The sequence below is a fragment of the Zootoca vivipara genome, chromosome 3 (genome assembly GCF_965207765.1).
Source record: "Zootoca vivipara chromosome 3, rZooViv2.hap1.1, whole genome shotgun sequence".
Taxonomy (NCBI): domain Eukaryota; kingdom Metazoa; phylum Chordata; class Lepidosauria; order Squamata; family Lacertidae; genus Zootoca; species Zootoca vivipara.
In genome coordinates, this window is record NC_142586.1 from 44,199,635 (window position 1) to 44,271,723 (window position 72,089).

The following is a 72,089-nucleotide window of genomic DNA, read 5'->3' on the forward strand; positions in this document are numbered from 1 at the left end:
TGCTTGCCGCTTCCTTCAAAGAATACCTTCCACTGAAAGGACGAGTCCTCCTTTGTAGCCTGGCAGACGGAGGCGGAGTGAGGGGGAAGGGAGGGCGCGGGATGGGATGCGGAACGAAAGAGCGAAGCCGTCCTGCGCCTGAAAAGAATCCAACCAAGTTTCGGAAACAATGCAAGCAACAGGAGAGCATCCACACCAGTAGCCTTAACCACGGCGCGCCTAGGGTCAGTTTGTGACCTACTTGATTTTCCAGTAAACATAGACAAAGGTGGTTTTCGTATGTGTCGTCCTCTTGTTGTAGTTGTTCTTGCTGTTTTACAGAGGAGGTGAGCACCATCGGGTCTCACACACAGCCCCCGTTATCCGGACTCAGCCCATGTGGCTACAAGCAAAGGAGCTACACTTTTCATCATCATCATCATCATTATTCCCTTTCTTCCGTGTGTGTGTTTGTGTCTCTTCCCCGCCCCCGCCGCCACTTCTTTTCTGTTCCTTCCCCCTTCCTTCCTTCCTTCTCCCTCCTCAGAGTTTGATTACAAAGCGAGAGAGAGGAAGGCTGTACGGGGGGCGTGGTGTCAGCGCCAGGGCCGGGGCCAATGGGAGGCTCCCCCTGCGCCGGTTGCTAGAGGTCGCCACGTAAATCAAAGCGCAGGGAGCCAATGGGGGCCGGAGGGAGGGAGGAGCGGGGACGCGTGCCTTTGCAGTGGGCTCTGCCAAGCGGACTTGCGGGGGAAGCGAGCGGCGAGAGGAGCCCGAGGCGAAAAAGTAGCTGTCAAATGCGCGGCTCCTTTAAGCGGAGCCCTCAGTCCGGCTCGGAGAGTCATGGCGACCACAGCGTCTAACCACTACAGCCTGCTCACCTCCAGCTCGCCCATGGTGCACGCCGAGCCGCCGGGGAGCATGCAGCCGGGCGCCGGCTACAGGGACGCCCAGGCGCTGGTGCAGGCGGACTACGCGCTGCAGAGCAACGGGCACCCGCTTAGCCACGCTCACCAGTGGATCACGGCGCTGTCCCACGGCGGCGGCGGCGGTGGAGGGGGGGGAGGAGGCGGCGGTGGCGGCGGTGGCGGCGGAGGGGACTCGCCCTGGTCCACCAGCCCGCTGGGCCAGCAGGACATCAAGCCCTCGGTGGTGCAGGCCAGCGGCCGGGGGGACGAGCTGCAGCAGCAGCATCACCAGCAGCAACAGCAGCAGCAAGGCAGACCGCCGCACCTGGTGCACCACGCCGGGAGCCACCACGCCGCCGTGGCCGCGGCCGTGGCGTGGAGGACTGGCGGCGCGGCTCACCTGCCGCCCGGCATGGCTGCGTCCAACGGCGGCGGCCAGGGCGGGCTCCTGTACTCGCAGCCGCCGGGCTTCACGGTAAACGGCATGCTGGGCTCCGGGCAGCCGGGCATGCACCACCACGGCCTACGGGACGCCCACGAGGAGCCGCAGCAGCAGCAGCAGCCCCCTCACCACCCCGACCACCTCCCCCAGCAGCAGCAGCAACAGCAGCACCCGCACGGGCAGCAGCAGCAACAACAGCACCACCACCCGCACCACCACCACGAGGCGCACTCGGACGAGGACACGCCGACCTCGGACGACCTGGAGCAGTTCGCCAAGCAGTTCAAGCAGCGGCGGATCAAACTGGGATTTACCCAAGCGGACGTGGGCTTGGCCTTGGGCACGCTCTACGGCAACGTCTTCTCGCAGACGACGATCTGCAGGTTCGAGGCCCTGCAGCTGAGCTTCAAGAACATGTGCAAGTTGAAGCCTTTGTTGAACAAGTGGCTCGAGGAGGCGGACTCGTCGTCGGGCAGCCCCACCAGCATAGACAAGATCGCGGCGCAGGGGCGCAAGCGGAAAAAGCGCACCTCCATCGAGGTGAGCGTCAAGGGCGCCCTCGAGAGCCATTTCCTCAAGTGCCCCAAGCCTTCAGCCCAGGAGATCACCTCGCTGGCGGACAGCCTCCAGCTCGAGAAAGAGGTGGTCCGCGTGTGGTTTTGTAACAGGAGACAGAAAGAGAAACGCATGACTCCCCCGGGAGGGACTCTGCCGGGAGCCGAGGACGTGTATGGGGCCAGCAGGGACACGCCGCCGCCACACCACGGGGTACAGACTCCTGTGCAGTGAACTCCGCCGCCGGCGGGGGAGGAGGAGCAGGGGGGAACTGGGGGGGCCGAGCCTGGCCCCTTCCCTCGAACCCCTTACTCCTCCAACTCTTTCGATTGTTTTCTCCCTATTCCCCTTTTAAAAAAAGCAGACAAAACAAAAAAAGGAAGGAAGGCGAATGCACTGAACTATCATTGAAACGGTAGCAAAGTGTGTAATGAATGGTGTGTTTCTGACCTTTACAGGCGAGTAACCAGGCAATGAAGTGCAGTGAGTATATGGATGTGTGTGTCAGAGAAGCGAGTGCATGTTTGCCCCCTCCACCTCTCCCCCGCTCTCTCTCTCTCTCTCTCCCTTGCATCCAGGCGCAGGCAGATAAGAGAGATGCCCCATTGCAAATGTCAAGGCGCTGCACGAAACCTTCCCCCCTCTGGGTATAGGCGAAAGCCGGCCGGCCTTTTGTAGCAGGGGGCCTTGCCAGTTAAATACTTGGTGGAGTCTTCGCCAAAGGCGCCTAGAAGGAAAGCAGGGAAGGTGATGCTTCGATGCTCTGCAACGCGCTTTAGGTTGGGTTGCTTTGGCTGGGGGTGGGGGGCGGCGGATACAAAGGCAAATGTTGTAGGCAAGTGTCAATAGAAGGGTTATGCTGTTCTTGTAAAGAGAGAGGGAGAGAGAGAGAGGAAACCGTCTGAATTTGCACTGCAAGGAAACAGAAGTTTACAGATCTCTCCCTCCCCTGCCTCTTTCGGGAGGTGACCTGCATTTTGCTCTCTGTGTGTATGTGTTTGCTGGCCAGCGGTGGGACAATGTACAAAAATCCGTGTAAGCCTTTGCCTTTCCTCTTTGTGTTGTTGGACCCGAAGTTTTGGAGTCAGCCTTCGGCGGAGGTCATGTTTAATTTGCTTTTTCTGCCATCATTAACCTCCGGAGTGGGGGAAGCTGGACTCTCCTTAGTGTTAAGTAGATCTTGAGGGGAAGCGTTAAGAAAAGGACAGAGACTAGAAGGAGGTGAGGGAAGAAACAACTGCCACTTCCCACACAGAGAAAGGTGGCTGTGGATATGTATTTTTTTTCCAGATGCAAGGCAAGGTACGTGTTTGTGTGAATGAGTGAGTGGGTGAAACGGGGGGGCAGGGTTGAGGGAAGGGACGTGAAGAATTAGAAACACGCAGAAATAAGATTGTGTGTGTGTGTGTGTGTGTGTGTGAGAGAGAGAGAGAGAGAGAGAGAGAGAGAGAGAGAGAGAGAGAGAGAGAGAGAGAGAGAGAGAGAGAGAGAGAGAGAGAGACCCATTCAGGCTTTTCCAGCAGAAAGTGGCACTTTGAAAGAAACTAACAAGTTTTTTGGGGGGGGGTTGGAGTGTCAGATGGGAGAAAGAAAGAGAAAGAGAGACTAATGCTTAGCTTCACAGATGCTGTACAGAAAGTTCTCTGTATGTCTTGTCCAGCACTGCCCTGCCCTATGCTGTCATCTGCTTTTAAATTTGTAATGGGGTGGGGGTAGAAATTCAGCTCAAGAACCTTCATTCTGATCCTTAAGATCATCACTTGGAAGTAAGTTCCACTGATTTAAGCAAAGGTGCTCAAGGTTGCAGCTCTGGGCTGTGATCTTGAGATGCATAATTTCCATTTGGGAGAAGATAACACTCAGTTCCAGAGTGACACCCACTTTAGGTGGGACTTTCACATCATGTGCTAAAAAATAAATAAATCAGGATTTAATGTAAGCGGTCTAAGAACTGCAGTCCCATTCATCTCAATGGGAGGTTTCCAACTTACTTCAGCAAAGATATGGGATTATATGAAGTACGCTCTGGACAAGAGAGTGGAGGAATTTTAAGCAATGATTAAACCCATTGAAATCAGTGAGGTTAAGACTGAGAAGGTAGCCAGGATTTCTCCCATTGTAATCAATGGGACTCATTTCCAAGTAAATGTTTCTATGGGGATTGCTTTAAAAATTCAAGTACTGTACTTGGTTTTCAGTGGTCAGTTTGTGGGAGTTGTGGCCACATGTAGCTGGGTGAATTTCTCTTTAAGGTTTATTCTCACATTTTAGATGCATCCCACGTCCTTTCTTGAGACTTCAGCATAACATGTGGCATGAAAAGGACCGGTTTAACTTTGTCGGCCTTTTCTCTTTTCTCCAAAGGGAGCCAAATGAAGGGGAAACAAAGCAACCAAAATGCCATTTTTCAATTTGTCTTTTTCCTGTCCCCTTTGTGTTAGTCATTTAATAGCTGCATTTTGCTTGGTAGAAAATGGTTAACTTTCCAAAAAGCAAAAGGCTCTAGAGAGGGAAGACAGGAAGGGGAAGTTGAAATTGTATATTATATTCTATATTGGGGCAAAGGGGGGGGGGGTAACCCATGAAACTGTGAGAGTGGCATATTCATATTTTGAAACATCTACTCAGCACAAAAACGGGGTGTTCTGTATAACTTTTTAAAAAAATAATATTTACAAAGTTTGCCTAGTGGAGTGTTTGAGAATTCTGAGGCCAATGAAATATTCTCTCAGAGAAACTTGCAGATAAACATTGGAGGAAGTAGGTGGGATTTAATAATACTATATTCTTCAACTGTTTTTCTAAGCGCCAGTGTCTGGCATCAGATTTTTTTTCCTCCTCACTTCCCCTTGAGAAGACAAATACAGCTTTCTGAGAAGCCTATTCATTGGGCCTTTATTCTATTTTTGCAACAGTGTCCCCCCCCCTTTAAAAAACTATATGGACACTGGTTTCTCTTTAATGGTCTTGAGCTGCTGTTGATTATTGTATGGGGACGAACTTCTTTAAAAATATTCAGGTTGGGGCAGTGGAAGTGGCAAAATTGGGGGACAGTGACACTTATTAATATCTGGGTAAGGTCAAAATAAGGAGTTTGGGGGATGCAGATCCTCTAAACCCTCCAATAAGTTTACTTAAAAATTTAAAACAAAGTTGCCACACAAACCTTACCACTGTGTATATATGTTTAATATTTGTCCTTTGAAATGCAGAAATAGTTTAAATGTTTTCTTTGTCTATTTTTCTTTTCTTCCTTTTTTTAAATGCTACCCAGGGAAATATTTTCATATCATTTTTAAGTGGGCTGCCTCAATGTATATTTATTTCTTTTAAAGCAAACAGGTTCTGGAAACTGTTTTTTCTGTAGCTTTAAATGAGTAGGTGAACAAACAAAATCTATATGGGATGTAATATTTTTTTTTGGTTCAGTCTCTTTAAAGAAATACTTTGTTTTTTGGTACATTTGGATGTGCTTGTGGGGAAAAATAAAAGCGCAGAGATCCTTATATATTTATGTTAAAGTAATATTTTATTATCTACATAAAACAGAAATACACAAGACTTTTATAGTTTGTTCAAGTTATTGGCATATCTTTTATTTTCCTTTTTTTTTTAAAAAAAGAAAAGAAATAGTACTGCGAGTGGCGACATAGTTCTTTGGAAATGGTAAATATGTGGGAAGAAATAGAATATAGCCTTTCTATTGCCTTGAATTCTCTGTCCCTTCTTACTCCATGACATTTTGGAATAAAATGTATGCCTAATCTATTGACAGATTTCGCTGGTATAATTCTGGCAGCTGGTAGAGTGCAGGAGGAATGTGGGCCGGGAAGGAACACTGTTAGGTAGGCACAATTGTATTTCCAAGGTTCGGCCTTTAATGCTGGAAGCCACAGCAGTGTGTATATTTTGATGCTCTGGAAACCAGTTTCTCTTGGAACGCATGTGCGGAGAAATATATACCTGGTTGGAGGCTACACAAAATCTACATGTTCTCATTGTCAATCGCTGGGCTGGGGTTTTCGATGTAGCGTGTGCCGCTTTGGGCTGCGATCATAAGCTCTCACACTTACTTGGCAGTAAAAAGTTCCATTCAAACCACCAAGACTATATTAAGTCGAAGGGCAAACCATTTTCTCTAGAGTAGCCTCGCTGGTATCCCGTTGCAGTCCAGGGGATTCACTGCAGCAGTATCACCACGGGATAACCGGTGGATGGATAACTGCAGCCGAACGCCAAGTGTTTTGTTTTTAAAGGAACAGGGCATTGTTACTATTTTAAAACAAGCTCTTTTAACGCCAAACATGCGGTTGTTTATCTTGCACTTCCTTAGTCAGTCTTGCTTAGCCATGTGCATTTTGGTCTCCTTCCAAATCAAAGTTTTGTCAGGTAGATTGCCAGTTCTTTTTAGACATTTGAAAGGCTTCCGTGGGCTATGCGACGCTTTCGTTCTTTCAAGTAACAAATAAACTATTTTTTGGAGTAATTTCTACGCTGCTGCAGTGTAGGTTCTACAATAAAGACGCAGCCAGATCCCCAACTGAGGAACAGCTCAACTGAAGTGCTATAATCTAACTGGACCCGCGACCCTAAAGGTTGTCTCTTGGAGGTGAGTTCCTTTGAAATCAATGGAACTTTACTCTCAGGAAAGTGAATACTGGAACTGGAAGTTTAGTTCCAATGGAACCTGGACTTTCCACTAAGCAATGCATAGACTGGATAAACTGCACGCCAGCTCAAATCAAATCCCTTTCGCCCAAGCTGGGTGTGGTTCAGATTGCTAAAGTGTGTGCACACGAACAACATTATAGGGGGCGGCAGGAATCCCGCCATACATTCTGTAGGGCTTCGGTTTAGGTCCTTGTTGACGTTACTAGGTTATTGGGTGCTATCCCCGTCAACAGCCCATTTCATACTTTTTCCATAGATGTGGGGGTGGCATCTTCAGCGTTAGCATGTTTTGGATACTAACACCTTCTTGCCTAGTTTATTGGGTTTTTAGAAGAAAACTCCACCAACGCCACAGCCACTCGGCCCTAAGTCTTCCTACCACCGTCTTTCCCCTTTTAACGATAGTTTCTAGGCTTATTAGATTTAATCATCTTTTCTAACTCCTAGTCAATATTACACGCGTCCCAAACAGATTCAGCTAAATGATCTTATCAATAGTCTGGAAACGAAGTGACAGAAAGAAGGAGTGTTCTGTGACCGCAGATATGCTGATGGGTAAAATGTTTAAGCTGGGTATAGATTGAATGTCCCTTGGTCAATAGCTCGCTGAATTGTCTGTATTTTTTTTAATAGTGGAGGGGGATGTTTGAGGAGTGGAAAGCTGGGCAGCATCTGCCCTCTGCAGGACATTTCAATGGTCTTGGAAATGGAATCTTTTGCTTCTTCCCCCTGCGCGCGCGCGCCACCCGAGTTTGTGCGCGCGTTTGGAGTGGTGGTGGGATCACGTGCGCGACTCTTGGTTGGGCCAGGTGTGATATTTAGTTGAGCGCCTGGCTTTCATATCTGAAAGGAGGATTAGTTTGGAAAGAAGGCTTTCCCTTCCTCCCGCGCTAAAGAAGTTGAGCCTCCTACCTATATTGATAGAACTGCTGAGTGATGGTTACAGCGTTGGGACAGAGAGAAACTGCTTTGGGAGAGCTCACCAAGGATTTAGCATTAGGGATATTGAGGAGCATATCTTTAATCGAAGAGGCAGAAACTGGTCAGGCACCGTCGAGGTTTCCTTTCACCGTCACCTTGTATCAACTGTCAACAAGGGAAGTCCTGCTGTTACTTTCTGCTTTTGTGCTTCCCCCTCCCCTCTTAAAAGACTGTCACCAAGACTTTGTGGAAAGAGGAGCTGGTGTCCCAGTAATAGTACGGTAATAAATATCAGGAGAGCGGTGGGAACTATTGGGTGCGAGTCAAAGTGTGAACTGCGCTTCTGAACGCCTTCTGAGCATCTCTAGACAATAGCAAAATAAGGCCATGCCCTCATGTCTTACAGGAATTGACAGAGATGCGAGGATGTTCGATCTGGTATCAAACTGTGGACGAGAAGGCCCAGTGTTTGGGATTGAAATCCTAATTTCAAAAGTGGCTTGAGAGGAAGAGAGTTTATCTGAATAAAGAAAGAGGCATGGGGAAGTTGCAGTGACAATAACATTTTCTACAAACAATAATAGTTGAAAATCGATTCATTTTTCGACGGAGCTTCAGTTTGGCTTCAATGCCTTGCCTAATAAGGAGGTGCTAGGAGCATAGCTGCCAAGTTTTCCCTATTCTCGCGAGGAAGCCTATTCAGCATAAGGGAAAATCCCTTAAAAAAAGGGATAACTTGACAGCTATGGCTAGGAGTAGTGGCAAACAGGAGGTGTATTTATATTTTCGCTGTCTTTTCTTTTGGATAGAAGAAAAAAGGAGATGTTTTCCCAGTGTTTCTTTTATTCTAGAGTTTTTAGTTGTTCAAATGAGAAACCTTTCCGTCAGGATGGTCTTTCTTTCTTTCTTCACTTCTTTCTTTCCTTCCTTCCTTCTTTCTCTAAGTTTCACGGTTGATGTTTACATTTTCTGGGCCATGTGATAAATGCATATGTAAACGTTGCTGATTTTTTAAAGGGTTTTCCCCCCCACAAGGCCTTTGTATGGAGGCAGCTTTTTTCTGACTACTGACCACCTCGATCCACAAACTAATTAAGCCAATTTGTTTGCTTGTCATTCCATGCGGATTTCAGCTTCCTTGCCGTCAAAAATACTCCCACTTCATTTGCTTGCGATCCGAAAGCAACGCGGGCGCTTACCTCTGCCTGCCTCCTGCCCCCCTCTTCCATTTGCTGGTTCTTACTTGCCTATAAATCCTGGAAAGCAAGAATACTGGCAATAATTTGGCACAACTTTAGAATAACAACAACAAACAACAACAACAACAAAGGCTCACCGTTTCTAAACTTCCTAGCCTGACTTGAATTTTTCAGCTAAATCCTATTGGATTTGCTCTGACCTCTCTGAATACAAGAGAACCGAAAGGCCATCTCGCAGACAAATAGAAACCCGCCTCTTTTCTTAAACTTTATTCAGTGTCTTTCAATACAATTCCCCACCCCGCTCGGATCTTAGACTTTCTTCTTTGGAAGTACGACCCACAGAGCTTCAGGGTTTTACTTCCTGGTAGGCATCCTTTGGATTTTAGCCTTTTACCTACCTGGTAAAAGTAGAAAAGTTACGCGGTATAGATACGGATCTTGAAACTGGGAAAGATTGTAGGAAGTGAACGAGGGGATTTGGAGCGAGGGTGTAACTTTCACTTGTCAAATGTGGCAGACACCAAAGCGTTAACGAAAGTGATAACTGAGAGTTAGCAAGTGTATGCTACATTATGTGTACCATACAACAGTAAGTTAACTGCATATTAATGGAGAAAACAACTTCCTTGTAAAATATCCTTTACGAATGCAGAATTTTATATTTTTGTTTTAAAGCTTTAAACAGGATAATTATGTCTCAAGCGATGACAAATCACCCAAGCAAGGAGAATGCCATGACATTTCAGTATAATGGCTGAAGTCAAATCCATATTTTCCTGGATATAAACCCCATTGAGCTCAATAGGTCCTACTTCCCACACCTACAGGGCGTGAAGCGCCCTGGGATCTTGAATGAATGGCGGTATAGAAATATAATACTTAAATAAAAAGTAAAACCCTTAGGATTGCACTGAAATGAACATAATTTGCAATTAAATGCAGGCTTGGGGAAGGTAGAGCCTTTTCATCCCTGGGCAGGTAACAATGGCCGCATTTTAGTTTGTTTCCCAATCCCTAGATGGTGTTCGCAGTAGGGCTTTACTTCTAGGGAAAATGCATACTATCGGGCAGAAATGCTACAATCACATGCAAATTCTATGAAATTCAGGTTTAAGATGCAGGATTTAAAATCCCATGAATGAAATGAATCTCATTGAACTCAGTAGGAGTCATTTACAAATAAACATGCGTAGGATCGTGCTGCAAAGCACATTTTTATTGAAAACAAAGTTATGTGGTGAGAGTTGATACAGTTGAGAGAATAATATGCTTCAGACAGAATTAAGCAGCTGGATCAAACGCCAGCAGAATAGCACTCGGTTGCTTGTGAACCAGCTTGAAGGTCGAATAAACACACACACACACACACACGCACACACACACACACACACACGTGCAGATGTTTATGTTTAAAAACCCACAATCACCCTGTTCTGGCACACTTAAAAAAATACTTTAGCTTGACAGCTTATTCTTTATATGCTTTAAAAAATATACTTGATACTTAACTATCAAGGGAACTGTTAAAAAAAATTAAATTCCTATTAATATAACTGGCGATTCAACCCATTTTTTCACGGAAAGTCCCAATACAGTAAACAGGGCTTGGATCGAAGCCACAGCTGGAAAAGAAAGGGTTTTTTAAATCAGTGGAATTTCTGTCTAATTTAGAACTGGAATATTAGTGTAAATAACATTAAAGTCTATTGGCCGTTTATTTGTTGTGTTACATTCCAGTTCAGTGCTGGCTCGGCCACAAATCAGCAAACCATGGTGATTTCCACACACTCTGGGTATCTTAGAACGATAAAGGTCGATTTGCAACAGCTTCTTTTGCTTATATTTGCATCCTTGCAGAATTCACCTATCCTTACGGAAACCCTAGGTCTTTCAGAATGATTATATTTTATCTTCTGAAACCCTGTTCTCCACTTGCAAGGTGGGAGGGGGGAGAGCAACAACAAACCATTGAATTGCAAAGGGAATTTCTTTCAGCAAATGCGTGTCCAATGTCTGGAGTTTTAGCTAGCTTCATATGGTGCCACATTTGAGTAATGTGTTTTGTCAAAGCGAAAAGCTGGAACATAAAATCATAGGGAGAAATATGTGAGCAAATAAATTATGCTTAAAGAAAGAAAAGAAAAGCGGAATAGCTGAAAGGATCGTGAAGGAGATCTCTAAAGGGGACCTCTTAAAATGGCATGGCCTCTTTTCTTTCTCCCGAGTGGGAAAAGTTTTTGAACACTGTCTCTAAACTAGTTCCTCATCGTAGGCTAACTAGCAGTTCTGAACAGGGAAAACGTTGTTGAGCTCCCAACGAGTTTATTAATGGCATCTCCAACAAACAAATCACCTCTTCTATTGTGTATGAGACCACCATAGGCACCTTAATGTCTCTAGTTAGTAGTACCAGGCAAATATTTCGAATTTAACTTGAATGTCAGTCAATGGAGACTAGACGAGTGGAAATGGGTCTTTCAGAACACTTTTCTGCAAAGCTGTTAAAACTCAAGAGCGGGCATTCAGGCAACTGACGCCTCGACCCATAAACTTACTGGGAAGTAAAACCATTAACGAAATAAATGTATTGCTCTAATATGGGATTTGGAATTCTACTAGAAAGCGAGTCTCGTGGATTCTTACGGACATGACTGCCAAGTAAATACTCTTTGAATTGCTACTCCCCTGAATCCATTTTTGGGTGGTAGACATACAAAATTTTTGCCTTGACTGCTGGATCTAGCAGGATACCAGCAAAAGGGGTGGGAGTTATAGGTCGTCCCACAGATCTCGGTGGGTGAATGCAGAGGACCAACTTAAAAATCACGCCATGTTTTAATTAATGCGTTTTGGGGCATGCTTAGGGTTGCAGTCTTGAGCGCCAAGAATGTGCACGATGACCGTGTTGTCGCCCTTATCACTGCTTTTGCGCCAACCCCGAGGAACTGCCTAGATCTAAAACTGCACTGAATCATGCGAAGGAGAGTGGGAGGCACCCACTGGTTGCCAGGATCTAGGACCAAGGGAGAAACAAGTGTAGGCATAAGGCATCGCTGGGCTTTTGTTGCCGGAAAGAAATTGTCTCCTAAATTCCTAACGCAACGCCCGCCTGCCAGTGACTCGCCGGTCTAGTCTGGTCCTGTTGCCAGTTTATTGCGAAGTCAGACCCATGTTATTCAGTGGCACTTACTCCCCAGAAAGTGTGCACCCGATTGCAGCCCTCGGAGAGCTTTCTTTTATCCTCCTAGCGCCCCTGCCAAGAGAACAGACCGATTCTGGCCCAGCCTCTCCCCACCCTCCAGGCTTGGTTCCCAAGTCTAGCCGGCCCAAGGAACTTCTAAGCGAAAGTTTTCGGCAGCCCGTCTCATTCATTAATTGCCAGTCCCTGCTCGCTTCATTCATGGCTCCTCCAGTCATTCATTGCCAAGTCCACGGAGGCACCAGCTCCTTGGTCAGTGGGGGAGACGCACAAACAAGGATGGTGCTATTTACCGTGTTTCCCCCTTTTTAAGACACCGTCTTATAACTTTTTTTCCTCAAAAAAACACAGGGTGGCTTACTTTCGGTGGGATGTCTTATTTTTTTATTACTGGTACGGTTTTTACGGCTCAGGGCACTGGCTCAGGGCGCTGCTGGGCTCTCTTGAGTGCTCGGCACTGCAGCAGCCACCGGTTCTGAGTGGCGGGGCTGCAGGAGTCCTTGGCCGGGCCAGGCGGAGGCTGCTGGCTCAGGCGCTCCGCCTGCCACTGCAGGGCGCTCCAAGCTCCTTGGCCGGGCCAGGCAAGGAAGAAGCAGTGAGCCCAGTGGTGGCGGCAAGCATGGAAGCGGCAGGGATGACTGTGGACGAGAAGGTGGAGCGCGGGAATGCAGCCAGCAAGGCGAGAGCGCGATCAGCTGTTAAGCGGAGCTCTTGGAGCGCCACTTCACAGCTGATCGCACTCCTGCAGTGCCGGCCGCATGGAGTGACTCTGTGAGTGGAGGTGCCTGTGGGGGTTGGTTTCCGCAGCGCGGAAGTATGCCTTATTTTCGGGGTATGTCTTATACTTCTCAAATGCTTAAAAACTCTGCCATGGCTTACTTTACGACTACGTATTAAAAAAGGGGAAACAGGGTATTTCCCTCCGCCTGTGGATTTCGAAGACATTCAAGCAGGCACAATCATTAAACTAATTTGTATTTGATTGTTTGGGCGGACGAGGGTGAGTTTTATTACACTAAAGCATTCAAGCACGCACGCACCGCTGATTAGCAGTATACATTAAATAAAGTTGTTTGTACACATTGTCTTACCACATATAGGCAGCCTTATTATTCTAATTACTCTAATTAGGGCATTGCAATGGTTTCGATTTGATTTGAGGAGGCATGGATTCGCGCTAGTCCTTTTGGAAAAAAGAAAACCGCTCTCTGTGAGCAGGTTCTCTAACTACTTCCATTTAAGCCTTCAAAATGCATCACATTGTGGGCCAAACACATAAAGAACCTCAGGAGACGTCAGAATAGAATGTTTAAGGATACGGAGTCTAGTATCAAGATATATAGTATGTGCGTGTCCCATACCTCTGCATTATTATTATTATTATTATTATTATTATTATTATTATTATTATTATTTCAACCAACCTCCAGACCAACAATCTGCAGCTTCTCCTACCTGCTTCCCTCCCCAAGGCCTCTCCTCTCCTCTCAGCTATTGGAACGCTCACTTTAGAAAGAGCTATCTTAAGTATATATATTTCTGGAAGTCTGTTTCATAAGCTTGAAATGAATGTGATTATTATCTGATATCAGTTCATCAAACGTGTTGCATCTATAGGGGACTTATAATTAAATTCTTAATGCTGTTTGAGACTTCTCCCTGCCCCCCCCCCAAAAAAACCAACAGCCGAGCCTGGGAAAGAGATTTTACATTTTAAAAAATATTTCTTCTTTCCCTGTTTTTTTTTTTTTTAAGTGAGCAGCGTTGAAAAGTGTCTTTGCGGAAGAGGCATGAATTTGTTGTCTAACTAACCAGCCGAATACAGGGTTCTCTTAAAACAGGACTGTTGTGAAGCTTATACTTCTCATTCAGCAGAAACATTCTTTCCTTCTGTGTTTGTTTGTCTTTTTCCTCGGAAATCCGGCTGATTCTTACATCCTCCTCCAACCTGTGGTTAGGCGAGTAAAAATGTTCTCCTTAGCCCGCTTGTGCTTCCACAGTTCTTAAAACTGTGGTTTTGGAACGATCTTGTAGATGTGTTGCTCATTCTCTTTAGCTAACTCTCTGTCCCTTAATGCATCGCCTCTCTACAGTGGAGCAAAGGGAGAGAGTTCCTGATTGACTTTTGCAGATCACCCAGTTGCTCATGTGTCTTACAAGCGTGCCCACCCCCCTCACCCCCACCCCTTCCATCAGCCGGGAAGCCTAATGAAAAACTGACACCCCCCACTTTCGCTGATTGTACCTAAAGGTGAGGGATAAACGGCCGTTAGTGTGAATGTGTGTGTGTGTGTGCATGCGTGTGTTTAATGCACACCAGGAAAAACCACCCGCCTAAGCTCCTTTGTGAGGCTTTGGCTGAGGAGGAGAAGGCGTGTGGAGGGGCTGGAGGCTTGAGTTCTCTGATAACTCCCTTTCAAGCTTGCTCGGGCCTGCTTTGGATTTATTCTGCAGCTCTTGGTTGCTTTGAAAACCAGGTGGACCCTCCACGGTTTGAGAAGCTCAAGCCACATGCTCGCAGCTTCTAGGCCACCCCCCTCCCTCCCCATTCATCTCACCGGGCCACAAAGAGAGAGCGGAGGGTTTGCGCTGAAAGGGACCCAAAGGCTTCCAGCGCCAGGAAAAAGGAGTGGGTGGAAGGAGCGGGGGCGGGATGGCCTTGTAGAAGTCGCAGCAGCCCACCCGAGGGGAATAGGACGGCCAAGGCGAGGCGCCGGGTTGCAGGGAAGGGAGAATTCGGCTGAGGTGGCTTGCCCGTCTGGCGGCTACTTTCTAGAGGAGATCAAATATTCCTCCAGCAGAATTGCGAGCAAGAGAGCGCCTGGAAAGGACGAGGGCGGGAGGAACGGGCGGGTGGGAGGCTTTGAGCCAGCCAAATGCCCCTCTCTGCCATAACCATTCTCTGCGTCCCTGGATTTATCCTTCCCTGGGGAGTTCATTGTACAACACAGCCCGCCTGCCCTTCTCGCATGAATCTGTTTTGTAACAAAGTCTCCCCAGCGAGTGTATTAGAGAATAAAGCCTCTCTTCCCTCCCCCCCGCACCCCGTCCCTGCCCTCTTTCTCCCCACCCCCTCCCCATCCTTTTGATTCACGCCCCCCTCCCCTCTTCCCCTTCACTACAGCATCTGTTCTGGGAGCGCTCTTCTTTTCCTTAACTGCAGGGAAATAAAAGAGTGGAACTCGGGCGCCCCACAGCGGGCACGAGCGTAACCTGCTGTAACAAACAGAGGCAGCGGCCGAGGGGGCGGGGGGAGAGAATATACAGTATATCTCCATTCCCCCCCCCCCCCGCCTTGTCCAGTTCGGAAATAAACTTGCCGATTAGGATATGTCGGTTTGAATAATCGCTTTTCAAGACAAGCCCGCTCATGTCTGAAGCCAGCCTGAGCAGAAAGGTTAAAAGGAGAAGAAACATGAGGTGGTTTTTAAAAAAAGAAGAAGGGGGGAGGGGAAGAGAGTCTCCCTCCCGTCATCACCTTCTCTTGTTTATTTCTTGCTTCTCTCCACAGATCTCGAACAGATCAGGGATTTCTGTTGTTGTTTTAAGGCCATATGCATCCTCCATAGTTTACATTGCAACGGGGCAAGATATTGGTTCAGTCCCTTGATTTCATTTGAATTGCCTATAAATCTGGTATAATTTTAAAATACAGCCAGCAAGGTCAAAGGTTGTTTTTGTTTTTAAGTCCAGATTCAAAATGCTTTCATAGATGTAGTAGTTCTTAGCTTCTTTTTGTTTTCGATTTTGCATTCCCGCACATTTGTAATTCAAAAAAGTGACATTGGCTAGAAGGTATATTCGTTTTCAAAACATCTCTCCTGATTTTCATCCATATAGCTTTCTGTAGTGGGTGTTAGAATCCGGGCCAAAGTCTTCCAGCGGAAGCATTCACAACGCAGTGCCTTTTCCTTCTTCTTTCTTTCAAACTGGGTCTCATTTATATCTAGAAATACTCTCAAATCTGAAATCTCCCCACCCCACCCCCTTGACAACAAGAGAAAAACCTGTGCTTGATTGGACCAAGGGTTCAGCAAAGCAAGGGTCCTCTTTGCAGTATGGACCAGAGAGATACTTCCGGAATTGCCATCCCCCAACCACCACCCCCAAACCCATAACTGTTACTGTTGCTGGGTGCAAATGGTATTATTCAGAGGTATACTGGCTCTGAACAGGAATGTTCCATTTAGTTATCCTAACTAATAGCTGTTGAAACTGTTGACAGTCTTATCCTGCATAGGAAAGCTGCCTAAGCCAGAGGCCATCACTACATATTGTTGCAGCGGATTCCATAAGTTAATTATGCATTTGTTCAAGGTAGATATAGAAATTGTCTGCAGTTATTCAGTGGTGATGTACCTCAACTCATATTCTGGATCACTTTTATACATTTTTTTTAAAACTTAATATATCCCTGCCACACACTGGTGAGTAGTGTGGTGTATTTGTGCTGCAACAGAAAACAATCATTTCCCCAACAGCTGTTAAGGTTTCAATCCTACATATGCTGACCATTTAATACAACAGGACTTGTGAAATAATTTATTATACACCACTCAGAAGAGTTTTCACCTACAATCAAGCGGTATATCGATTTTGTTAAATACAACATAAAAAACAGAGTAAGGATAGATAAGATTGCACAGCACAGCTCTTTGTTTTATGGCTGCATGTGTTGATGACTCAAGACATCCTTCGTCAGCTGGGTTCTTTCCAGATGTTTTGGACCACAACTCCAATCAGCCCCTGCCAGCGTAGTCATGCTGGCAAGGGCTGGTGGAAGTTGTAGTCTAAAACATTTGGAGGGCACCAGACTAGTTACTTTAAGAGGCAATATAGGAAAATGTGCAAAAGCGTTTATCAGTAATGTTCAGGCTTTCATGGGACCATTTTACACATCACCAAATGCCCACAGAGAAGTGTAATTCAAATCCTATTTCTGAAGCATGATGCATGATCCTATGTGCCCTTAGATGGCATAGCTGGGAATCAGTTGTGCTTCAGCTTGTACACACAATGCCTGCATGCAGTCATTTATACATGTGCTATGTGTCACTATCAGGGTTGTACAATTTCCTGTATGGATGCTGATTCCATGTAGGAATTTTGTAGTTTACTTAAATAACTTATATCCCATTTTTTAACGCTGAAGTTTATCCAAGGCAGCTATGTCTGAACCTGACAGCAGATATGCCCTACGAAAGCACAATGTACTCACAACATAAGGCAGAAACATACACATCAGATGTGTGTCTGTTTCCAAAGAGGGTGTACTTGCAGAGGGCTTCTTTTTAGGTAGTCAGACAGACCAACCCTTGAAATCATACGTACATTAAACACAGAAAGCTGTGCGGTGCAGGCAGGTGTGGGAATTCTCCTGTGCCTTGTGCTTGTATTAGACAGCATGTCCCAATCTTCTAAACCAGCAGTGGGAGAAGTTACTATTCATTCAAGTTTGCATATCGCATAGTATGCACAGTAGATAGGTGAGTTTGCGGTTCTGCAGTCTGCAGCGGGATCAGGAAGAGTATTGGTGTTGGGTCATTCCACAATTAATGTTCCTGATGCATGAATCAGGGCTCAAGCCAGTTTCTGCATGTGTTTCCCTTTCTTCTCAGCCTCTGCATACCTCCACAAAGCAGCTTCTGGTATTCTAGCCGCCACAACCTCACTCACCTGCTCTGCAATTATAAAAAAGGTAAAGGGACCCCTGACAGTTAAGTCCAGTCGCGAACAACTCTGGGGTTGCGGCGCTCATCTCGCTTTACAGGCCGAGGGAGCGTTTGTCCGCTCCGCAGACAGTTTTTCCAGGTTATGTGGCCAGCATGACTAAGCTGCTTCTGGCGCAACGGAACACTGACGCCAGAGTAGTGCACGGAAACGCCATTTACCTTCCTGCCAGAGCGGTACCTATTAATCTACTTGCACTTTTGGCGTGCTTTTGAACTGCTAGGTTGGCAGGAGCTGGGACAGAGCAACAGGAGCTCACCCTGTCGCGGGGATTCAAACTGCCGACCTTTTGATCGGCAAACCCAAGGCTCAGCGGCTTAGACCACAGTGCCACCCATGTCCCTGCAATGATACCTGTCCACAAAGTTGATACCTGGGGATCAAGTCCCCAAAATAGGAGCTGTGTGTGCCTGTCCCACAGTAGCTATTTCTATCATTTTACATCTCCCAAAAATCCTGCCCTGATCCTCATCCAGCAAAAGAACTGTTGTAGTGACTTTCCAGTTGGTGTAGCTTAAAAAGAATATTGTAGCCTTTGAGATGTGTTGATGCTCCTTTGGTATATGAGACTGAGTTGTCGCCTTAGGGAGGTTGATGTAGTATATGAACAGCAGCTGTCTAGGTTTCAACTTAAATAAGAATTTTCAAGTGGCATATCCCTATGTTGATATTTATAGTCTAATCTATTTTTTAAATCCAAGTTTGCTCTCATTTCCATGATGAGACATTTGATATTCACTTATCTTGGATAGTGCATGCTTTGTTCCACTACTTCTTTTTTGGGGGAATATTCTAATTCCACCATCCTTGAAAATTGCTACAATCTCTATCAAGATTCAGTACAGTTCAAATGAGAGCTGTAGTCTAGTAATTAGAATCTAAGGCTGCAATCCTACGCACACTTACTTTAAAGCAAACCCCACTAGACACACTGGAAATTTCTTCAGAGTAAATATGCATAGGATTGCACAGCAAGCCTCCCAGATTCCACAAAGATCACAAATGTTTGCATCAGAAACAACTCCAGGTTCTTGAAAAAGACTTCATACACAAATTGTGTGTGTGTGTCCTCCTGTTTTCCCGTTCTCCATATCACTGATGATAACTTCACTGTATTATGCAACCTGTGTTTAGAAACACATTAAGAATGGAAGAGTTCACAGGATGAAAAGGTGGGGATGTTACCCAGATAATTTAGGATTCAGAATGGGTGTGAAACAGATGTTCTAAGCACAGAAACACCCTTTCAAGTTGTGATGCTTATCCTTCTTATCTTGATAATCAGGAATGTGCCAGAAACGTTGACTTTGTTTTCAGGACTGGTGAAACATAGCCCTCTTTTCTTCATATGCGTATGAACACGCTCAGACACAAACTTGGGGGCAGGAGAAATCAATTTTTTAAAAACTGTTTAAGTCCTCCCTCTTGAAATTTATTTTAAAAATAAAAATAAAAATCTCTGTTATATCTGAGATACAGTACGACAGCAGTAGATTGGAACCCTACCCAGTTCACCAAATAGCATACACTATGTGTATGTCTGTCTGCACCCTTCAAAGTGATGGGCACGTTCTTCACCTATACCATTTTTTCTTTAGAGAATCTTTACGTAAACAATATATGGTCTAAGGAGAAGCAAGCCTTTTCTGACTTTAGCCATTTTCTATGGGTAGTTCCCATTTTATCCCAGTAATGTACACATTATGCACATATTGGATGTTACTTATTCACATTCATCTATCAGCTGCAGCATGATGGATATGAGCATAAACTATAAGCAAAGATGCCTTCTGTTCAAGACACAGCTTCAGAGATGTCTTAGGCACATTGCTGTGACTCAGACTCAGCTCACCATCAGTAAAACAGAGATGAAAATACTGGCCCGAGTATTTTCATCCTGTGGTGGCGATTATTTAAATAATTTATTTTATTATTATCATTTTTATTAATAAATTATATCCCACTCTACATTTTTTTCCCCAACACGACTTACACAACACAAAATGTGTGTGAAGTACATTCAGCATTTTGGGTATAAGCATATAAGTATAATGCATGTGTGTATCAGCGTGCGCGCGCGCACACACACACACACACACACACACACACACAGTGTTTCCAGTACATGACTAAACATGCACCTAATTGCTGCTGTTCTTATACCATTCATCCTAGGAATGGGCTCACGTATTTCAGAGGGATACTTTGGTGTAAGTGGTTTGATGCTTGCATACCTAGCCAGCCAGTATGTCTGTCTTTCTCTTGATGGGGTACACTTTTTTGTTTTCTTTAAAAAAAGAGAAACCTCTCACAAACATGCTCTTTGTTGGAAATCTTTGGCAGCATATGAAGGTTCAGAGGCAGCCTGTGTTTCTTCCTTCTTGTTACAGGAAGAAGACTGGGGAGATGCTCACCCCCTCCCTTCAAACCACCCCCTGACAACGTTGCTTCAAAGCTGCCTTTAATTACGGAACAACTTGCTTGATAGTCGGATAGAAGAATGCGGCCTTCCCTTCACAAGGCATCCAAATTCCACATGCTCCCCTATCTATTCAACTAGCCCTAATGGGCTTTAGCTTTCTCATATTATTATTATTATTATCTCTGGGGTGGTTCTGGATTACGTGGGGTTTTTTGCTCACCACATCATGTCTTTATCTCTCTCTCTCTCTCTCTTTCATTGTTGTTACTGCTGGTAGTGGTGGTGTACAGTTTTCTCCATGGAGTGAATCATTCCTGTTTAAGACACAGTAGGGGGAAATGCTGCTCATAAGCAGGATCGCTATCATTTCTGCCTCTTCTTTCCTAAAGCTCTTATAACAAGAGCTTGGCAGGAATGCACTTTCAGCTAAGAACTATTAACCAGTTAAGCAGCCAACACCTAACAAAATATTCCACAAAGAAGGCAATCTACCAGCAGACATCTAGACAATTTTAAATACTTTAAATTAAAATACATTTCCTTGAACGATCGCAAGTTGGTGACACCTAGAAAACACATGGGCTCCTCCATATACGTCCCCCTGCCCTGAAGAATCCAATTGAATGATGTGGAGCCACCCTAAAGTAATTGCTCAAAGGGCTATAAGCCATTCAATTCTCAAAGTGTTTCCTACGTTCGCTGAGCTTATTTGTACAAATCACCTTTTTCTCCCCCTAGTTGCTGCAGAAAGAGGCAAGGGCACATCTGCCACCATGTAGCTGCAAGCCTATTTCTAAAGCAATGTCAGTAGTCAAAGGTGATTCGCTAGAGGCTAACTGTGGCCTGCCTCTGAAGTTGAGGACAAACTTTTTCGAGATAATAAATTTCCATGGAAATGTATGGTGTGCTCTGAAACTGCTCTGGATTAACCAGTATAAGTGTTCAAGGTGATGCCATCTGTCCTGAAGGAGGCATCGGAAAATGTGAAATGTGTAATGGCCAAAAAGATGCCAAATCTTCTTCTTTTTAATGAGACCCTCTTGAACTTCAGAAATTTGTCCAATAAAAAGATATCACCTTTCTTTATGGTATCACTTATTCTTGATGTGGATCAACATGCCATCTTACACACACGTGAAAGAGACATTCCAAACCTTTCTAGAATCCCTATGAGCCTTGGGTAGCACAGAAATGTTCCATGCGGGCCTAATCATGTGCCAAGACCAGTGCCCTATGGAAGAGTGTGATGATTGCTTCACTTTAGGGTAAGTAGAGTCCTTAGGTTTGTACTATACAGCAATTTACATCTCAGATTAGCTGTGCCAAACATTTCTATAACATATTTAGCCTGATAATCTTCCCACAAAGGGGAGGACATGCAAACTAGGTAGATGAAACGGCCTTTCAGTTAGCAAACATTGTCCCTCGACCTGTTACAAATGTTCCTCCTGAAATGTAGTTCTTCGATCCATTGTCAACAGCAGGTATATTCAACCTTTTCAGACCTCGAACCCACTTTCAACCAGGACAAGCATTTCGGAACCCATTTCTTAATCTTTTACCACATACTTGCATGGCAATAGCCCTCCTGCTGTGACCCACCAGTTGAAGACCAAAGACGGCATCCTATGATATGAGCTGTAATAGTACTATATTAGTTACACACACTCTCTCTTTTCTCTCAACAACATGAGTAACTGACACTTGAAGTAAGCAATGTTCTAATTTATGTCTAGGTTCTTTTACACCACTCCTATAAACAAGCAAGCAGTTTCTGCCCCAAGTGCAGTACGACTACAGCTCAGCTACAGCATCTCTCAACACAGCTGCCTAGGAGGTGAAAACAAATTTGTCTCATATCCCTGCCATGGTCATTGTTTCCCAGCAAGGACTTGGTCTTTCGGAAGCACCTAAGGATGTGTGTGTGTGTGTTCATGCGTGCAAGTCAATAAAAAGTTAAATACCAAGTGTTGTGTACTTTCTATTAGACACAGTACATTCACACGCGCAAAGAGGGAAGATACAAATTTCTGCATTAAGGATAGTCAGCTTCAGAGTACTGTAATAATAAATTGTGGTCATAAGGAAAATGCACAGATACAGTATTCTTTTTCTTCTTCTTTTTGCTTACGTTGTTCTGTAAGAGGCCGTGTACTTGTCCTAAATAATGTTTTTCTACATCTCCTATATTTAAAACCTTCAAATTCTGCCAGCAGAAACTGAAATGATAAAATCACGATTAATTGCACTGATCACATCATTATTATTTGGTGTTATTCATCAACCAAGTTTTACTCAGAGCAGATGCTCTGCTGTGGTACACACCCACTGAAACATCACTGTGGTTGGGGAACCATCCCTCCAAGAAAGGTGATGTTCATACCTCCTTTTATTTGTGCTGAAGTGCAAATTTATTCAGTTTTAAGATATCTTTTCGCATCAAAAGAGGCTTATGAAAAATATGGATTAACTAATTGAAAGAAACAGTATGTTTGGATCAGGGCTGACATTGTATGTACAATGCTCAAACAAACAAATAAACAAAAACAGCACATGGAGCACACTGAACACACACTAAACTGTAGTGTGTACACAAATGATGCCATGAACATATACACAGATAGATTGCTAGTTTCCCTTCATTTTTGTTGGCTAGATTCAATCACCCTGTACTTGCGTATTTTCTACCTATAATCAATGGAACTGATCAGTTTAAGTGACTTTTGTTCCCACTATTCATGCAGTGTTAAACACTGGACAAATATGTTTTATTCTTCTCAGTTCCATTTGTATCTTCCCCTTTTGGCAGCATCCCCCACACCCCCAAAAAACACCCCATAGTAAATATAAATTTGTTTTCTTCCCAACACAGAAAAGGAACATACAAATATACCTCCAAATATCCCCCCCCAAGATACAATTCATGATATTGTATCATTTGCATTGCAAACACACTAATTGCCCTTACCATTCTACTATGATTTTAAGGATATCAGAGACATGATCTTGCCTGAGTAACACACACAGAGACATAGGTTGATATTGCATAAAAACTACCCCCCATTGGAAACAGCAGAAACAGGACAATACATTTTAGATGATCTTTGAAAAGATGTTGGCCTGAGGCCAAGTATTGAGAAAAAAGCACACAAGCCAAGCTCAACATGATTGTAGCACATTAGCAATTAAAATTTTGTTTTAAAATACCTCCTTTGAGATAAAACAAAACAATGCAAAGCTTAACTTTAAACTGCTCTTGAAATTCTTTGAATAATTAATGGAAGCAGGTGCATGAAGTCTTATATCCAGATTCGATGCATTGTAAAACCACCTGATTTGGCTCAGAACAATTCAGAGGCTCCTCAGTTTCCCCTAGGTGTCCAAGTCCATTTCATCCTCCCTACCCACATTTATTATTGGGATATCAAAATAAGACCAATTGCAGTCGTTAACAGTCGTCAATAGCTATCAATCAGTCAATCAATCACCCATTCCCACCACCCTTCTGAGTAATACCCGTCCCCACCCTCTCACTATATATAAGCGCCTGGTGACTTCTGCTTCAGTGTATCTGAAGAAGTGTGCATGCACACGAAAGCTCCTACCAATGACAAACTTAGTTGGTCTCTAAGGTGCTGCTGGAAGGAATTTTTTTATTTTGTTTCGACTACGTCAGACCAACACTGTAGTAATGGTTAGATCCAACAATGAGACATGAGACAAGGCTGAGTTCCACAAAGACCAACCCCAGGCAGAGCTCGGGGGTCTGTATTTATTAGCAGCAGCTTTGACAGGTAAACATTAACTCACGATGTAACTTCCAGCCAATCACAGAGCAAACCTCATGCATAAACATGTACAGGTACAGGTCACTTCCTGCCAACACCCCAAACTTTCCACCATAGAGGAAGTGGTGGACTGCACATCCTTCACATCTTGTACCTGTCACATGCCTTGCTCTTTAAACATCCCCCTCCTCTCAATCTTGTGACTTTCCAGTACTTTTCCAAGCACTCTGCCTGTTTCCATTGTTTCTACCTAACCCTAGTTTGACCCATCCTGGTCTCCTCCTGTAAAACCTGCTTCAGCCAGATCTGCCCCAATCTTTCCAGATCCACCAAGCCTAACCCAGTACAATTGACCTATGTCTTCACCTCCTGGCCTGTCATTGTACTGGCTTGCCAGTATTACACTTCCTAACCTAGAGGATTGGCGGGTGTGCCACGCCATGTTTCTAAATCAACCCCACACAACACAGCTACCTACCTGTAACTAAAGCTATGATGGATTCACCATTTCATTCTAGTTAATAAGTAACTTGGTTGCCTTTGCTCTTTGGGAAAGTGCACAAGAAACTGTTAACCACAGGCTGAATGCAAGTGTCTGGCTACCTAGGTAAAAGTGTGCACCAACTGCAAGATTTGGTTCAGATCCGGATTCGACGCTTTGTAAAACCACCCGATTTGGCTCAGAATAATTCAGAGGCTCCTCAGTTTCCCCTAGGTGTCCAAGTCCATTTCATCCTCCCTACCCACGTTTATTATTGGGATATCAAAAATTAACTATAACCTTTCCCCTTTGACAGAAACGAATGAAATTTGCAGGAAAAGTAGACTCTCAGTAGTTGATAGAGCCATTTAAAAAGTTTAGAATCATAGAATCATAGAGTTGGAAGAGACCACAAGGGACATCCAGTCCAACCCCCTGCCAAGCAGGAAACACCATCCAAGCATGCTTGACGTATGGCTGTCAAGCCTCTGCTTAAAGACCTCCAAAGAAGGAGACTCCACCACACTTCTTGGCAGCAAATTCCACTGTCGAACAGCTCTTATTGTCAGGAAGTTCTTCCTAATGTTTAGGTGCAATCTTCTTTCTTGTAGTTTGAATCCATTGCTCCGTGTCCGCTTCTCTGGAGCAGCAGAAAACAACCTTTCACCCGCCTCTATATGACATCCTTTTATTTGTTTGTTTTCTTTTTAAAGGAAACATATATAGATTTTAGATTTAGCGGCAGAATAGATGAAATTTTAAGGCCAGGATGCATATTCTGAGGGTATGAATCCTGTTAAATCTCATAATGATAGATGCAGTGGTTTTCCTGCAAGGGCAGCCATTACCATTTTAGGATGAGAACTACTTAAACCTCTCCTAGTGTATCGTAGGTAATTGGTGTGAAAAATGCAAATGTGAGTGAGGTGCCCCTAGGAAAACCTGTCAAATGCAAATAGCTCTGGGCTGTTTGTGCTAGACACCTTTAAGGTTAATTTTGGAAAGGGAAGAATTAAGGGATCCACTTTCCAGGTAAAGTAATTCATTCTACTTACAGGCTAACCACAGCCCATTCGTTGAATCTGATCTAGCAAGCTGCAGGAAGTGGCCTTTCAGCCCCCTGGAACTTTATCTCTTGATCTGATCAGAATATAAAGTGATTTTTATCACTTTAGAGGGTGATTGCTAAAGAAAAGACATGCTTTCTTTGTCAATCACATTGCTGAAAAGCTGCTTGGATCCAGAATTGGCCTCCACAGTCACTTACGGACACATTGTTAAAACCGTGTTTATGGAAGACAATCTTACTCGGCTACAAGTGATCGCCAAAGAAGATGTGTGCCTGCATGTCTGTGTATGTGCTAAATATGTGCTTGTGTTCTGTTTGATGTAGCAAATCTATGTGTATGAGTGTGTAGTTTGTATTTCTGTGTGTGCATGCACACAGGTGCACTGCCATGTGGCTCTTGTGAAGGGATGGCTGAACCACCCACCAGGGAAGAAGGGGTGAGCGAAGATCTACACCAGGAACCCAAAACTACATTTGGAGCAAGGTTGGGAGGAGACCAGCAGCCAAGAGACCACTGTAGAGCCAGTGAGGCTACTAAGGAAGAGGCAGATCTAGCCTCCAAGGACCACATCACAGCCACTGCAGCAATTGATGCATTCATTGGAGGTTGGATCTGCTGTCCCTGTGGATCCTGCTGCCTGAGGTGGTCTTCTCACTTTGCCTCATGGGAGGGCTGGCCTTGATTACAGGATTGACCTGTGAGTCACAGAAGAGGTCTTCCTACATGCTCTCTTCCCTCTTTGGTGTTTGCTTGCCCTTTCCCCACCAACCCACCCTTGTCCAGTAGTGTTATGGCTAGCTTAGAGATACTCTTTTTGCTTTCAGAATACACTTGTATTCTGCATTAAATAAAACGCCTGAATTGCCAAGGTGTCCTGAAATACTTCAGGGGTCCCTGCTTCAATTCAACACGTACGTAATTTTCTCAAAAAAACATCTGACTTCTTAATTTTTAAAAAAGACAGCCTTAGTTCAATATTTCATTTTCTTCTCTCATACCCAGCAAATCGCCCAGGGGTAGAAAAGGTATTACCAATGGATATAAGAGTCTTGGACAGGCTCTTAGCATAGGGAGAGAGGGCTGTGTCGAACATCACTCCAGAGACCTCATTTCCAGGCCTCCCTCATTGTTAGGATATGACCCAACAACAACAACAACAACAACAACAACAATAAAATGGAGTTGTTTGAGTTTTCTCATCATCCTTAACAAAATAAAATTGCCAACCCCTTAAAAGTTTTTAGAATATATTAGTAATAATGATTTTATAGGATGTGTGCAAACTACAACAGCCATTACATCTACCTTTTGCAAGTACTTCACCACTGGCTTTTTCTTCAAAGGAATTCTTAAGCTATCTTGGCTATTTCCATATTCTGCTTCACAAACTCTCTTTGAAGGAGCGTGTGCCTCTCTCTCTCTCTCTCTCTCTCTCTCTCTCTCTCTCTCTCTCTCTCTCTCTCTCTCTCTGTGTGTGTGTGTGTGTGTGTGTGTAACACAAACCAGAAACTAATAATAAGGCATTATGTAATAGCAATTAAGTTCAAACCATTCTGTAATCACAATTCTGCAACACAATTTGGTTATATTAAGTGTTTCTAAAAACATGTAAGAGAGGCTAGTGAACAGAGGCACACCATTTATTCTGATCTGCACACTAAGTACTTCACAATAAATTCAGTCAAAAGAGAAAGATGAATTAATTTAGCAAAAACAAACAAACAAACAAACCAGCCAGTCAGAATATTTCAATAGCTATCTTATACAAGCAGCAGAGAAACCGAATTGGTGAAACAATTAGTAATGAAACTGAAACAATTACAATATTATCTGAGATACCTATAATTTCCTAGGGAATATGAAAAAAATGTTCTCAGTGCTTCATTTACAGGCACTTTCCCATGTTACTTACAGTGAGGAGAAAAAGTATTTTATCCCCTGCTAAATTTGCCCGTTTGCCCTCTGACGAAGAAATGACCAGTCCATAATTTTAATGGTAGGTTTGTTGTAGCTGTGAGAGACAGAATAACAACAGGAAAAACCCCAGAAACCCAGAAGACAAAAGTCAGAGATTGATGTGCATTATAATGAGTGAAATAAGTGCTTAACTTTAATTGTGGCTATCAATTGCATGAAACAAAATTTCAGTTCAATTTCACTTTTCCACTCATTGATATCAACTCTGCTTTTTTAGCCCTTGAACATGCACTTAATGTGTTTTTTTATTATTGCTGTTCTTTTGTCTTTTATGTAATACAAGCCCTTTAAATGCTAATGATTATGATGATAGTTTTAACATTTTCCAGCTTCTAATATGCAAAAAATGCCACAAATAGAATCATACAACATAAAGAACCCAACCTTTACCTGAAGAACAAATATTCTATTCAAACTTTTGTTGTTGTTGAAAACTTCTCTGTTGCTCTCTCTCCCCCAAACTTCAGTAATACCAAGGGTCCTGGGAAAGTGATGCAGAAACCCACACTTTAAGACCGAAGACACATTGGAATGGGTTCACAGGAAAGCAGCAAGATGGTACCAGTGTTTTTGTTAAGCACACTTCAAAACAAAGTGTGCTCCAAAATTGCCATTTTTATTTTGAAGGAAAGGCTGCCAATTAATAGCTGTTGCTGGTGAGTTGTAAGCCATAAATAGTACAGTAATTTCTATGCCTTTCTCCTGCCTTGCAGCTGAGGCTGGAAAAGTGGGTGGCAGAGGGACACCCAAGCTGTGTTCCCATGGCAGTTAATTCCATTTTCGTGATATTTCTCTGTTAATTTCCACATTGTATTTGATCTCTCTTTCTCTCCCATCTCCCATCCATCTTGGGATACATGCCTCTTCAAGTTCTCTCCATCGCATTCTGTTGTTTGCTTCCATGTATTCACACAAGCCCTGCTGTTAGTTTGAGCTTCCACATGATATAAAAATCACTTCCGGAACTATAGTGAACTTTAGTGGGCCTGTAGTGAAATATAGCACAAGTTTAGCACTCATTTCAATTATTATTTGCAGACAGATTTGTTTTTTTGTTTTTCTGCAAGCCAAGAACACAAAAATGAGCACTAAACTTCCACTGTTGTTCCAGAAGTGGCTTTCACATCACATGTGAAAGCTCATATATAATGCGTAACTTAAAAGTTTCCCTTGTGTCTGTGGCATTAGGGCTTCCTCAAAACAGGAATGGGGAACTTCTGATTCGGGGGCCAAATGCAGTCTTCAGACTTCTCCCGTCCCCTCTCCAAGCCATGACCCTCACTAGCCCTTCTCCAATCCTTCACGGAGTGCTTTTGCCCAGATGAAAGGTGTCCCTGAACCATAAATAATGCCTCTCGCTCGCATGGATGGAGAACTGAAAAATGTGTGTGTAGAAACTTCTGACTTACAGTAGACCACATTCCCGCCACATATAACTACGGTAAGGGTCACTTCCATTGTTCCACACTTTCACTCCCGACTCTGCCCACCTCTAGTATGTGGTCCCTGAAAGGTTCTCTGAAGGCAATGTGGCCATCCAGATGAATAATGTTCCCCATCCAGCTTTAGAGACATTTGTCCTTTATAGAGAGAGGTTCAAGGTCAAGTGCACCGCTTAAGCCCCAAAGCACTCATCTAACTTTTTGGGAGAATAAATGGTGTTCCCTGCTACCATGTACTGTATATCATAAAACTTTTTTAAAGTATATATATTTTTATGAAGGTTTTCTCCATTTGGTGAAAATAGGAGCAGCTCTGTAATGGGGATTCTCATCTAAAAACTTATTGCTCTGTGGGAAATGGATATAACATGAGGATTTGGGGAAGGGTCCAGGAAAAAAATATGCTGTGGTAGCACTCTTGTCCAAACCTTTAGTTTTCAGACCAATAAAAAGATAACTAATTTATTTCTTCTTCAATTCTTGCGGTTCCTATTCCATACGGTGTGTGGTGTGATTCCATACTGGTGTGATTTCAAAAATTACCAATCTTGTATTTCCGTAAGGATTAGTGTGTTCAAATTTACAGGAAAAAAAAAATCTTATTTACAAACACCATACTTTACTTTAAGACCTAATGTTTTTTCATTTCAAAAAATCCCTCTAAAGCACTAGATCTTTTATATGGGATAGGACCAAACTGAAAATACACAAACACTTCTCCACCACCACTATCTACTCTCCAACACTCTGAAGCAAAACATTATCCTCAACGGATGCAGAATACTTTTTCCTTTCTTTTTTGAGTTAGAAGAATATGGACAAATTAGTCTTTTTTTAAAAAAAAACACACACTAAAAGTGGTAGAAGGGATGCTGCCTAATAATCAGTCAATCAATCAATCAATCAGTTCAACTGTGCTGTAAAATTCCTCTAGGCTATGCTTATAAATGTTATCTTAGATTGATGGCTTCCATGGGTGTAGCCAGGATTTCTGTGCTGGCAATTTGAGTTGTAAAAACCTATACTTAGAAGAGCAGAGATGTGAAGCCAATGGAGGATCTAATTTGAACCTCAAGTCATCTCCAGACAACCTGTTTATTCATCCTAGTTTGCTTGCACAAAGCTTATGCAGAGGATAGACTGCATCTAGCCTTTGCTGTGAATTCATTCTGATTTGTTTGAGGAACAGTTATATAACGAGCATCATCCTACACTTTCATTGCATTTCCTGGCCACTTTTCAAGCTACAAAATGTCAGGTTTTTTTTTTACAGTGGATAAATTCACTAGGGCAACAGAGACTTTTAATCCACTTTAGCTTCACAAAGCTCCCTTGAGCAAAATAGTGGCTGTCTGGTGGCACCCTTAGAGGAGTTTGGATCTGATATCCCGCTTTATCACTACCCTAAGGAGTCTCAAAGCGGCTAACATTCTCCTTTCCCTTCCTCCCCCACAACAAACACTCTGTGAGGTGAGTGGGGCTAAGAGACTTCAGAGAAGTGTGACTAGCCCAAGGTCACCCAGCAGCTGCTTGTGGAGGAGCAGAGACACGAACCCAGTTCCCCAGATTACGAGTCTACTGCTCTTAACCAGACCACACTTAGTCTTCTCTGAACATTCCAGTTAATGCCAGTCTACAAATCATTTGAACGGTACCAGTGAATATTATCTGACAAGCCGCAGAAGTCTGAATAAAGAGTTTAATTTGTTCTTGGACAAGTCTTGCGTTCCTAGCCTAATTTACATGGAGAAAATAATCCATTGTCTTTAGACATATTACTGATTGTAAAAACAGAAGGCACACGTTTTAAACACTATAGTGATAACAATATTTAAACAAAAATGTGTTTATCTAACTGCAAAGAAAACATAAACATGCACATCCTTACATAAAACAAGGCTTATTTTAGAATGTTAACATCTGCAAATATACAGGGTTCAATGAAGCACTCTTCTGTCACAGGTATGTACATATATAATTCTTAATTACACTGGATATAATTTATAAAGTAACATTTTTAAAAAATGCAAAATAAAAAATATCTTTACAGAACAACTTTAGGATAGCCATCTGTCAGCAAAGTACAATGTTTTAAAGCCTGGTTCACACATGCATGGTGTATTTATTGTGTCCACATGTGACTATATATGTTGGTAAACCAACACATGAAGGAACTTTAATGTGAGCTGCATAGCACGTAAAGCAGCCAGCGGCGATTTTCATGATTGTGGCAACAAATTCTCCAGTTACCACGATCACAAAGAATGCTGTAGTTATTTCTATATACCTCTTGGATATCAGTAACAATCCTCTACAGGCAGGTACACGATTGTGTAATCACATACTTGACCTCACAATGGAGGTGGGGGAAGAGACACAACCAAGGATTTCAGTAGCTAAGCAATCCTGCTATCTCCAATTCCCTAAAAGAAAAGCCAAAATGGAAGAAACAAGCACGATACCCTATGGTGATCTCTGTGTAGGAGTGCAGACCAACACACCCTACTTAGCATTTTCTGCAGGCTTGTAGAAAAGTTTCAGGAAAAGTGGTAGAAATGAAGCAAGTGGTTCCACCTGCCCATTTTTAGTAAAAAAATAGTTGAGTAAAAAATGAGCCTTAATTTATGACTGAACTGACAGCTGAGATTTATTTCTGGTTGAAATTACAGTGGTACCTCTACTTACAAATAACTCTACTTACGAATTTTTCTACTTACGAATGGAGCTCCGTCCGCCATCTTGGATGCAGTTTAGATAGGATTTTTTCTACTTACGAACTTTTCCTCCCAATGCATTCCTATGGGATTCAACTTACAATTTTTTTCGACTTACGAATGTGTGTTCGGAACGCATTAAATTCGTAAGTAGAGGTACCACTGTATGTCTTTCTCCAATAGTCCCTCCTTTTTCATTTTAAATTTCAGTGCTTTGGGGGGTACTATTCACTGCTGCAGCAGACGTCTTGGAATAGAAATCCTGTTGTCTTACTGGAATTTACTATAAGACGCAACATCAGCAGAATAAGCATGCAATCCAGAGAAATTTACACATGCTAAAGATTCATTAAAATAAAAGAAATACGTACAACTATTTTATACCATCTCACACTTACTGATTTCAGTTCTGGTTTAAATCATTGTTTTAACTGCGTAATGTGTTTTATGAATTTTGTTTTTTGTAATGGCTTCAGCTACACTAATAAATAATATTCATATTCATTTGCTTACAAAAGTTGGCTTTCTCCAACAGAATAATCCTACCAAGGACGGAACCTTTGCTTCCAACCATATGGGACTCTATAACATGAAGTGTTCCCCCACCTTGCAATAAATCCAAACGAGATGTGGTTGCTGGATGCATAAAACATGCAGAAACTGGAAAAAACACGAGGTTGAATCCGTGCACGGGGTTTCTCCTTTGTCTCCTCTTAAATTGTAATCTTTTATTATCATTGTTTCAATCATAATCTATCAGATTAATATTTGTTGTGTTTTTAAACTTGGAAGTCTTTGTCTAATTGAAAGGGATTATTATATAGCTACAGAAATACTTTAATTGTACATCTGAAAATCAGATATGTAAATGTAGGACTGATAATTAGTGATGGGCCAACTTCTCCTGGCTTGCTTTGTATCTACTTTGTCTTTCAAAGCCTTTTCTTCTGCACCATCACTGGTTCCCCCATCCTTAGACTCAACCTAGTAGTGTAAGTGGAGAGAGAAACCATCAATAAGGATGGCTGGCAATAGCCTGATGCTTAAGTTGCTAGGATTCCTAAAAGCAAGAGACACCCATAGAACTTGTATCATATAATGCAGGATCTTTAGTCTGTCAGCTCTTTGATTAACTAAGAAGGTCACAGATTTTTATGTGTAACTAAAAGTTTAGTTTATTAGGGTGCAATCCTACAGTCCCTGGGTAGAACTACTTGTAGCAAGAATGAAGGTAGAAGCAATGAGAGACAAAAGACTACTGCTAAAACTTAAAAATTGAGGTCTCTCTTTTATTTCTTGCTTTGTTTTTGCTACAAGCTTATTTCACTGTTAAAATCCAAGCAGCCTTGAATGCTCCTTAATATGCATTTAAATGTATGCCACCTTACATTTACATGATTCTTTCTAGTTCAAATATGGAGGTCCACTTGTGAAGTACAGTAACTGGAAACTGTACACGGAATAATGGCTTATCACATTTTAAATCTTTGATTTGACGTTTAACCTTCATGTCAAGAAGAGTTAACTTTTCCCCATTATTCACAGAATATTTTTCTTTGAAAAAAGTCAGCACAAATTCGCAGGAAACGGAATTGTCAAATCAATTCCATATAGCAGCATATGAAGTGAGTCACTGAGTGAAACTCTTCTTGATGAGCACATTAGGAAAATTGGCATTCAGTTCTAGGACAACTCTATTATCAATTTGTGAACAGAAGGACACGTCAAGTAAGGAAAGATCTTTGCAAGACTCCAGCAATTTTCTTAAAGAAGCAGGGCTCACCATTCTTGTGCCTAGAAAAGAAGGGGGGGCAAAAGGGAAAAGAAACCAGTTGAAAGTTAAATAAATAAATAAACAGAATACAATGTGCTATAAGGAAGGCGAGGAAGTGCAATGTTTATTGTCTCTAAAAAGATTTCATTTTAATGGGGCTTTTCCTTATCCAAATCAATAGCACAAACTGAAGCCTCTCCGACATCCAAACACAGGCTTAAAGGCCAGTGTGGCATAGTGAACCCAGAAGACTTTGTTCACCCCTGAAGCTCCCTGGATGGTGTTTATAAGGTTGCTGTAATGATAAAAGGGCTACTCGTCTTCTTTGAGAAAGGTAGAATAAAATGTGTGGAGGTGAGGAATTAGCAGAAAGTCACATAACAGTCATTAGTTTTACACTAACTGCCTCCTTTCCTATTATCCTCTCTGACACATACTGGAAAACCAGTTCTGTGTACTTGATAAGTCCTTTCTATCAGTAAAATGGCCCAGCTGAGACTAGCCCAAAGCACTAACTACAGAAATCAAAACACGCTCTGCACAATCTTTGTAGTGTGCAGAAATGTGGTTTAATTAAAACAAAAGCATGTGTTCCATCCACAACTCCCCAAATGCACCCGTTGTTCTTCTTGTGACTATTTAGAGAGGGACATCACTTAGAATGCAACAGGTCAGAAGAAATCATACATCATATCCTTTCCTCCAAGCTTCATGGTATTAACGGTCAAAAGGTATTACTATAACATTTCACAGGACTCGTTCTGAATTTTTGATAGTTGCTCTCATTGGGCCAGCTACCCACAATTAGTTTTAAATCATCACAGATGAAAAGAGTCAGTTTTTTCCTTGTACAAATTATTTGATACAGGCATGTTAAGGTGTGCTTAAGACCACCTTGTTGCCAACAAGCAGAATTTCATTCCTTTGCTTTATTTACCATATGTGTATATCTATTTAAAAAATCTGAACCGTGGGTTGTATTGGGCTAAGTCCTATTCAGAGTAAACCCACATAAATTAATAATGCCCATTAACTTCAACAGATTTGCACAGGAGTAGGACTAGCACTGATTACTACCCGATGGGAAAAGAAGTTAGAACAAGTATCTTCAGATTGTTCTCTAAAATGTTCTTGGAATCCGACAGCTCCCAAGACAGGGAATACTGCATTGAAATGGTGGTGGAAGGGTTAAAGAGTGGCCTGGGAGTTCTGTGGAGACCTTTCAAAGGGAAGCTCTTAGGAATTCAGGCGCAAGATGCCTTTCTGGAGAGGGGACCATGTTTTTAATGTGCTGCTTATTTCTGTACAGAAACTGAGTAACTGCATTTTGAAACTGTCAAGGAAAGCTGATGATTTTGACAGCCATGAAGGGGACAGTTGGAGCTTTTGGCATTCTAGGAAGGTGTGGGAGGTTTTGGGGGGGGGGGCGTTTTACAGCATGTATGAGGTAGTGAAATATTCTTGTATACAAGGGGGAAACGCATTGTTATTCCTCCTTTCATGCCCGGGTGGTTTTACATATTTGAAAAGAGAGCTTTTACATTTGTGTGAACTTACCTAGAATTACAGATTTTAATTCAACGAGTCTGGATAGCAACTGATGCATTGTGCATACAGATGGCTTAAACCCACCACATTCTTCTAAGCTGTACTTTATGCTGCCTGACTGCAGTCAAAATATCAAAAGGGAGTTTTGTTTTTCTGGAGCATGTTCTTTGCCCTTATTTAAGCATAATCCACACATATGCTGCAGTTTATGTGATCGCACAATGGCACCGCATATGGTGCCCTGCCGGCAGGGAACAAAACTATGTATTCCACTTTCACATATTGCCCATTTTCATACTTTAATCAGTCCACTAAACCTGGCATTTCAGGATTAACAAACAGGAAGTAATGCGAGGGGCAGATATTACTACACAACATCATCTAACAGGGTGACCAAGTTGCAGAATTGCAAATACTTTAGTCCTTTGACGTATTTGTGCCTCTCAAATTCAGTAACTGCACCGATTCCTATATCAAAATTTCTACAGCAGAGGAACTAAACATTTTGCTGTGACATCTTTGTCTGTTCTTAATTTTTTGTTCTTAGTGCCAACAAGAGAGCTAGATGGGAAAGGGGGCAAAACTAACTTTCCAAAAGAAGGGATTAAAGTTCTCCCTACGGAAGAGATTGCAGAGATTTAGGCAGAGACTGAGCTCAAGAAGGAAGTACATACAGGTGTGGGAGGTGGGAGTGCACTGAGCCACTCAAAAGTAGTGAAGGCAAATCTATCAGCATTTTTATGGATTCAGTTATTGTTGTAAGACATCTTCAGCTTTGAAGAGTTTGGAATTAAAAAAATAAATACTTATATCCCATGCCTGCCTCCCAAGCACCTCAGTAGTAGCAGCAGCAGCTTGCAACAAACATTTTAAGATGAATAAAAACAATATATTAAAGCCTAAGATTTACCACACAGCTTAGAAAACACCCAAAGCATCACTAATCCAACAAACCATATCCGTTCTAAAAAGTAAGGTCTTGATTGAGCTCCTGAAATGTGCAAAAGAGTCCTTTCTTTGGAACCAAAATTTCAAATCCGTATTCTATTGGAATACTAAACAGCATGACTAAATAGAAAAATGCCTCGGGCTTCGATCCTAAACACATGCTTGAACACAACTTGGACTTATTTATGAGGAAACACATAGAACTGAGCTGTTTGGGGAGGCTTTATTAACCACTGCAATGGAAAAATTGGTGGAAGCGTATAGTTTAACATTATACAAGGGGTTTGGTGTATTGTTTTCTTTTGCTGTATGAAAGGTTGAGATCATTCCATCTGTATAGATGGGCTTCTGCAACACCAGCAAAGATGGAAGAATCCTGCTGCCTATGCAGTCACACAGCATGACACTTGTGTAAATGAACAACCCCCTTCTTACCACATTATACTGGAGCAGCATTTTTTTCTAGGCCTGGAATACCCAGAACTAGTGCTTTGATTTTATGCGTCAATGAATTAGCTTCTTTTGGCTTCCTCTGTACATGCCACAAACACAGGAACATTCATATGAACTATTTAGTATGGATATTTCAAGGCTGTGTATCAGAACACAAGGAATTCCATTATTATTGTACTTTTGGCTATGATGTGTAACCTATAGAAACAACTCCTTTTTAACCTTCATGAAAAAGCTTTCGTTTTGACTAGCAAAAGCTTTCTACGGTTTTAAGCTGTAGTTTAAGTTTTAAGCTTTTGGGGCTGGGTGTGTGTGTGTGTGTGTGTGTGTGCGGAGACAGTCTCTTATACCAATTGCAATAGAAAATGAAAAATTATGCTGATTTCTTTTTTTAAAAAAAAAATAAAAATTTGGTTTCTTTTTGAAGAAAGAAGCCCAACAGAGCACTCTATTATGTGCTCTGCAAGAAGCTGTTTGATCATAAGGTTCACACTTTATAAATATATCCTGTCACACACTATTCAAATTCCAAGAGCTTTTGAAAACCGGCAATTGCAGTTAAAACATTTTCAGGAAATCATCAGAAAACTAGTCCCTTTAGCAGCAAAGGATAAACGATTAAACAAATTTGCTGCCTGCTTCACAATCCAGTAAATCAAAGAATCTGGAATTAAACTGGTCTAACCCCATAATCCATTACGCTTTGAACCAGTGAGAGCATGTTCACGGAAACTTTTTATATGTGAATCATGAACCCAGTATTTACTTTCAAGACCACATCTTCTTTTATACAACACATACGTTTATCTTCTGCTGTTGATACAATCAATCGATTTAAAGAAGATCCAAGTGTTTTTATGGCTACTCACCCAAAATATCAAGCTGCCGGAGATTAGTACAGTTTGCAGCAAGTTCATCTATGTCGGAATCACACACAGACCTGTTGGCTGTCAGAAAGAGCTTTTGCAAGTTTGGGAGTTTACGCGCAAGGTGCGCAAAGCAGCCGGTGCTGCTCTGAAGGGTTGGGCACCAGCCAAGATCCAGCTCCTCCAACAGTGGGCAGCCGGAAGCTAGCTCTGCTATTCCATTTTCAGTAATGTTTTTACACCGCCATAAATCCAGCGTACGAAGTTTTTTGCACTTGGCTCCCATCATGCTAGCTATTGTGTCATAGTCTTCAATCTGCGAAGAAATAAAACTCATTTGGAGCATACTGGTATTTATACCCTCAATCTTGCATTTAAAATTATGAGCCTGTTAGCTGCAGGTTAGACACAAGCATCACACATTTCAAGTGTGTTTATAAGCAAATGGTTTGTAATACCCATATGCAGCCTGCAAAACTTATTCTGTGCAACTTCACACACTTCAGGTCAAGTAGCCTAAGCCTCCTAAATAGGGATGGCGAACCTGCCAACAGGTCATGGGTAAGCCCCTAGGGACTCCCTCCACTCATTTTGTGACTACAGTGGTACCTCGGGTTACAAATGCTTCAGGTTACAAACTCTGCTAACCCAGAAATAGTACCTCAGGTTAAGAACTTTGCCTCAGGATGAGAACAGAAATCGCGCTCCGGCGGCGCAGCGGCAGCAGGAGGCCCCATTAGCTAAACTGGTACCTCAGGTTAAGAACAGTTTCAGGTTAAGAATGGACCTCCGGAACGAATTACGTTCTTAACCAGAGGTGCCACTGTATTTGGGATACACCATGTGGTAAATTCTGTGTTGAAGCAATTCCATATACTAAGAGAACACAATGTTTAAAAACCTGTTTCATGGCAGAGTATATGGGTGGCAACCATCTTGATAATGGTACTTAAGCTATGAGTTAGTCAGGAATGGCACCATGAATATTCTTCAACTATAGAGGATTATTACTCAAAAGAAACTATCTGTATATATTTACAACTCTGCCACAAAATTAAGCATGCTCCTATTTTTAACTGCTTTGCTTTAACTGCTATGCTTTTTAATGGGTGTGTTTTATACATATAATATTTTAATGGGATATATATATACACACACACACATATTGCATTTTTAATGTTTTGACAGAATTGTTTTATTGTGTATTTGAATTAAGTGTAGACACTTCATAATTGATTTTATACTTGCAAACTGCTTAGAAGCCATTTTGGCATGGAAGTGGTATATAAATCGATGAATAGTAGTAGTAATAATACAATGTCTGTTCTGCAGAAGAATTGTGATACATAGGAGCAGGGAAGCTGCAGATCATGGACCAATCACCGATGACACTGTATAGTTTCTTCCTATACTTTTTTTTGGGTGGGTGGGGGGAGAATTTTCAAAACACAGCCATGGATGCTGCAATCTGCCTGTGTGTGGCATTGGAAAGCCGAGGGAGAAATAGGGTTGAGATGTAAAATATATAACGTCCACCCCACTCTACACACACAAAAAGGTTTTCCATGGCAGATTTCAGCTTCTGCAGTGGAATCTGATGAATAATTATCCTAATTTGAGCTTGGGAGGAGGGAATATACAACTGAAAATCATATGCAGTCTAGCTCATAATCCTAAAAGTGCACAAGTAGAAGGAACTGACCATTTAAAAATCTGGAAGTTATATATTTGTATATACACATGCACGTGACAAGCGACATCATCACATGAGAAACACCACAATAGGGATTTCCATGACTTGAACTAAATACATAAATTAATTCTACCCACCTATGGCTATACACAGGAGGATTTCTGCAATTCCTACAAAGTAGCCCAAGTGATGAAGTAGAAGCTTGGCAGATGGACAGGTGTAAGTTCAAGCAAACATTTATTTTATCTTTTTATAAGAAGTGCATAGGTGTTAGATGAAAGGATGAAAACAGGCGGTTTGATTTTTCTGTAAGTGAGCTGGGAAGTCCAAATTCTGATTACATACGCTGAGCCTGGACTTTAAAAACTTACCATTACACAGCTACCCAGGCTGAGGTGCTGAAGATCTGAACAGAAGTTCAGAATGCTGAGCAGTGCTGTTTGCTGCCATTGGGGAACACATCAGAAGCAAATATAGAAAGCAAACACAAAGAGAAAGGGTCAATTAGACATTAAAGGCTGTCACCACTTTCCCTGAAATTCAGCTCAAAACCTAGGTAACAGACACCACAAATGCCATTTAATGAGTCCCCAGATGCTCTAACCATTGATTGGCTTAGAGTCAAGGTAATCATTACAAGCCTTTATATAATAAGTCACTCTGGATGTGGTTTTGCATGCCCCGAAGACACCTTTATTCCCATGACCTATCAGTTCCTTTCCCTTAGGAAAGCTCTTAGAAGTCGGGCAAATTCAAACAACAAGCAAGGCCACCCCAAAAACACAGAGGGCTGGTGACATCCCGGAAAAGTGCAGCGTCTTTGACATTCACTGATCGGCTGCAGCCTGATGGAACTGCCAATAGAGTCACACAGCATCAGGACCGAGCTGGTGACTTTAATGTCACAGGATGCTCTTGCTGACAAGGGTACTGACAATCATCGAGCACCTGTCACTAGCAACATACAGATGGAAACAAATACAACGTGCACTTTGCAGTCATGTTGCTGCTATTTTAAACATGCTTATGGTGAGGTGCCACATCATTAAAACATAGCGAGAGGGACTCCACCAGAATATCAGATGCACCTTGCGAAATAGCTTCTTCTTCTTTTTTTGAGGTTGCAGTGAGCATTACAACTTTAATCATATCATACACATCTCACACAAAATAATCACAAATTCGTATTCTAAATTAGTAGTCCAAGTTGTCCTGAGATGTAGTTTTCTGTATTTCATATCTTAGTCTGAAGTGTGATATTTAGTTTAGAAATATGCTTGACAGGAAAATAAACTGGGTGGGGACCAACGTAATTAAATAAAAATTCTGAATGACTTACTTCTAGTAGAGTAAAAACATTAAAAATGTTATATTTTACTGTAACATAATAAGTTTGGTGTATTCCTTTGACTTGAAAAGGACTTTTTCAGGATTTTTACTGAAGGAAAAAAATACTATTCATCAATGGTTAACTATGAGATGTATTTATGTAAGTCTTATCTAATCACTAATTATCTGCCTGCAATGTCAGATTAATATAACGATTTGCAATATTGTGCAACTGTTAGTTATTATTAACAGAGGCTTGACAGTCATGTCAGGAATGCTTTGATGGTGTTTCCTGCTTGGCAGGGGGTTGGACTGGATGGCCCTTGTGGTCTCTTCCAACTCTATGATTCTATGAGATAATGCTACAGTGGTTGATACTTTTAACATTAGTAAATCGCTACATAGCTTTTAATATTTCTGTAAGCAAATACTGATTTTCAGTATTCAAACATATGTTTGATAACCTCTTTAGTACCATAGTCTTTATGGACAATTGATTATTATCAATTATTAATGGCACAAACGAGTCCTAAACAGGCTTACTTTAATATACAGACATGATGACTCAATAGGTTTAGTCTTCAAGGAATATTTCTACAACATAAGGGGAGATGGAGAAAAGAAAGGAAAGGGCAAAGTCCAGCTATCAAAATGTTGCACAAGTCCATTTATTTAATGGTGAAAGAAAATGAAAGCCAGACTAATCAAATATAGTTGGACATGCCTTATTCTACTGAAGTACTTATCAAGCTTTTGTAACACATGCCCCCTCAGCCAACATAAAAAAACAACCCATGTTCCTCCTCAAACCTGGCTCCTGTAATTATTTTATTTGAATTTTCAAATGGCATGATATATTGTGACTTTCACATTTTTACTTATATTGTACATATTGTTTGAAAACACTCATGCCCCCCACCCCGAGATCTACTGGAGATAGATTGGGATTATCATAAATAAAACTTTTTGCACCTCAGGATGCTTATTTATTGCTTGTACGTGTTTTACAGTATCAATTTTAACTTTGTATGCGCTGTCTTGGTTAGGCTTCAAACATATTTCTATTCTTTGTTTTGCCTACTTCATAGCAATTGTCACAACTGGGTTGGGCATTGGGGCAATCCTTTGTCTTGGATGGAGGGGAGGTTGTAGTCTCTGCCTGCCCTTCCAAATGGATCCTGTTAAAGTGATCCAGGGGGAGCGGCCATGTCTACGTGCCCTGGTGGGGACAGGGCCAAGGGCACTCCCCCAGATGGCAGTCCCTGCGGGGGTGACCCTATTTGATATAATTCTTAGGAAGCCCCTGCCTGGATTGACATACGTGCCAAACCTCTTTCATCGGCGTTCAATACACTTGTGGCCTGTTTCAATCCAAACCAGCCTATGTGGTCCTTTATTTGTCTGCAGGTTGGGGACTAGGGAGCACAATGCCTGGACGCGCAATTGAAATGAAAATAAACAAGCTGTATGATTCCATTTAAACAGCGCCACTTTAAGACTTATTTAGAAGTCAGTTTTTGGTGCAAATTAGGACAAAATGTGCTGTGCTTTAGAAAAAAAAATTGCATGTATGTTTGGAAAACTGAAAGAAGTATTTTGTTGCCTCAAGCAACTTTTATACTACAGGGGATATACCACCTTTTTTGGGTGCAGCAAGAAGGACTTTAAAGGTGGCAGGGAGAATATGAGTATATGCCCTGATTCCTTAAGAAACTTGATTGCAAATAGATAGTGATCTATTCCCCATTAACCACTGTTCAATAATGCCAATCCTAAAATGTTACTGTGTTGTACAAAATTTATAATTATACAAACATAGGTTTGCAACAAGTTCTAAATTATAATCCCTATTATGTACATTCAAATGCAACAATAGCATTAAAAGTCTGAAATGGGCGGGTAGTTAGTTACACAACATATGAATTGATACTTTATTTTGAAAAACATGACATTCTGATACTTTGGGATGTTAAAAGCACTAGAATCATTAGATTTGATAGCTTCATCAAGATATCATGTTGGCTCCAGCACAGAAGTGGAAACAGAAAATCAAGATAAGAATCAAATCAAGATAACATACATATACACACCAAAATAATGGTGTGTATTGTCAAGTTACTATGAACAAAGTACTTTTATTGTCCATTGTGCACCTCAAATGCATCAATGCCAACAAATTCTGGAAGTATGCTGTGAATGCATATTCAATGAATAAAGGATTAAAGAGTCAGCAAATGCTAAGACCACCAGCACAAAACTCTTTTGAGTACAGTATAAGTGTAGTCTTAATTTAGTGTAACTAAAAGATTACTTAGATGACTGAAGCAAAATTGTAACTTGTAATAAGTGCTTTCAAAAAGTAAGAATGTTTAAGTTGTGATTATTTATAATCAGAAAATTTATTACATCTTGGTTTTGTACACAGTTGGTTGCATTTCATGAAGGGAAACTTCTGCTGGATTGTTTAAGCAGAAGGGCTAGGTCTCTTCTAAAAGGCATTTTCAAATGGTAAAACTGTTCCACTCTTGGCCCAACACAGAGAGAACTAGTCCAATTACAGGTGGAGACGAATCTGTGTACGGGGGGAGGTTCAAAAGGTACTCACATGGTGCTCAGAGAACAATCTGCACCTAAACATTGGCAAGACAAAGGAGATGGTGTTGGACTTTCGGAGGAAGACAGGGGAGCTAGCCTGGTTGTATATCGGGGGGGGGGCTGTGTGGAGAGAGTCTCTTCCTTTAAATAACTGGGAGTCCATATTAGTGAAGACCTAACTTGGAAGGTCAACACAGCCCAGGTGGTTAGGACGGCCCAACAGAGACTTCATTTCCTTAGGGTATTGCGGAAGAACAAGGTTGGACAGCAACTGATGATTTCCTTCTATCGGTCCACAATAGAAAGTGTTCTCACATACTGCATTACGGTGTGGTATGCTGGTTTGACAGCCACGGACAGAGAGTCCCTACGGGGTGGTGGTGAAGACAGCACACGATATCGTGGGCTATCCACTAGATGTTATCGTGGGAGACCGTTGTGAGGAACATTCTCAGGGATGACTCACACCCTGGCCAGCACCCTTTTAATCTCCTGCCCTCGGGCAGGAGATACAGAAGCATGATAAGCCGCACCAACAGGTTAAAGAACAGTTTCTACCCATGGGCCACGAGGCTGCTGAATGGAAGACAGCAACATTGCAGCTGATGTTCGGGGTTGGTGGTCGTGCGACAGCACCCAGAGAGTAACAAGGAAGGAGAGATTGTGGTGGGGATGGGGGGGGGGCTCGTTTAATCTCACTGGAAACAAGTGGTACAGTGACAATAAAGTATTTCTGTTTCTATGTGCATTGAATAAACATGGGGTGAAGTAAATTTGCAATAAAACTGGCTGCAGATGCAGCCAATAATTTGAGCCTGAAAATGAAACATGCGTACATGTGGATCTTCTGCCTGCACATACTTTAATAACACATAGATTACAACAGGTGTATTTTCCATTGGCAGCAAGGAAGGTATTTATGCAGGTATTTACACTTGCAGAATGCAAGCTGTCGTTACATCTGTGTGTAAGTAATTCACAAAACAGATCAGGAAAAAATTATTTTACTAACCTTAAATTGACTAACCTTTGGTTAGTAACAGAAAGATGTGCTATTGGTGACCTTGAAACTTTGAACAAAATTATCGTGACTGATGCTTTGGCAGTCACTAACTCAGAATGGAGGAAACTTAGGGCATCCCCCCCAAAAAAACTTTCGCTTAGATGACTCTCAGGACATCATAGTAGCAATCAGCATTCCAGGAGAGAGCAAGTTGAGTTACACATGATAGAATGGATGGTATTGAATTCCCACCATACACATTAAAAATCCTGAGGGATTGGGGAGCAGAGAAATGCAGTAAACTAGGAATGCATCTATACTAGCAGATGCAAACTGTATTTATTAGCTACAGTCTTAAGTATGAAATCCAGTGATGGCTGTCCACCAGCAGAATGGACACTGTTGATAGAACATATTTCCCTTCACTGCTTATGTCGTTTGTGTTCCCTCAAAATCTGCTCTGGAGCATTGAGGATCCTTGGGACAGATCTAGGAGGAGGTAGGGGAAATCCTATGTGTGATATCAGGTTGCTGGATACTGCCCTAAGATATATATATATCCCTGAATTTTTTAAACATGAGTACTTCACGGAAGTTACACTCTATTCTGTTTCTGAGGCTTAAGTCTTATCATCACCGATAAAAGAAGAAGAAAAAATTTACCTCTACTTTCGTTCGGTAGAGAATTAGACGTGTAAGGTTGCACAACTTGGCAATGTGATTGAAAGCCTGAGGTGGTAGCTTATCACAGGAGGAGAGATTTAATTCTTGAAGATTCAGACATGTCTCAGCAATGACCTCCAAGCATGCCTCATTGAGGAAATGACCACAAGACAACTCCAGGCGCACTAGTTCTGAACCACAAACCTTCAAGAATCTGTAAAAGGCACATTGTCATGTGGGTTAATTCAACAATAAAATAAGTGTCTTTGCTTATGGTAGTTTATATGGGGGGGGGGAAACCACCTGGATTAAACCCAGTTATTTCTCTTGCCATCTCTTAGTAGCTTGAGAACAATGCTATGCATGCCTAATAAGTAGCCTTATTAGTAAAGCAACAGCTTAAACACAGAACTAAGGGGGGGAACATAATCAACACCAGGGACCAAGAGAAAGCAGTTTAACTAGCCAAAGAGAAGTTTCCTCCCAGCTGCAAGAAGGAAAATTCTACCATGGAAGCATCATGATACACCTAAACCAGAAAGCTAGAGCCCATTTTATAAATTACAAAATTGGTACTCAGAAATGCTGCTATGTGTGCATATTGTAGGAATTCAATTGAAGCTTTCTGATGTACGTACAGTACAGTCAAGCCTTGGTTCTTGAACGGCCCCGTTTTCGAATGTTTTGGCTCCCGAACACCGAAAACCCAGAAGTAAATGCTCTGGTTTTCAAACACTTTTCAGAACCCGGACGTCCGACGTGGCTTCCGCGTGAGTGCAAGAAACTCTTGCAACCATTTGGAAGTCGTGTCTCGGTTGTCGAACGTTTCAGAAGTCAAACGGTCTTCCGGAATGGATTACGTCCGACAACCGAGGTTTGACTCTACAGTATATGCAAAAAAACCCACAAACATGTAACCATCACACATTACAGGTCATTGGATTCGCGCTTGGGTGTTAAGTTAATTTATACACCAAAACGTCTCCTTTGAAAGCATGTTGTAACTTGTGAAGCAGTTCTTTGTGTTGCAAAGAAGGACAGAGGAACTCCAAAGGTTTCCCATATATCCACACAGCATAGCTTGTGCCCTAAACCTAAATGCACTGATATGCTTGTCGCTGTGAGGGACAGTAGCGTCAGGGAGACCCGAACTGCATACATACCATACATTTAAAGCATGCCCCTCAAAAATCATGTGAACTGTAGTTTTTTTAAATGTGTTTTGGGAATTGTAGTTCTGTGAGAGGTAGGCTACAGTTCCCAGGGTGTTTTGGAGGAAAATGTGCCTTAAAATAGGGTGTGTACACAACCCAGGAAACAAGAGAATGATGATGGCAGAAACTACTGTCTCTAGATTAATTGTGACACACCAAGAAGACAGTAAGGAAGGGACAGTGTTGGGACAATTGAGTACAGGCACAAGGCTCATGCACATCTAAGCTTATTTGCAGACCAGATCACATTCACAAAGTCCAGTAGAGTAAAAGCAAACTTTCTTAGGATCTGTATTCATTACTGAACTTATTCTAATGCAGTTTCCCATTAATCAGAAGAAGAATCCTCTAGAAGTGCTAACATAGATTTTGTTTCATTAAATATTATTAGTATCAATTATACCATGCAACTGAAATTTCGAAACACACCAAGCCCTAGAATATTGGCATCACATTATTTCATACACATTTTACATACTGTACATAAGAAGCATACTGTAGAGGCTAATTTTGTAACATTATTGTACTGCAAAATTTTAGACCATAAGACACCAAGCCAACTTTCTTCAAGTAATGTGAACATCCGAGACAAATTCTTACATAAGCATGCCTTTAATGTTCACACACACCCCAAAAAAACCCCACAGAATAAATGTAAACAGATTTGTTTCACTGTCTTCACGATTTACAAAGTTGCATGTAATAAAACGATTGAAATCTCAACTTTTAAAGTATAACTTCTTTAAAATAAAAATTTCTTGCTCCCAAAACACTGAAATATTCTGCAGCAGCACAAACTGTATCCTGCTACAATTGACATTAGCAAGCAGTCCTAAAAACTCTACTGCTCTTCTGATGCCAAATCAGAATTTATCCATATGTAATATGATTATGCACACCATTTTCTCAATTCACATGCCATTCTTCCACTGACAGAGCAATATAAAATATATATTACTAAATTTGATTTATTGTCCCAATCAGTTTTTCCCAAACTCCCTTTTTAGCTCAAGCACAGAAGTTTAGCAAACTTAGTAATTCTCAAAAGTAAAACCTGATGACATTCTTATATAGCCCTAAGGAGATGGACATTATCAATAAGTTAAATCACCTTCAGCTTTGCCTCAGGATGCTCACATGCCTGAAGCATTCTGTCCTCTCGTGGTAATATATCCTTTGCTTGTCAGATTTCTTAGATCACTATTCTAATTTGTTCTATTTCCTTGGAGTTATTACATATTCTACCGATACTCAACATTTTCAGCAATATAAACAAACAGCTACCTACTTATATTTAAAGGACTATAAACATAATCTAAAGTTTGGCCCCCAAAGGATAGAGATACTAGGCAAAGCTACCTCTTGGTTTTTTTTCTACCTAAAAACTAAAATCCTGGACAACTTACTCATGGGTCCACAAGCATCAATAAACTGTAATACGATGGGCTGTGGATTGCAGTCTAATAGTGTTCAACCAATGGGCTGGATCTAGGCCAACCACAAGAGGAGCTCTGTCCATATAGTCCTTGAAAACCTGGACCAGCAGGCTGAGGGACCACCAGAAACTGTATGGGAGGTGATGTGGGGAACTGCAGGGGAAAGGGGAAGGGAATCGCTTCTGCTCCCTTCTCCCATTGAGCCCTTCCACGTGTCTTTCATTTGCAAAAGGTAGGTCTACATCCATCCCAATAACTAGATGGACAATTACTTCTTCTTTTTTAATGTAATGTCTGACATAAAATTTGCTAATATTAAACAATTAGGTTGAAATTAGAAACCACACTTTTAAATCAGTACCATACGAATGACTTTAGCCCAGTCTTTCATGAGTTCCATTTCCCATTAAGCATCAAAAAATATTTTTCTGCACTGTCTATCAGCATCTTAGGTCATCATAATTCCTTAACCTGACTTCCCAATCTAGTAAAGAAGTTCCACTGCTGCAAGGTTACTATTGAACTGACCATGAGGATGTTGTATAAATGATGTTGAATATCTGCAAATAAAGCCAGTAATAAAGTATATGAATCAAAACTAAAACAAAAGCCAGTATTTTGCTTGACTGGGTTAAAGGTTGGGAACTCAAGTTCTGCTGTCCTGGCTAGATTGCCTATCACAAAAGCGAAAGGCTGAACAAGATCAAAACCCACCCAAACATACCTGCCAAGTCCCTGCCTGAGAAATAAGGGACTGGACCGGAAGTAGCGCTGCCGCCATTTTGGAACTGGGCGGAGCATGCTCAGAAGCGACTTTTGATGCTGCTCTGCCCTGTTCCAAAATGGCTGCCGCGCCAGAATAAACCGGGGGGGGGGGGTCATTTTTTCGGCTGGGAACAGCTGGAAAAACGGGGGTTTCCCGGGGAATACGGGAGACTTGGCAGCTATGCACCAAGAAGCCCATACCTGAGTTTGAATGACTGTTGCTGGATTAGGGCCATGTGAAAAAGAAACAAGAGAACGTTTCCTGTCCTACCTGAAAGGAGTGGGAAGCAGGGGTATGGGGATGATTCTCAAATATTTAGTACATCGTGATTCAGAGCACTGACCTGCCAAAAGCAGATAGCGAAATGGTTCCTCTGTTTCCAGTCCAAGATAAATTCAGCCACTGGACAAGGATACAGCGAGACTGTAGGTATTCTAGAGCTGTGTCGTTTATTCTTGCCCAATAAGGTTGCAAACTCAGGTGAATGTACTGCAGAGGATCACAGCAGTGCTGATAAAGTAGCTTACATGTCTGCGATAGTCTACACAGATCTGGGACTGCAAGGTGACTCAAAATCAACTGGATAAGCTGAATTGAAAACACAGAAAAGAACATCACACCACTGTCCTTAAAATTACAATTTCCACTGCATTGGATAATATATCCCATTAGTTCACTGATTTTTAAAAACTGAATACACTTAAGGGGAAAAACACTTTCTGTTCCTAGTCATTTTTCTATTTAGTGCTTCTTTTGTTCCTCCCTCTCTCCCTTGCTTTTTAAAAGACTTTACATAATTAAACTTCTTTTTTTTTTAAAAAAAGCTGCTTTTCTCTCTTTGTTTTTTAAAACCATGCATTAACATAACAGAAGGTATTTCTGCTCTCAAGATAAAAAACAACGGAGTCCTTCTCTCTCTCTCTCTCTCTCTCTCTCTCTCTCTCTCTCTCACACACACACACACACACACACACACACAGCTTGCCCAACACAAACATACAAAATCAGCTATTTCATTATTTGGCATGATTATGTTCTTTTAAAGTCCCATTAATTTCTATCAGAGACTGAAGTACATTATTAACTCCCTTCCATTGAACTTAATGGGGCTTGATTGTGATCACCAAAAATGCAAATCCCCTGAGATCTATGGATGAAGGGTGGAATATAAAATATATAAAATAAAATAAAATAAAACAAGTTAGATCTCTCGAGACCATATAGATTAAGATACATGGGATATAGATATTAGAAATATTCTACTAGTTATTCAGAACACGACTTATATGTTGTCACATAGCCAAACAAGAGTCAAGTATAACAACTCAAGTTCATGTGAACAGAAAAATCAAGTTTGACATTACAGGTATTATAAATAAAAGAACCAAAATCCACACTGAGCGGTTTGCTCCCAATGCTGCCAGAGATACATAAACTGAACTCTCTTACATGATGGTTTTTGTTTTATTGTAAGCAAAACAGAAATATAGGATTTTCAGAATTGCAAACTGACTTATTTTACAATGACACCACAATACCAATGGCTGGGCTGGTGATGGAGTAGGAATCAAGTCAGTCCTGTGCAAGAGGCAAGTTTTCTTCCAAGTCTAATACTATGTGTTATTGTGGTTCATGTAAATCACACTGTTAGTATTTTTGTTTGTTACAAAAATAGGATCAGGCTGAAATGCTTTGTATGCTGTTATTTGTGAGCCCACACACCAGCTAGTCAAAGAAGTACAAAGCGCATTTTCAGACTGTTAAATTGACAACATTCATTGCCATTCCAGTGAAAATTGTAAAGGAAAGTTTAAAAGGAAAATAGTGTTCTTTTAAAGAGAACAAAATTATGCTTCTCATATTTCTCTACTATAACATGGTTAATAAGGATATGAAAAACTCAATAATGTCCCCTTTAACTAATTTCATTTTTAATGTATCTGATAATCTACACATCACTAACTCTGCATTAGAGATAAAAAAATCTTTTAACATGTCAGTATCAACACCAGAAAAGTTAATCCCACTTTAGACTAAAATTACACTTCATGATACCTGAAATGAAAAGGGTATAATGAAATGTCAGTAAGATTATGACATTAAGATGTAACTGAAGTACTTTTTTTGCTTTTGATTAAACAAAGATAACAGCTTCCAAGCCTACAGGCTAATAGCCATTAATCATTACTACTTTAGAGTCTGGTGTCTTGTCAGAAATTTTCTCTCTCTCTCTCTCTCTCTCTCTCTCTCTCTCTCTCTCTCTCTCTCTCTCTCTGTGTGTGTGTGTGTGTGTGTGTGTGTGTATGTGTACCCTAGCATAAAGCACAATTTGATACTATAATGAGTAAGTGAGGAGACATGATGTGTTCAGAACGACTCCCAGAATGCTGTTGAATACCCGCTTTTAAAAACTAATCCTATAACATGCAGAGTCTCTTTCAAACCACTGTGGTTATTATGCATTGCTGAAGAAAAATGGCAGCTGTTGTCTGTTTCTGACGGCATTTCCTTTAAAAGTCAGTTTACATAAAAGAAAATAACTGTGGAGGGAATTTTGAAATATCTCTAAGACTTGTATGGGGGGGGGGAGGAAGAAACTGAAGAGGAGTAAGAGCTCCCAGAGTGAGACTGGTGTTATAGCCTTAACAAATGGCAGGGATTTAGAGCAGGGGTCGGCAACCTAAGGCCCATGGGCCACAAGCGGCCCACGGGGGTCGTTTAACTGGCCCATGAGCCGCCCCTGAACCGAGCTGCCCGCTTGGCGAGTCCCCATGTGCTGCGCTAAATCAGCGCAGCATGGGAACTCGCTCTCACGGCGCTGGAAATCACGTGTGCAGACGCAGATGCTGGAAATCGCGGGTGCACACGCAATCCAGCCCACGGAAGGATCTCCGCTGGAGTGAACCGGCCCAGGCAAGGTAAACCTTGGTGACCCCTGATTTAGAGTGACTACCATTTCTCTTTACAAGAGGGGAAAATATACATCCCCTTGATTTGGTTTAGTATGAATATCTATCAATCAGTTTCCTCCATAATCAATACTATACAACAAACATTGTATTTGATACGGATGAAAACTTATTTTGCATAGTCTAACCAGCAATGATAAACTAGGCTTGCAAAGGTTATTTTCTGTAACAGATCAAAAGGAAAAAGCCAATTTTGGGGGGAGGGGGAGTTCCATTAACAACATAATTTCAGCTAGCTTTTTGTTGGATTTGGGTATTTTTACAAAATATTATTCGGATTTGTTTAATATCACTTTGAGAAGAACTTGTGGTTTATTTAAAACACATCAAGAAAATGGGGTTTTGTTTTTAAAAAGCATGGGCAGATTCCAAAGGACTACGAGTGAAGCCGTTACCACCGTAATCATAGGTATAAAGCTATCTTGAACCCTTGTATCCTAACTGGTTATGGCAATTCTGCTTTAAAGTAAGAATCCCCCCCCCTCCTTTACCTCATAAGGCAATTTATCAAAGTATCCATTAGTTGTCCATTCCTTGAAGGCAGCCGCACTAAACTGCTTATTAAGGCTGTCCATGCTGCAGGTGTCTTGCTCTCCATCTTCTTCTTCATCATCATCCAGATCATTCATATCAATCAATGAAGTATTAAGAGAAAGCACAGGCCTCTCTCTCAAACCATGTAGTACTACTGCATCCAACTCGGTGTAGTAATCCAGAAGAGAACTATTCACTTCTAGGCGAATTAGGTTTGTAGGAAAGTTTATCCGTTTGATACTAGGCGCAAACCGACGTGCCTGAGGTGAATTTACCTTGGTGGGTGGCTCTGACCAAAGGATTTCCCATCTACAAAAAGAAAAGTATACATGTAATACGATTATTAGACAAAATAAATTTATTTTTTTTAGTATTGGTAATGAAATTAAGTTCAAGTTGATAAAAAAATACAGCATGAGGAACACTAAAAGGTGGCTGCTATAAAACAGTCTTAACTCTTCTATCTCATAAAACTTAATAAATATCTCACAAAATAAAAAAAAGGTTAGATAATATACTACCATTATTCACTGACTCCGGTTGATTTCCTCTTAATATAGCACAATTTACACAGGTTTAGGAGGGAAAACTGAGAATGCACAGTGAACATGCATTTCAATAAGTGAACAATTAAAGGGGCTATTTTAAAAATTGCAGGTAATTGCAGATGAAGTGATAACCAACACATGTGGCTATGTGAGTGTTTTTCCAGACAATGGCTGTACAGACAGCACACATTTTACGGCAGAAGATTTTTCTGAACCTTGATGCGGAAGAAATGGTCTCTAGGGATGCCAACTAGTACATGCCCAGTTTATGCAATCCAGTATTTTGGAAATAAAACTTTGAAGATATTGCGATGTTGTTGTCGAAATAGCTTAAAAAGATGGAATTCTGAAGCCATTTCAAGAGCTATTTTGCCCAAGGACTGGCATTATAATGAAGAAGCCATTAGTAGTCCACTATGGTAACACACAAATGCCCACCATTATGTTGAGAAGATTATGCTGAAATTCAAAGTTCTTCTGCCTTGAGATCTATGGATGAAGGATGGTGTTCAAATTTAATAAATAATGATGAATAAATAACATATGATGCAATATTGTCATTTTTAAGAGCTTTCTTGCCCACTACTGTTCAGCTCCTTGTCACCTATAGTAGCAGAGAAGTTTTTACAGCACAACAACTATAGGCCACATGCTGAATATATTGAGATGCCACCTAAAACAGAAGATTACAGGGCTGCCATTGCTTAATTCTACCCTGGCCCCAAAAGTTATTTGGGATAATGGCTATATGGAAACTCCATGTTCAGATATGGTATGGCACACTGAATATCATTTGCTGGAAAAGTTTATTGCCTTAAAGACCTGATGGTGGGCTTTATGGAGGCAACTGGTTAGTCACTGGGGAAATAAAGAGGATGGAGTAGGACAGGTGGACCTTCCTACAGAGTTCTTCTTATAATCTTAAGGACCTGTTGAAGACCAGCCAAGCAAGGATTTGTGTCCTCTGTGCCTCCAACCCCACACCTTGTTGGTGGGGTTCATCGGACCCTGTATGAAACATGTTTACATACAAATTGCTTTTAAAAAAACCAAACCCTTCAAAGCATGGTGACTAAAAATCAACTTTATCTGGGTACCTATACAGACATTTGGAGGGCATATGTTGCACTGTATGTGTGAATTAAGATTGGTGTATTGTTGTTTATTGTATTGTGAATATGAGCTGATTGTTTTGTTTTCTTCCCCCACTCTCTTTGTGTTGTGTTACCTCCACTCTTTCATTAATAAATTTGCGTGCGCGCACACACACACACACACACACACACACACACCTCATATCAAGGAAATGAAAAGTAAATTAATAAGATGAATTACCTTACTTCAGCAGGCAGAGTTTGGGAATAAGGACTTGCAGAACATGCCAAAATCCTAACGACAGCACCAGGGTGATAGGTTTCCAGGACGTGTATTGCTGTGGGATAAACTGGTTCATCAAAAGCCAGCTCTACATAGTCGTGACTATGGAAATTGGGTGGTGTCCTTGTGAAAGGTGATTGTGCACTAGGACAGACTTCCCACCATGTTCCGTAAGTTCGAAATACAGCAGTCTGTGTGAAGTCACCAGAGCTAGGGTACACATTAGGAGTTCCAGCCAAATTCCACATGGTGTACGACATGCTGTTTTCACTACCATAATGGGAACTGAAATCCAACACTTCTTTGGCATATTGGACCACTTCGACGTTGATAGGTAAGGCTCTGTTTGATTCAATAGCTCTCCGATTGTTCATAGGTTCGCCCCTTGTAGCTGTCCTGGCTCGGCGTCGAAGGCAAATGTAGTAAAACATGCTCAGAACTGTTAACATGGGAAATGCTGGTGATATCCAGATAGCTATTATCAAGTTGCTAAAGGTCAGGGATCCTCAAGGGACATGCATTGCTTCTTTGTGGGACGTTTGGAAAAACCAACAGGCACCTAAATCAAAACAAAAACAAAGCACAGTCAATACGAAAACTATTCATGAAACAAAATTGCTTTTCCCAGTTTTAGTTGGCCAGCCTTAAGTTGCCACTGCAACATTTGAGAAAAACAAGTTAGTAAAAGTTCAATAAAATTATTGTCTAACAAAATGTCTCATATTGCCTTAAAAACAAAGCTTGCAGACAAATCTTAGTTTTCACTTCATTTTTTGCAGTAGTAGTAATAGTGAAAAGGCATCCAATTAATTTCATAATCATAACCTTGGACGCTGTACTCAAAATAACATCATTTTGCATGAAAAGGCAGCATCACTGAACATGGGCAGGTTATGTAGCTATGCTGCCCTGCAAATCTCACACCTCATTCACCATATGGAATAGCAGATCACTGTGGTCCAAATGACAGTAGGCTACATTGATCAAATCTGCCAAAAGCATGAATAAAACCCCCAAAATTACAGAGATGCTATAATTGTTGCAGTAAATGCTAACAGGCTTCACGGCAAGCTACATCTGCTGAAATCCCCCTTCTATGTAACTATTAAAAGGAACAGGAACCCCATCCTCTTTTTATTTATGCCTGACTCTAGAAATAACTATTCTCCACACATTATTGAATTAAAGCAAGCAAGTCTATTGTTCCGCATGAACCTCTTTGCTAATGTAAATGTTTTATATTAGAAATCAGCATCTTTGGAGGTAAGAATAATGCAGCCGACCAAATACACCCTGCTGATGGCATTACTTCACATGCTCTGCAAACTCTCCTTTTATGGGCAACTTTAATTTTGATAGCATCTTCTGTGCTAACCCCAATGTTGGACACCATGTTTTGACACACAAGGTGTATATTTTTAGGATTCACCTTAATTTTGTAATTGTCAGTTTTTAAAAGCTGTTTTCAGTATTGTGTTTTCATATTCTAATCCACCTTGGGACCTTAGGGTGAAGTGTGGGTTATTAGAGGAAGCAGAAGGAAAAGGAGAAGAAGAAGAATTTGCATCTGAAAGCAGGCAAAGTATATAAATATGAGATGCACAGAATGGAGGCTATACTGAACAAATATATCAAGTTGCCACAAGTTTCAAACACCCAATAAAGTCACACTTAGTAAAAAAAAACATATAATTTTTTAAAAACAAAACCTTTTATAAATTCAATATATAATAAATCTATTTAATTAAAATTTTGTACCCCAAATTAAAAGTATAAAAGATAAATGAATAAAAATTGCTTTGCTATTGCCTAGAAATATTAACTTAAAGCAATATTAATATAATTGAAGCACTTAAAAGATAATTTATACAAAATATTAGTTTCAAATACATGATTACTACATTAACATAAGGAGGGAATGAAGCTACATTTTAATAAAAAGAACAGAAAGTTATGTGTTCAAAGTGCCTTAGTAATCCCAGAATTGTATTAACCTTGACAAATATACTTCTGTACGGACTTATGAGCCAAGATGACCCCCAAATTAATCTTCTTGTCTCTGCTCTTAGCTGTTTATCTTCAGCGGCAAAGAGAAGTGCCTATAACCTGTTGAATCTGCAACAGGGATGATGAAACAGCTCTTAAAATAGATGTAGTATTTGTGTAACAGACATTTACTCGAACATGCACAACACAAACCTAAATGTTGCCTGCATTTCAAAAGCAAACTATTTATTTTGCTGGAAAACAAATCCAAGAAGGTAGTGATAGCTTAATTCATTTCAACACTATAATTTTTTTTAAGCTATAGAAGATCAAACCTATCCATTCTTAAGGAAATTAGCCCTGAGTGCTCCCTGGAAGGACAAATCCTGAAGCTGAGGCTCCAATACTTTGGCCACCTCATGAGAAGAGAAGACTCCCTGGAAAAGACCCTGATGTTGGGAAAGATTGAGGGCACTAGGAGAAGGGGACGACAGAGGACGAGATGGTTGGACAGTGTTCTCGAAGCTACGAACATGAGTTTGACCAAACTGCGGGAGGCAGTGCAAGACAGGAGTGCCTGGCGTGCTATGGTCCATGGGGCCATGAAAAGTTGGGCACGACTAAACGATAACAACAATCTATCTTCTCAGAGAGAACTTTTGTTTTGACACCTCCAGAATTATGAGAAAAAGTCCTTTGTTCTACAGATTTATCTGTTTATGCTCAAGAACATAAGATGAGCCTACTGCACCCAAAACCTATGTAGTTCAGGGTATTTTCTGTTTTCACAGTCGCCAAGCAAAACCCCTGTGCAAAGTTCTCAATCCAGACATGAGAACAAGAGCACTCTCCCACCCATGACATCCAGCAACTGAGATACTTGCACTCCATTCAGAAGCTGTGCAGAGATTTCACCAGTGCCAACAGTCTACTCCATCTTCTGCTTCAAACTAGATGCTTCATTTATTTTACGTAACGTGCATCATGCAAAACAGTACACTTGCCAGCAACCCACTCTACTGGAGGGCCACTTTTACTAGGAAATGTCGAAGCCTCCAATATGACTGCCACAAGTGTTTCTCATTTACACCTTGTTTTCCCCTCTGAAACATGCTATAGAGAAAGTTCAGATTCAACCCAGTGGATGTTATTTGATTACTCGTAAATAAGGTATGGTATAGTGGTTAAGGCGTCACGACTGGAACCTGTGATACTCGGGTTCAAAACCCCAACTCAGTTATAAAACTCAGTGCCTGACTTTGGGACAGTCACTTTCCCTCAGCCGAACCAACTTGACGGGGTTGTTGCGAGGATCAAATAAGAAGATCCTGAACTTCCCCTATTTCCCCTTATAAATTCCCCAATCAATCTAAATTAAAGGATACTAAATACTCACTATATCTCCCCACCCCCACCCCAAGACATTAGTTTCTTTTCAATTTTAACAATTCAAACATTCCTGTATGTTCAGGTCCCTAACTTGTCATTTGACTTGTCCCTAACATGTCATTTGCACAACTTCTTCATACACCTTTTACCATATCTTTGTTCTCCACACTGTACAAAACAACTGTTGAAATTATCTTTCTCCCGCCACTTTGTCACTGCCTTTTCCACTTAATCTCCATTGGTATCCTCTCACTCCCTGCATTCATTCCAAACCTCATCAAATTCAAGGCTTTGTACAACCATCTCACACTACTGCAGGGTGGGGCAGGTTTTCAGGCTTCTTGGATGTACAGTAGTTTGGGTTTGTTTGTTTGTTTTTGTTTACTAGAAATTCAGACAGTAAAGTGCAAATGGCACACAATTAGAATTAAAGAACAGAGTGCCTTTTGAGCACACCTGGAATCTAGGGATTCACAGTAGCTATCAGAATTAGCAGTCCTTTTAACAAAAATTCCACTCCTGTCTACCTTAAGTTTTCTTAGTACAGCTGCCTAATGAAAACCTTCCTGCTGTTGCCAAATGCCAAGTAGGTAACCTTTGGTGATCTACTACACCCCCCCCCCAAAAAAACGCTGCGTGTAGATCCCGATCAACTTCTAATCTAACCACTCCTGCTCTATTGCTTTCCCGGAAGCCTGTTTTATTACTAGCCTAACCTCTCTCCCTCTCAACACACATTTGCAGCTCAGTTAAAATACTAAAGCATTGCCACATCATTTAAAGTAAACACAGGAATGACCTCCAATAGGGGAAAACTACACGCAGTTTTTAAATCGTGAGGATTCAAGGGTAGGCCTTATTAAAAACCTAATCACAAGGTAGTTTGGAGACACGTGTTAACAATAACAACTAACTTATTCCTTCGCCAAGATCTTGTCTGCTGTGGAATTAAAAAGAGCTCCTTCGCAAAAGGGCTTTATTCCGCCAAGGGAAAAACACTGCATTATTTGCAAAAGGGAGAAGGGAGGGGGGAAGGGGACTCTGCCACCCGTTGGCCTTTCCTCAAGTCTTCTGATGCGGCCAGAGATAAGACAACGAGTGGCCTCGAAGCCCTCGCCCCTGGCTTCCAAAACCCCCATGCAAGCTACCAGTGCAGATCTGTGAACAACAGGGGGCGGCCGCCAGGTGCTGGCTGCAGCCTCGCCCTCGGCCAGAAAGAAAAAGGCTGCCCACCCATTTTCATGCTTACTGTTCAGATAATCTTCGCTCCGCTGCCCGAGCCAGCTCTGGGCAGCGGGACGTGTTCGCGACCGGCGCCGAAGCCGCCGCCGCCATCTTTGAAGCTGGCGGGCGCAGTTCACGCGACGCGCCATGACGCCGGGCGGGGCTCCGGGAGAACGGGGCTTTACTCGCTCGCTCCTCCTTCCCGCTTAGTTTGTCTGCTGGCAGCGGGCGCGCCGGCTGGCCCGGGCTTGTTCTGCGGCAGTCTCCCAAACAGCGTTTCTTACATGTTTTGTGACTGGTCTTGCCGTGCTTGGGCAGCCGTGGCAATGCCCACCCATCTTTTTCTAGGAGGTTTAAGTTTTTCCCTTTGCCTTTTATCGCCTTTTCTGAGCTGCTTTCGGGATAGTTTGCCCCTGCTTTCCAATCTTGCACAATCCAAATCCTGGATTTCGTAACTACATTAAGCAGCCATTCAATTATTTCCTCAGCTACGCTTCATGTTGCATTGCCACTGCAGTTTATTTTGAAATCCACATTTCGTGCGATCTTCGGTTCTGTGCCTCAAGGATTCAGAAAGCATCCTTCTATTTTTGACTGCTCATATACCCAGAGCCTTGATTCCTTAGCTGTGGATAATGTTGATATCAGCAACGGCGCAACCGTAAAAAAGGATTGAATTATATAAAGCAACCTGACACAAAACAGACCAAACGGGCCTAGCATTTAGAGAGGGAAAATAGGCACTGTTTCTGACTGGCAAGGGACACTGCCCACATGCCAACGGCCTGACATAACATTTGCAGCTTGGCACAAGGCTTTATGCTAGGTACAAAACTAGTGGTAGATAAGCAGAGAGAAGAAGAAGCCTTTATCAAGTTCAGTTTAATGGCCAAATGTCTGACGGGGAGGGTGTCATGGCTATCCATCAGGCAGACAGCTGCAGGATATGGAAATGCTTGACTAATGACAACTCAGCTTTTGGGTGGCAGGTATGCAGTCCTCCAGGGGACGCGGGTGGTGCTGTGGGTTAAACCACTGAGCCTAGGGCTTGCCGATCAGAAGGTTGGCGGTTTGAATCCCTGCGATGGGGTGAGCTCCTGTTTCTTGGTCCCAGTTCCTGCCAACCTAGCAGTTCTAAAGCACGTCAAAGTGCAAGTAGATAAATAGGTACCGCTCCAAGCGGGAAGGTAAACGGCGTTTCCGTGCGCTGCTCCGGTTCGCCAGAAGCGGCTTAGTCATACTGGCCACATGACCTGGAAGCTGTACGCTGGCTCCCTCGGCCAATAATGCAAATTGAGCGCCGCAACCCCAGAGTTGGTCATGACTGGACCTAATGGTCAGGGGTCCCTTTACCCTTTATGCAGTCCTCCAGCAGGCCAGCAACAGGCGTTCATTCTGCCCAGAAACTGCTGATGCTCCAGTGCCTCCAGGAGACTGGTAGTTGCAAGGAACAGCCGACACTGAAACCAATAGTTTGCTTATTCTCTGCCTTTGGGAGGTGTGGCAAAAGGGATTCAGGCTACATGCAGCCCAGAAGGAGAGCACAGGAGTAGAACAAAGAAGGGACAAGAAGTTGCCTGCCCAACCATTCTTTGAGGAATTAAAGACCTGGAATTTCCTACAGTCATCAAAGGCGGAAGTGCAGAAGTCTGGGTAAAATTCCTAGCGATTGGCTCGATTCATTATTATTGGATCCAGTCAGTGAATTACTGTATCAGTCCCCGCCCCAATTATATTCTTATTATGAAGGGGTACCCTGAATTATTCATTTTAAGTTCAATTCTTATTTCAGTTCAGCCTAGAACTTCAGGTCAGTTTCTGTTCCAATTTTTGAGAGGGAGGAGAAATAAAGGTTCAGACTGAGTTTACATGTCCTATTGTAATTCAGATTGACTCCCTGGTTTTGTCTTACTTAACATGAGTCATAATAATAATATATTCCAATTAGTAGTTGTTAACTTCTCTTTGTAACAGAACTATGGAAGGCCTTAGGTGGAATCAGGGGTGCCAACTTGAATAAAATATTGTGGGAGCCCAGAGAAGCCCCACCCTGCATAATTGATCACATGACACAGTGCACACATACCATTTGAATGGAAATGCCCATCAACTTATTGGGAGCCCTGCCCCCTCAAATATTTTATTGTGGGGGCTGAAGCCCCCACGGCCCCTGGAAGGTGGCTCCTATGGACGGAATGTACACATCCACACATACCCTATAAATATCAAGAAAAATAAAACAAACCTTCTCAAAATATAAGTATATGGAATGTTTTCCCTGAGGCAGATGATTGTTATACCCCATCTACAAAATTACCATTTCTATGAAACCTGAAGATACTGATGTGTTCAGAATGAGTTAAGCATGATTGAATTATGCACCATTAAGTCTGCATGTTCTGTGATTTTATCATTTGTGGATTGATTCCTGGTATGCTAATGAAGACCTATGTATAGTTTTCTTGATTAACTCATGGCTTAGAACTTGTTACTTTGAGTACTAAACAAGATTTAAGGGGTGGTTTTTTTGTTTTGTTTTTGAGGTGTTGCGTCTGATATCTCAATTATTCATCCCAGGAATTAATGTACAATTAGCATGAATTCCAGCTACCATAGAAATAAATGGCTATGTAAATTTGGATGCTGTTCCTGGAACATCTTAGAATAATAAAAAGTCTGGCATTAATATCTTCACGTTGACTACAGTTTTAGATTGTTTAAGGTAGTCTTCCCAGGCTTTAGATGTTTTGGACTATATACCATGTTAGCCAGGGCTGATGAGACTTGTAATCTAAAACATCTAAATGATGCATGAATGAAGAGCTTGACTCAAGGAATTAATCTGAGGGGTATTTGAAGGGTTTCTCCTTTCTACTTAATTGTACCTTCTATTTCAGGTGATTCAACAAATAAGAGATCTATTTGAAGATCTTAGGGCGGCTCACAGCATAAAAACACAAGATAAAAACACAAATCACATAATTAAACAAAAGCAGACAATACCCCCCTGCAAATACTGTGAGTAAAGCTAGCATGGTCCACTGGTTTAAATCATAGCTGTCAAGTTCTCCCTTTTTTAAGGGAAATTGCTGAATAGGCTTCCTTGCAAGAAAAGAGAAAAATTGACAGCTATGGTTTAAATGTTGGTTTGGGATCAATTAGGCCTAAATTCAGAATTCCTACCCACCTGTTAGAACTACAGTTAGAACTGGATATGGAACAACTGATTGGTTCAAAATTGGGAAAGGAGTACGACAAGGTTGTATATTGTCTCCCTGCTTATTTAACTTATATGCAGAATTCATCATGCGAAAGGCTGGACTAGATGAATCCCAAGCCGGAATTAAGATTGCTGGAAGAAATATCAACAACCTCAGATATGCAGATGACACAACCTTGATGGCAGAAAGCGAGGAGGAATTAAAGAACCTTTTAATGAGGGTGAAAGAGGAGAGCACAAAATATGGTCTGAAGCTCAACATCAAAAAAACCAAGATCATGGCCACCGGTCCCATCACCTCCTGGCAAATAGAAGGGGAAGAAATGGAGGCAGTGAGAGATTTTACTTTCTTGGGCTCCTTGATCACTGCAGATGGTGACAGCAGTCACGAAATTAAAAGACGCCTGCTTCTTGGGAGAAAAGCAATGACAAACCTAGACAGCATCTTAAAAAGCAGAGACATCACCTTGCCGACAAAGGTCCGTATAGTTAAAGCTATGGTTTTCCCAGTAGTGATGTATGGAAGTGAGAGCTGGACCATAAAGAAGGCTGATCGCCGAAGAATTGATGCTTTTGAATTATGGTGCTGGAGGAGACTCTTGAGAGTCCCATGGACTGCAAGAAGATCAAACCTATCCATTCTTAAGGAAATCAGCCCTGAGTGCTCCCTGGAAGGACAGATCGTGAAGCTGAGGCTCCAATACTTTGGCCACCTCATGAGAAGAGAAGAATCCTTGGAAAAGACCCTGATGTTGGGAAAGATTGAGGGCACTAGGAGAAGGGGACGACAGAGGACAAGATGGTTGGACAGTGTTCTCGAAGCTACGAACATGAGTTTGACCAAACTGCGGGAGGCAGTGGAAGACAGGGGTGCCTGGCGTGCTCTGGTCCATGGGGTCACGAAGAGTCGGACACGACTAAACGACTAAACAACAACAACACCCACCTGTGAATCTTTCTGAATGGGCTTGTACAGGTAACTGTCTCAAAGTCTCACCTACTTCACAGGAATTTTAGGAAGAACAGCACAACAGCTACGAGCCATGATGGCTATATTCTGCACCCACTGCCAGAAGCATTATGTCTCTGAATACCAGTTGCTGGCAATCAGAGGTGGGCAGAGTGTTGTTGCACTAATGTCCAGCTTCCAGGCTTCCCATGGGTATCTGGTGGGCCACCAGGATGCTGGACTGGATCCAGCAGGCTCATCTTTGTATTACACTTTGTTCAGAGACACACTTCATTCTTATGGGCTCTATGAGAGAGACTTTCATATTTACCCTTTGCTTCATAGCAGTAGGCATATCATTAGTTGGTGATAATTCAAAGGCAGCCTTTATGACTAGGGAGCTGTTTTTGCTGAATCTTGTGGATGCATGGCACACTCAAGGTGTATCTATGCACACCAAATATGTCAAAATATGTTAACAAAAATAGTAATTAAGATAAGATATCGTTATTGTCATTGTCCCCTTGCGGGTACAACGAAATCACTCGGTTGCTACATCCACTCAAATAAGGCATTCCCCATAATCAAAAATTACTAAAAAACCTAATTAAAAACAGTAAATACAATACAAAATAACAAGTAAAATAAGATGACTTCAAAGTCCAGACTTTCCATTTAAGGCCAAAATCGCTCTAGAGAAGAAGCTGTTCCTGAGACGGCTCGTTCTTGCCTGCATTGTTCTATATCTCCGTCCCGATGGCAGGAGCTCAAAGAAATGGTGACCAGGGTGCGTTGGATCTCTTGATATGTCTAGTGCTTTTCTATGGCACCTGGTGGTGTAGATTTGTTCTAAGGTGGAGAGTGAGCAGCCAATAATGCTCTCTGCTGTTTTAATAATTCTGCACAGCCCTGCTCTATCCTGAGAAGTACAGCTTCCGTACCACACACATAAACCATACGTAAGCACACCAATGTGTATCATCGTACACTCAAGCAAAGGGGGCAGTGTCCTCTGTGAGATGCCACTGGATCCTGTCTAGTACAGGCATTAAATTTGAGTAAGTAACATTATCATTGGGATCAAATATCTTCTGATCATAAAGATACATGAGATAAGCACCCCAACAATTAGTTTAGGATTTGGGGACATATAAACTTCTGAGTTCATGGATACATGAACTTTCTTTCTTAGCGTTTGGAACTTCTGAGCAATACAGAACTGGAAACTAGTAACCAACTTCAGCATCGTTATAGATTCCTGTTTGATTGAGTTTAACTTTTATCCCAATCAAATCATTATAAACCCATTAACTAAGAGACCGAGTTATTAATCTTGCCTGGAGTAATAGGTATTTAAATGTTCATTTCTTCTTGTCACTGGTTTTGACTTGGTATATACTAATGAACTGCAATTAGGGCTATTAATAACGCTTATTACTTAGCCTTACTTGGTTCTTAGTCCAAGATTAAGCAGATGCCTTCTTAAAACCATTAAATGTGTTCTGCCCTTATACAATATATACCCCCCCCACCTTCCTTTCAAAAGCGTAATACTGAAGGAGCAACAAAAGCAACTTAGCTCTCCCATTGCTTTTTGGTCTGGTTAGGTGCTGCTCTCTGGATGCTGCTTGGGAAACGAGCCTTTTGCTCATCTTCCCTTCTTCCCCTAGAGGAGTCACAGGACTTGCTCACTAGAGCTATGGGATGATGTAGGCAGCCGCTCGCTCACGTCTCCCACTGTTGAAGCAGCATCCCAGAAGGGGTCTGGCACTCAGCTGCTCTGGGCTCTGAAACCACCACCTGCGAAGCAGATCTCCTGCCCTTGTTCTCACCCCCCACGGAGGAACATCAATGGTTGACAGCTTGACCAGCTTGCTTGCATCTTCCTTCACCACTCAGAGAGCTCAGGTTCCCTGAGATATATGGAGCTGAAGGAGAAAGCCAAAGTGTGGCTGGGCAACCTTAGCTGTGGTAATAGTTGGTGTGTGCAGAAACTTTAAGAGCACAAGATCTTGAATTAGAATTGTAAGATTTCTGGACATTTTGGAAGCCATGGCTGTTGGTGTTGGTGCAGGGAGGGAGGGAGGGAACCTCAGACCTTTCCCCAGGTTACAGGTGTTTTTGCCTGGCTGGATTGTGTCCTTTTCACTTTTCAGTACACACTATTGGGTATGCAGAAGCTCTTGTTATCTGGGTACATCCAGGAAAAAGGCTGTGGTGAGGGGACTGAAGGCAGGCAATAGGTTCTCCTCAGTTCCGCATGGTGGGATTCACAACACCTTTGACATGCGCTCCGTCAGGAAGATTTTGGGCATCACATGGCAGGACAGAGTCTCAGACAAAGATGTGCTCTCGTGCCCGGCACGTTTGCACTCCTGTTTCAGTGACATCCATACTGGCCTGGTCATGTGCACAGAGTAGAAGGTGGCAGGATCCCCAAGGATGTGCTCTGTGGGGAGCTAGCTTCAGGCACCGGACCCATTGGCGGTTCAACTCTGCATTACAAAGAAGAAACATGACATGAAGGCTGGCAACATGAACTCCACCATATGAGAATCCCTTGCAGACGCCTGCAGTCAGGTTGTGTATCCACAGCAGTGACCAGAGGAGGAGATGGTTGGTTGCTGTTGCTGGAAGGCTATCCGTACAGTTTTCAGCAGCAGTGTCCAACCCTCCCCTACCCACTTTTTTTCGCTCTAAAGGATATATTTCCTGCCTCCTTGGAAGCAGAAGCAGATCTGTGTCTTCACTCACTTTGCTCTCCAGGGAAAGGCATATAATTTTTCCTCTCGGTCAGTGGATCCCAGAAGCTCCGAGTTTGCAGAGTTTCAGGAGATGGCAACACTAGCTTCTGAGGCATTACAAATATTTATTATTCATTTATGGATTGTAAAAAATTAATTTATACATCTAAGTAATAACACTGTGCAGGTCCTGACTTTTTTCTTTCTTTCTTGGGCCTTAATAGAAATAAAAGTTCCCCACCTCTGTATGAACCCATCAGCTAAATATTTTGATGTAATAAGTGTAGCCTCACTAGCTTCATGGCAATTCCATTTTTTCCAGCTTGTGTTTCCTTCATAAGGCAGGCAAAAAGAGGTCTAGGCCCTTATCTGCTGTGTCACATTTTCTAAAATGGTTCGTGTTACTTAGCGTTGAAAATTGCCAAGTCTGACATGGCAAAGAGCTATTTTAAGCTGCAAGACACACAAGCATTGACGTATTCAACTGAAGCATAACTCTACACCCTATGTCCTTCTGTCAGGTCTCATCAGAGGAAAGGTTTCATGGCTGAGACTGCGTGGAGCAGGCTGTCTGAGAGGAACAGAGGCAGAAATATAATGCAAAAGATGCAGGGGTTTGGTTCCAGAGCAGCGAACAAGGCTTAGAGGGGTCAGATAAGGGTTTCAGAAGCAGGCAGACACCAAGATCCTAGGCAGCAGTCAAGAAAAAAGAAGCAGGGGCTCAGCGTCATCATTCTAGAGACAACGTACTCAGACAGGAGCAAGTTTTGCACTTAGAACTTAGTGGACAAGAAGGTCTAGGAGAACTGCAGCCCTAAGTAGCATCCTTGAACTGCAGATGCTATCCCACTCTATTGGATAGGCTTGCAGAAAAACCAGAGCTCTGTTGGTACCAGGAGGTAAATGCTAGAACATGATTACTGGAAGAGGTGATTTGAATCACACATGACATCCACACCCCCTCCAAATCTTTCCCTTTTAGGATAAAAAAGCTAGCCTCAGTGAGCTAGAATGGCCAATAAGAAGCCATAGCAGGAGGCAGGGCGGGATTTACCGTTTTTCATAGTGATGGTAGCCTATGCCAAGCAAGGGCTGGAAAGACACACAAGAGCAATGACACAAACAGCATCTGTTTTGGCAATGTCTTTGACAAGGGAGTCAGCCACTTGTAACATGGCACCAGAAGAGGGGCCTTTAGGCCAAATCCTGTATGGTTCATAAATGAAGTGCTGAACTGGCTGCAAGGGCCTTAATCTTCACACATGGGAGCCTTAGCCTTGCTTGAAAAAGCAATTTCACCTTGAGATAATACGAGTTGCATTAGACTTTAATTTGAATGTTTATTTTTATTCTATTTCTTTCCTACCCTTTCTCCCAAAGGAGCATATTTTTATTCTGACTTCATCAGTTCTTTACTAGTTAGCTCTTTCACCACTAAATAGCAACATCACAGCGACAGAATGCAAGTAGGTTACTCGGAGCCACTGGGAGGGAGAAAAATTCCAATATTTTGCACTGTAGTTTGTGTGGTGTGTGTGTGTGTGTGTGTGTGTGTGCACGCGCTATGATAAAAACATTTTGTCCTTCCTGTCACTTGATGTACCATATATTTTTAGTTCCTTAGGAGTGGAGTTGTTGGCATCTATTTTGATTGTAACACCCTACTTTGTAGGCCCCACTTTGGCATTAGATCACCCTGCAAGGGGTTAATTTCTTGCTCAGAAATGTGGGCTGTTTGATATGAAAACCATCATTGTTTGATATGTCAAATAAAACATTTGTCAATCAAGAGTCTTTAAGCAGTGGGCTATGTGACATTTACTCTTTTATACACCGACAAAGTCCCTGGCGGCCTGCCTTTCTTCCTCTCATTTAAATAGTAGTAGGAGAACAAATCATACTTCAGGGCAAGTTGATAACTGCCAGTCACGATTCCTGCCTTGTTTACTATAATGAGGAGGGTAATAAATGCATCTGACCATTTCAGCTGGCATTTGCATAGATGAATGATTTGTCCAGTCAGTTGCTCTCTTGTGATTTGGGCCTCTTTGTCAGCACAAAGAGCATTCAGTCTCTTTGGAATTTGCAGCCGCCAAGCTCTCATTAGTAAACATCCTTTGCCATGAATGATTCAAATAATTACCCCTGAAATAATAAACTGTTTCACAAAAAACATTTTATTTGATGGCTCCAAAACATCAACTTTTCTGAATTGTTGACATTCAAATCAGCCAGAAAGCTTTATTGTTGGGCGACAATGATCCACTTGTAAAAAGGCTGGCCATTGTTTTACCACCAGTAGACCTTTCAACTTGGCCCACTATCAAATGGGGTCCTTCAGTCCACCAGCCAAACACTCTGGGTAATCAGAGGGCATGCACCAGATGGAGCTGCAATAAACTGTGTGCTCGGGCTCCAAACAAATTTTCGTGCAATTTGCTTCTGATGTTGTAAGCACCAAAATGCCAAGCTAATTAGCAGCAGCAACAACTTCTTGTCTGTTTACACCTCGAATATGGGCCTTTGTTTACACTGAGCAACCGCTGCGTATGCTGCCTTCTGTAATGGTATTCGATGGGTATAATTAGGTGCCATTTGATATAGTTTGCTTGAGTTCAAACAAATGAGCAAGCAACAATTATACCTTGTTATAATCTTTGCTAGTCCGTGGCAATGGCATAATAGCAGCGCGCTATCAGTTCCTGTTACCATCTTTTTAACATCCCCTCAGCCGCACGTAATTTTGAAAGTGTTATTAAGCTGGAGCTTCTTTAGGTGGTGAGAGAGTATTCATGAACTTGCCTAACCCTTCATTATTGTGTGTAAATGTAAGTGTGAAAATACCTGAAATGTACCAGAAGGACTGCTTAATCAGGACATAACAGGATGGTGTTAATTTAAGTCTTCCGCAGCTGTGAGGAAAAGCATTAAGCAAAGAAAGGGCAAGGATTTCTCTGCCACATCGTACATTTCCTCGTTGCTTTGCATCCACTTTGAAATCTGGCTGTATTCAATGTGTCAGCAATTACAAGAGCGATTACTCTTTTAAAAAATATTAAATTTATAACATGGCCTTCACCAAAAAGTTCCAGAGCAGAAATACAAAGCAAAAATTTAAAAATCATATAGTAAAACCAAAACATTATAAAACTCCAGCACAAACAAAATAGCTACGGCAGTGGATTACTAAAGCAACCAATGTATCAAAACTTCATTGATCTACTCAGGTATGCTGATTTTTACATATTACTGTTATTATTAAACAGAAATTATTGTGCAAATGGAGAACAAGATACAGAAAGAAGAGCAGGGCCAGTCCTACCATTAGGCAGAAAGTGATGGCTGATTAGGAAGCTGGTGGTTTTGGATGTCATGAAAGCTCAGCAAATCCACACCTTCCATTTATTGTTGCATTTTTACTTCCATGGAGTAAAAATGTTACAAAGCACCTGTAACATTTTCTACCTCAGTTGGCAAAATGACTTGTTCAGCTTTGGGTGCACCAGAGCTAGATCTGACATGGGCATAACCACAAAATATTGAGAATCATGTCTGCAAAGTGGAAAAAAATATTGTAAGTCCTGGGAAATAAGAGATACTACATTGTAAATATATATATACAGGTATGTACATCCCATAGAGCAATGGGAGGAGCACTGTGAATTTACAATGATCTCACAAATGACATTATGGGCATTGTGGGCCAAGCTACATATTGCCCTAGGAAATCCAGGACTTATCTTCAAATGGTTCCCCCCCCCACACACACACACAAATTGCAGCCTTGGGAAAGGGATGCTAATTTAATCTGGAAAGCAGCAACCAACACTATATTTCCAATCTATTTGCCCCCTTCTCCAACACCTATTTGCTCCATGATCAAGCCCCTGTGTTACACACACACAAACAAACAAACAAACAAACAAACAGCAAATAGCAGCTCATTGGAGATAATTTAGGTCAGGAAAAATGTGCAGGGGAAAACTGGTTTAATGCCACTCACCCCTGCACCACTTTCCTGATCAAATTATCAGACTTGTCTTTCTTACAGCTGCACTCAGAAGGAAAGTATCAGTTGCAGAGCTCTAGGTGTAACATGTAGTATGGGTCTGAGGGAACTGTTCAAAGCAACCATAGAAAAAGTGATATCAATCCAGTAAAGGGTGGGGAAATGCAATATCAATATTTTCCCCCTACAGTTACCTACAGTCAAAGGAACAAAACTCAATCTAATATTTTTTCTTTAACTCTTAAAAAAAAACTCACCAAAAAACATTGTCTTTTCTAACTCTTTGTCAGTGCCAAGTCTATTTTTCATTTAATTCTTTGGCTTGTCAAGACCAACATCAGGAGGAGATGAAAAATCCCATTAATAGTTCAGATTTGGCAGATATATATTTTAAATGTCTCATCCAATTTGGTGTTTGTGAAATTATGTGACAAATAGAACTGGCTGCGCCTCTCAGTGCTCAGACTATACAACTGACGGCGAGCCTCAAAATATGCAAGGCTTTTCATATGAACAAATGTGACAGCCCAGGGACACTTTGTGAGGACAGGTTGGACTTCAGAAAGTCAATGAGCAAGCAAGATGGCAAGGTCCAATGGAGTCTAGTGCAGAAGTGGACTAACAAAGGAAACTGGGAAGGTGGTTTATTCATTTACTATCAACCTAACAATAGATGAATCATCATAATACATGTGATGTGATTTAGGAAGAATGGTTTGACATGCACGTGAAGGCAAGGGGTGTGTGGCGTCCATGCAGACAACTAGACCCAAGGCTAGGTATACAGTACTGCCATCACATTCTATACTGTGGGAACCTTTTATGCAGCCAGCCATCAAGACCATACGAGTTCAGGCAGACACACAGCATGACAATGAGAAGGGTCCACCTAGAGCAAAACTGATGTACAGGGAGTGCTGTGAAGATGGACGTCCTCTGGGGAGATCTATGCTGGGTATGCATACCAATGTGGGTTTTGTACATGCTCCAGTGGCTAGGTAATCAAGGGAGCTGCTAGGTTCTGAAATGAAGTGCATGTTGTGAGGCAGGATTGGTCAATGTACTCTGTGTCAAGTGCCTTCCAGCCCTTAAGGCTTGCCATCGTGAAAGAACCTCAGTAGCAGCTGTGGAACTCCACACACCTTGGAATGCCAAATGTTATGCTGGGGTTTGGGGGCCTGGAGCCCAGCTGCACATTTCTACTTCAGAGCCCCTGCAAAGAGGTATCGATACTCACTGCAGTTTAAACATAAGCTGGGTTTTTGCTGCTAATCCCTTCCAGTCAGGATTCAGGCCTCATCATGGGACTGAAACTGCCTTGGTTACACTGGTCGATGATCTCCAGTGGGCTAGGCACAAAGGTGATAGATGTTTCCTAGTTCTGCTGGATCTCTCAGCGGCTTTTGACACATAACATCCTTCTGGACCGTCTAGAGGCGATGGGAGCTGGGGGCACTGTTATACAGTGGTTCCACTCCTTCCTCCTGGGCCGTTTTCAGAAAGTGGTGGTGGGGGGATGAGTGTTCAGAACCCCTGGGCTCTCACTTGTGGGGTACTTCAGGGTTCTGTCCTCTCCCCCATGCTTTTCAAAATCTACATGCAGCTGCTGGGAGATATCATCAGGGGGTTTGGGCTGGGTGTTCATCAGTATGCGGATGATACCCAGCTCTACCTCTCTTTCAAATCAGAACCAGTGAAGGCAGTGAAGGTCCTGTGTGAGTGCCTGGAGGCAGTTGGAGGATGGATGGCGGCTAACAGATTGAGGTTGAATCCTGACCAGACAGAAGTACTCTTTTTGGGGGACAGGAGGCGGGCAGGTGTGGAGGACTCCCTGGTCCTGAATGGGGTAACTGTGCCCCTGAAGGACCAGGTGCGCAGCCTGGGAGCCATTTTGGACTCACAGCTGTCCATGGAGGCACAGGTCAATTCTGTGTCCAGGGCAGCTGTTTATCAGCTCCATCTGGTATACGCAGGCTGAAACCCTACCTGCCCACAGACTGTCTCGCCAGAGTGGTGCATGCGCTCTACGTGGGCCTAACTTTGAAGGTGACCCAGAAACTACAACTAATCCAGAATGTACCAGCTAGACTGGTGACTGGGAGTGGCCGCCAAGACCACATAACACTGGTCTTGAAAGACCTACATTGGCTCCCAGGACATTTCCAAGCACAATTTAAAGTGTTGGTGTTGACCTTTAAAGCCCTAAATGGCCTCGGTCCAGTATACCTGAAGGAGCATCTCCACCTCCATTGTTCTGCCCGAACACAGTGCCGAGGCCTTCTGGCGGTTCCCTCGCTGTGAGATACCAAGTTACAGTACAGGGAACCAGGCAGAGGGCCTTCTCGGTAGTGGCACCCACTCTGAGGAACGCCCTCCCACCAGATGTCAAAGAGAAAAACAACTACCAGACTTTTAGAAGACATCTGAAGGCAGCCCTGTTTAGGGAATCTTTTAATGTTTAATAAACTATTGTATTTTAATGTTTTGTTGGAAGCTGCCCAGAGTGGCTGGGGAAACCCAGCCAGATGTGCGGGGTATAAAATTATTATTATTATTATTATTAGACTAGAATGGAGAGTCAGAGCTGATAATCCTCCACCAAATGTTATCCTGGCAAATTATTATATATGTCAAGCAATGTACTTGTGAACCAAAGTTGGTGTACCCCCAAAGTGGAATTAAGCAGTGCAAAAGTTCTACATGCTGACACTTAAAAGAAGTAACTACACAACATGTCTCTGTGCAGGCAACACAACTTTTCCATCAAGGCCCATTGCATCTCGATCTTCATACAATACCTTTAAGGAATGACTTTGCAGCATTTTGGGGCAGGAGGGATGGAGAGAGAAGAGTACAGTCATGAAGACAGCAGACGCCAAACTGCAGGTGTCATTAAAGGCAAATAAAATATACATACCAGTAGTGATGCTTTTGGTGTACAAAATATTGCCCCCAAACTGATCTGTCAGGAGGCCAATATTTGCAATTCAAAGATTTTCAGACAGGGACTGCCTTTCAACAGGAGGTAGCATTCCTTAGCAATGTACCATTGCTGCCTCCTGTGCATAATAAAATGGAATTCTCCTCACACAGCCCAGATGTCATCTTCCTCCTTGTACTTTTGAAGGGCCGCTGTTGCTTTACTGCATTTTTAGTAGCCTCCCCCCCCCACACAAAATGTGACCCAAAGCGACTTACAAGATCATACAGACATTAAACCCAACTATAAAAAATCTAAACCAAGATCAAAAACCTAAAAACACATCCATGGTATATATAAAAAAGGAAAGTCTACAACAACAAAACCCCATGAAAGTAAAAAGAAACGTTTCTTTGAGTAAAAAGAAACAC

At 42.1% G+C, this 72,089-nt stretch overlaps 2 protein-coding genes across 3 annotated transcripts; one reads left to right on the plus strand and one right to left on the minus strand.

Annotated features, from left to right (window-relative positions):
- Positions 1-822: 822 nt before the first annotated feature.
- On the plus strand, positions 823-20,275 carry POU3F2 (POU class 3 homeobox 2). Its single transcript, XM_035110683.3, has 2 exons — positions 823-2,097; positions 19,998-20,275. Exons 1-2 carry the CDS (start codon positions 823-825, stop codon positions 20,070-20,072), a joined length of 1,350 nt encoding a protein of 449 aa, XP_034966574.3. The 3' UTR covers positions 20,073-20,275.
- Positions 20,276-30,468: 10,193 nt separating this feature from the next.
- Positions 30,469-57,980, minus strand: FBXL4 (F-box and leucine rich repeat protein 4). Of its 2 annotated transcripts, none has more exons than XM_035109343.3 (8): positions 57,842-57,980; positions 53,176-53,776; positions 51,250-51,601; positions 48,133-48,377; positions 44,374-44,587; positions 39,155-39,226; positions 37,094-37,406; positions 30,469-33,295 (listed from the first exon to the last, which is right to left on the minus strand). In XM_035109343.3, exons 2-8 carry the CDS (start codon positions 53,664-53,666, stop codon positions 33,132-33,134), a joined length of 1,851 nt encoding a protein of 616 aa, XP_034965234.2. In that variant the 5' UTR covers positions 53,667-53,776; positions 57,842-57,980; the 3' UTR covers positions 30,469-33,131. The 2 variants fall into 2 exon arrangements, with proteins under 2 accessions (XP_034965234.2, XP_034965236.2); XM_035109345.3 differs by having other exon boundaries at positions 57,826-57,935.
- Positions 57,981-72,089: the final 14,109 nt, after the last annotated feature.

Coding starts and splice junctions, on each gene's coding strand:
- POU3F2 (XM_035110683.3), top strand. CDS start 823: ATGGCGACCACAGCGTCTAACCACTACAGCCTGCTCACCTCCAGCTCG. Junction 2,098..19,997: donor CGCCGCCGCCACACCACGGG/GTACAGACTCCT, acceptor TTCTTGTTACAG/GAAGAAGACTGGGGAGATGC.
- FBXL4 (XM_035109343.3), bottom strand. CDS start 53,666: ATGTTAACAGTTCTGAGCATGTTTTACTACATTTGCCTTCGACGCCGA. Junction 51,602..53,175: donor ACTCTGCCTGCTGAAGTAAG/GTAATTCATCTT, acceptor TTCTTTTTGTAG/ATGGGAAATCCTTTGGTCAG. Junction 37,407..39,154: donor GCCTGGGTAGCTGTGTAATG/GTAAGTTTTTAA, acceptor ATTTCTTCGCAG/ATTGAAGACTATGACACAAT.